Source organism: Chlorocebus sabaeus, chromosome 14 (genome assembly GCF_047675955.1).
Source record: "Chlorocebus sabaeus isolate Y175 chromosome 14, mChlSab1.0.hap1, whole genome shotgun sequence".
Classification (NCBI taxonomy): Eukaryota; Metazoa; Chordata; class Mammalia; order Primates; family Cercopithecidae; genus Chlorocebus; species Chlorocebus sabaeus.
In genome coordinates this window covers 7,227,876-7,299,964 of record NC_132917.1, presented here as the reverse complement: position 1 = coordinate 7,299,964, position 72,089 = coordinate 7,227,876, and the positions used below count along the sequence as shown (strand labels likewise).

At 39.8% G+C, this 72,089-nt stretch overlaps 1 pseudogene; it reads left to right on the top strand.

Annotated features, from left to right (window-relative positions):
* Window positions 1–44,613: 44,613 nt before the first annotated feature.
* Window positions 44,614–48,800, top strand: LOC140713267 (uncharacterized; annotated as a pseudogene).
* The last annotated feature ends 23,289 nt before the right edge of the window (window positions 48,801–72,089 follow it).

Genomic DNA, 72,089 nt, shown 5'->3' with positions numbered 1-72,089 from the left:
TAGAAGAAGGCGTAGTGGGGGAAACAGTGTTGCAGACAGAGGCAACACAGGAGCAAAAGCCTGGGGTGATCAATCCCACCTGCACATTTGTAAGACCTCGGGTATGCTGTGAGGCCCGGGAGTAGACAAAGAAAGTCTGCATGAACCTCTGGGCCTCACCATCTGGTTCCAGGAGCTCTGAATTTCTGTAGAAAGGCGAACGAGAAGTGCTATTGGTTCTTTGCGGCTCAGAGGCACTACAAATTGTGACTGTCTTTGGCCTTGACCTATTCCTAGAGTCAGCATGTTCCTTAAGTTATTCCACGCATTTCCAGTCTCCATTTGACTTCCCAGAGTAGGAAATGGTTTGCCCCCATTGATGAGCTGGTCAGTAGCGGAGCTGAGACCAGGGTCTGGCTTCTTGTCCAGGGATAGTTCTTTTGTGATTCCGTCCATTAGATGGACTCTGCTGGCTCTGGGGCTTCGATCTTGGCATTAGAGCATTTCTGTGTGCTCTCTGGTAGCACTCATCGCAACGTGTGAATGCTGATAACTTCTCGTTGTGTTTTCCATGTTTTACTCATCCTTCGTATACTTTACTCAGTGTTGCATCAAGCCCAGAGGAGGTGTTTTAAACTGTTTGATACACAAATGAATAAATGCAGCATCAAAATAGTGCTATTGCAAAACTGAGAATAAAGCAGATTTTTTTAAAAAAACTGTCAGGAAGATGACAGTCTCATTATAACCTGCATTATTTTAACTGGAAAGAACGACCGAGGTGTCAAAGTACTGCACGACTGTTGCTGACACATTGATTTGACTTACATTCTGACCCTCAGAGCCCTCACCGATTTTGTATCAGTCCTCTTACTGTTTGTGCACTGCACATTCCACTTCCTCCTGCTTCCATCAATTAACATGTCTGGGTTTGGCCACAAGCTACTCTCCTGAGGAACACTGTGGAATGCATTCATCACTCCCTGCCTCTAGCTTGTGCTCCTTATCTATCTGAAACCGTGTTGATCTATTTCTCCTTGGAACCCCAAAACACGCGTTGTTTTCACCCATCATTGTCTGTTCTGCTTCACTTACACACGTCGTCCATTAATCGACTAGGCTGTTTACTTCGTCATAATAAACGGAGCCTGTGGTAGCCTATTGTCGCTATTGGGAGTCCATAGCAAGACTTAGAAGTTTGTAGAGGTTAGTGACTCTCAAACAATGAGTCTTCAGATTATAATGCCCTCAAGGCGGGGGCTTGCAGGGAGGCTCCTTGTATTCCTGGGCCTTTTTGTTCTTGATCATTTTGTTATTAAGAAAACTAAGATCTGGATATTGAGTTTATGAATGGTTCAAGCTCAAGGTCATTGATTAGGGTTTTTCATATGCAAACTTTACCAGGATGTCCTATGGGTCTCCCTCATTGCCAAAGATCTGATTCCTTAGATAATGGAAGCAGAGGGACAGGGAGAAAAGGACTGTTTCTCTTGGATTTCAGGAATGACTTCATGGTAAAGCTTATGCATTATTTCAATGTAAAATCCTTGGAAGGCACCAGGTTCCTACCCTAGTGGTGAGAATGATAGCACCAGGTAATCACTACTCTCCAGGAGATTTGCCTCAGGGACAGTAGGGCAGAGAGAAGGAGGCCCAATCAGTCTGAGGGATCCAGGAAACGATGTTCTGGCACTTGTGCTGATCCCTAAAGGGGAAATGAGCTTTGACAGGAAGGTACTAAGGTCAGGGTGACAACAAGCACCCATAATTTTCCAAGCATGGGCGAGGATGGCATATGCTTGGAAAATCAAGGAGTTCTGATTTTCTGGTAACAAAGGACATAGGGTCAGAGGGGATGTCATGAGCCATACAGATGAGAAAGTCCACATCCCACACTTTGAGCCCGGATTTTATTCTGAAGGCTAAGGGTGGTCCTGAAAGCATTAAAATGTGTGTATGTGTGTCTTACAGGGGTGGGAAATAATGCATTCTGATATCTGAGCCAAAAAGTGCAATCAGGCACCTGTGGGAAGTAGATTGGAAGGCTTTCAGATGGTGGCAGAGGCCAGTTGGGTGGGGGTCCTGAGAATAAGGACTCCTCCAGCCATCTCGCAATCTATGGGACCCTTCTTCCCAGCAGAGCTTACAAACCAAGGAACCCCTGCTGACTGCCCCTAGTCCTGCCAGCGGAGCAGACCCCAGGGGAAGCTGTCTGAGGCCCGAACTCCCTCTCATCAATTGCCTGGGAGGCTCATCCAGGCACTCCAGAAGGCAACTTCTTCCTGATCCAGCTCCTTCCTGCAAAATGCATTCAAAATCCCCTGCAACTGGACTAGATACATTCATTGATGTAGACCCAAAGTTCTCATGTTCCTGGCCCCCAACTCATTGTCCTGCTCTCTCCTTCAGCTCTTTAACCTCCAGGCTCACCTCCTGATTCCTCAGAACAGAGTCCAGAGGCTCTGTCTCTCAGTTCCTTTATTCCACTCAGATACACTGTGATCTTGTAAACTTGTGAATGTCTTCCCAGTTTCTTTGCAGTAGATTCAAAGATGAGCTGGGAGGAATGAGGGGATATCCCATTACCTTCCTTCATTCCTCTCCCCTCACTCCGGTCCTTTCCTTGTTTTAATTATAAAGTGATATAGATAGATAGATAGATAGATAGATAGATAGATAGATAGATAGAGATGTGTATATAGGTAGGTGATGGATAGATAGGAAAATACAATGAAATGGGGTCTCATGCATGTACTCTCCAGACGGGAATGAGAATGATGTCAAAACATTTGAAGCAACCTGTGCCCTTCTTGACTTAGTTCCCTTTTTTGCAGTGTGGAGTTGGCCACTCTCCTCAACTGTGATTTTACCATCACTTCCTATTTAAAATAAGAATGACTTATTTCATAAAAGTGTGACTCTCTAAACAACATATTACCTTCTGAAACTTATATAACTGGAATTATGTAGTATTTGTTCTTCACCATGTTTTTGGTTTTTTTTTCTTCACTCCACATTTCTCTCCATGTTGATGTTACACACCTATAATTCATTGATATTTCCTGCTTTACATGGTGATTGCAGCCACGGTTTATTTTTTTCTTTGCTAAACATTGTCTGTGTTCCTTCAATGGACATTTGGGTGGTCTCCAGTCTCCTGCAGGGACCAGTTCTGCTGTGGACATTCCTGAACCTGTCTCCATTCCTGCACAGGCTGTGTTGCACCATGACCTCAACAGTAGTGAGTGATCTGTGTACCAAACATACAGATATGAAAGGATTTTTTATTACTTTCACATATAAACCTTAAGCTATATTAGGTGTATTTGTGTGTAGAGTCTGAAATAGAAATCGACTTTTATGTTTCCATACAATTATACATCTTTTCTGGCTTCATTTATTGAAATTTTTTGACCATTGATCTGTTTCTGGGTTCTTATTTTCTGTTCCACTCACCTATTTCTATCCTTCTGTACAAATGTTGTCTTTAAAATGCTATATTTTTATGCATTAGAATGAGCTCTCAGTGAATTTAACTCTTTTTCAATATTTTTAATACCTTAATAATTTTTTTCATGAATAAGATGCATTTATCTAGTATCAGATTTATTTTTAGGTACTTTACTTTCCATCTTTTGGGTGGTTTATTTCTGCAGTAGAAAAGTACAGTTGACCCTTACATAATGATTTCAAAGTCATCAGTCTTGCTATGCTCTTATAATAATGCTAATGATTTCTATATGAAGATATGGAAATGTGTGTTTTCTTTATAGAAAATCACAGCATCAGCAAATAATGACAATTATTTTTGACTTCCCAGTCTATCAATAATTTTTCTTGTCTTATTTCTTGGGCTGAAATATTTAGTACAATGTTGCATAGCAGTGTCCTGGTGAGCATCCTTGTCTTTTACTGAGTTTGGAGGAAATTATTTAACTTTTCTCTACTCAATGAAATAGTCTAATATATTAAGGAAGTTTTCTTCTTTTTCCATTTTACTAATCGTTTTTATCATAAGTGGATGGGAAGGCAAATGTTAAGAAAATTCTCTATGTATATTAAGATCATTTTTCTTCCTAAATGTGCTAATATTGTAAGTTGTGTTAATGGATTTTTAAATGTTAAACTAAACCATGAATTTCTGGAATAAACCAAAATGATTCATTTTATATTATCTTTTCTATACATTATTAGATTTGGTTTGTTAATATTTTCTATATTTTTCCCACATATATTTAAAAATTAAATTTACTTGTAATATTTTTTCTTATACTAACTTGCCTAGTTTTGATATCAAAGTTGTACTACCTTTACAAAATTAATTGGAAAATATTCCCTCCTCCTTTACTGTCTGGGAAAGTTCACCTACAATTAGAATTATTTGTTCCTAGGTTGTTAGAGATTGCTTATCCAACTGTCTAGGCTTGTTATTTCCCTCCTGAAAATATTTTGAGCTACTAATTCATTTTCCTCGATGCTTAAAACTTACTAGAGGTTTATCCATTTTTATTAGGAAATTACATTGTAGCATTATTAATGTGATAATTATATCTTGTTTTGCATTCATTTCTGGCCTTTTCTGTCTTTTCTTCTATTTTTTATATTTTTAAAATAATTCATTCTGTATACATTTGATGCTTAACTTATTAATTTTTGAACTTTTTTCAAAAATATAATCATTTAAGTTTATTAACTCTTCTTAAAAATATTACAATGAATCCTCTAAGTTTGATATGTTTGATTTTTGTCATTGTGCAGTTTTTATTTTTATTAAAATTTATGATTTCTTTCTTAACGTAAGGGTTGGTATAATACTGGATAACTTGACTGTGTTCCCTCCCAAAACCTGATAATCATCATGGGCAATTGAGAGGCAACTGAGATTATAAAAATTCTTCAAATCCTTTTTCTTTAAGGTATATAAACAATAACACAGGGCTTAATGACATTTGAATGCCTCACTACTGTACATATTTTATATCCTAAATAAACAAACAAAAAAAGATATATGTAGGACAAAAGAAATGTCTGTTAATATAAAATATAAAATCTTCAAAGATATAAAATCTTCAATGTGAAAATTACTTGTGCTTTGTTTATAGTTCTTTAAAGGACTTTTGCTCACATTCTACCTTTAAGAACTTTCATTAATTCTAGGTTAAGGCATGACACATAGCTACTTAATGATAAAGCAAAGACTAGGATTCAGATATTTTCACTTCAATTCCTACTCTTTTGCAAAGGTTGATTTTCTCCTTATTCTCTACCAATTGCTATATTAGGACAGTAACCACTAATAATGATATCCTCCTCATATTAATAAATTATTAACTTTTATCAGATAAGAGGCCAAGATGGATTTGTGCTACTCATTATGTTCTATACAATAACTGATATTTTAGTTTGCTTTTGCAATCGTATCTTGCCACGGTAACTAGTAACTGTAGACAACCCAAATCCACGACTTTCATCTCACTGTCCTTGAGGCTGATTCCCATGGACACACATTTCTAGCCCCATAGTATTTCTCATGCCACAGTACATTTGCCATATGAATCTCTTCCTTTGAAATTATGTCTTTTTCCTCCAGTTTAAAATCACATTACCACATTTATTATGTCAATATTTAAATTCACTTGTACTGTTCAATGCCACCAACCATATTAAAATGACAGATGAAAGAGGGGTTGCCAAATCAGCCTGATGTGTAATATCAGTATAGAAAACTAAAAAATATTTGTAGAATAGGATTTCATGCCCTGCGTCACTTCTCTTTCATTAATCATGCCCTGTGGGGCCATGTTGCCACACCTTCTAGGAATGTGCCAATAGTCTTAAACCCCTATGTCTTGGAAGAAGACCTTCTTCTAGAATTTAAGTACTCACAGGCATCAATCTCATATTTTTGGTTATTTTTATTTTTTCACTTTTTATTTATTTATTTTTAGACACAGGGTCTAACTCTGTCAATCAGGCTAGAATGCAGTGTTACCACCATAGTTCACCGCAGCCTCAAACTCTTGGGCTTAAGTGGTCCTCCCATCTCAGCCTCCTGAGTAGCTGGGACTATAGGCACATGTTGCCATGCCTGGCTTGGGTATTTTCAGATTTTTTTTGAAACTTTTTAATTTCACTTCTCTCACCTTTTTTATTATTATTATTTTTTTTTTTTTTTTTTTTTGACGAAGTCTCTCTCTGTCGCCCAGGCTGGAGTGCCATGGCACAATCTCGGCTCACTGCACAATCTCAGCTCACTGCAACCTCCACCTCCCGGGTTCAAGCAATTCTCCTGCCTCAGCCTCCTCAGTAGCTGGGATCACAGGCATGTGCCACCATGCCTGACTAATTTTTAGTAGAGATGGGGTTTCACCATGTTGGTCAGTCTGGTCTCAAACTCCTGACCTCGTGATCTGCCTGCCCCTGCCTCCCAAAATGCTGGGATTACAGGTGTGAGCCACAGCACTCGGCCTCACTTCTCTCATCTTAAATGTCAGGAGTGCAAAATCAGATAAACCTTTTTTGACTTTCTGCCTGTAGTATTTTTTAAAATCTATTTTCCATTTATAATCTTCACATATTGATGACAGCTTGCATAAAATTGCTACCATCCATTGTTTGAAATAATATTAGGTTGGTGCAAAAGAGACTTTTTAATGGCAAAAGCCACAATCACTTTTGCACTAACCTATAGTTGAAGATAGCTTTTCCATGCAGAAATGTGGACTGTTTTATTGTGTGATTCTTTAATCTTACTAGAAGGAAACATTACCATCATAAAGCCCTCATTAGTTGCAAAATATCTGAATAAGAACACTGTTTGCATTTAAGATACCCTGACTTTGGATTTATAAAAATTCAGAGGTTATGTTTACTCAAATTCACCTTTATGCTACTAATAATGTATGCAATAAACCTTAATGAAAGGTTAGGGAGAATTAAATACACAGTTGACCAGAAAGGGGAAAAGATCAAAGCCTGTTTCTAAACCTCTCATTGTTAAGAACTCCTCTATCTGTATTCAAGCTTTCTGAGATCCATATGGAGTATCTAGATAGAAATAATTTATTTCCACATTTCTGCTTTCTATCTTAATTTGCTTGATCATAACACCCACATTTACCAACAGCCATTTATTATCACAAAGTTATAACCATCCGGAGACTCTCCCAAACACAGAGGCCAAATCCTTGAAGGACAAATCCTCTCCTGAGATGACCAGGCCCTCCATTTTCTGTTTCAGTGAGCCTGACGTGCACGTCACTCACAGGAGATAATCTCAGGCTTGCTATTTGAAGGCTGCATGACTTTAGCCAAGTTTCTCAAATTATGTATGTCAGTTTCCTCAAGTCTGAAATGGGCATGATGCTGGTATCACTCCCCGACAGCTATTGTAAAGATTAAATAACAAAATTCATTGAAAGTGTGAAATAGAGTGTATTAGTCTGTTTTCACACTGCTATGAAGATACTACCCAAGACTGGAAAATTTATAAACAAATGAGATTTAATTGACTCACAGTTCTGCATGGCTGGGGTGCAGCTCAGGAAATTCACAATCATGGTAGAAGCGGAAGCAGGCATCTTCTTCACAAGGTGGCAGTAGAGATAGCATGTGAAGGAGGAACTGTTGAACACTTAGAAAGCCATCAGATCTCCTAAGAATTCACTCACTATCACGAGAACAACAGGGGGGGAACTGTCCCTATGCTCCAATCACCTCCCTTCTTCAACATGTGGGGATTACAGGTCCCTCCCTGGACACTTGGGGATTACAGTTCGAGATGAGATTTGGGTGGTGGCAAAGAGCCAAACCATATCATAGAGAGTGCATGGTAAATAACAATGTTTAACAAACGTCCATTGACTAAATGAAGTATGAATAAAAGAATAACATACTTTTATACATAACCTTTTTCTTTTCTGACAATGTTCTGATGCTCCTAGGAGGCTGTATAGTCCTACTCCATGGCATATTAGGCTACTGATGTGCAAAGCAATAGCAGCAAGAATTTACAGACTGCCTCATTGGTTAGAAATTCTGGTTTAATCTTCATTCTTCATAATCGGGTAGAGGTTAAGAGGAATTTCATTTCATCCTTTATGAACTTGTCACGATACTTTATTGAGAAGTCTGTGAATGGAAAATGGAAACTCAGGTGTTCCCAACATACGTGTATGTGCATTTCTAAATTACATGTAAGGCCGAGAGAACATTTTTAAATAATTATTTTCATAACTAAACTTCTTGTACTATAGATTCTATTCTTTATATTTGGGTAATTTAAAATCCAATTATCATTCGTATGCATCAAAATAACACATTTGATATTTATATTTATCACAGATCTGCCATTTAACACCTCCATGTTATGCTTGCGTCTTCCCATGTTCACATTCCAAAATACAGTTGACAGCCCTGGGTTTTTTTTTTTTTCTGTTTTGTTGTGGGTATGGTACTCACATTGGGAAATAAGTGTGTTCAATAGAGTGTCAGTTTTCTGTACCATGTAGCTTCATCTACATGGCCGAGAATACAAAAGATCCTTTATAATATCTTCACTGCTGTTATTAGTCTCCTACCAGTCATTTACAATATTCGCTACCAAAGGATGGAACAGTTAGTATGATAAATTGACTGATGGTGTTTAACTGTTCTTTGTTCACTAATACCAAAGAAAATTTAAAAAGTATAAAACAGGGAGGGGCGGGGGGGGAAGGATGAGATCCTTCTCCAGAACTATCGCCACAAGCCAAAGAGGTATTTTCCACAAAACCAGAAGACTTCATGCAATGAGATCCTCCTACTGAAGCCCAGTGAGCTGAGTAAGCAGTGGAGAGGCAACAGTCTCTGCCTTCAAAGAGCTTACAAACATGTTGACTCACTTTTGCCATTTGAATGTGTTGTTTTTATAACATCGATTTCTACCAGAAATAGAGTAGACTCTTATAACAGAAGATAATAACTCTGATACATTTTTTTTCTGTGTGGTTTGGACCATTCCATCATTTGGAGTTAGTGAATTTCAGATCAAATCTAGGTCCTTAGGAAGGCTGAGACTGAGTATTCAAGCTCAGACACGTTCTTATGTCATTTGAGGATTCAGGAAACCATAGGACATAACCAGAGAGGCAGGCTTGGTTTGGATCCATTACTGGCATTGCTTTGCAAAAATTAGTACTTTACTCATAATTGTAAAAATAATCTTCTCTTGTTTAGCTCTTAAATCCCCAATATACTTTCACAGCTAGTTTCCTCTTTGTTTTTTTCTAAAGATGAAGGCTTGCTGTGTGATCAGATTCCAAGTAAGATATATGACTCTGATAATTCAGTGATGTTCACCTTTAAAATATGAATGGCCTCGTGGCCAAAACAGCTAACTGATGGTAAGGATGAGACTTGTAAAAAGACCTAAATCAAAATTACTGTAAATAAATACATCTCATACTCCCAAAGAGCTGTCATGTCTAAATGGAGAAAGAAATATATAGTAAAAAGAGAGGACTGTTCTAAAGAAAGATGAGCTCTAAGGTATGCTGTTAATTTTCTCTCCCAAAGGGCCGCTACCTCTGCATGCATCCTTAAAGAAAATGATTGCCTAGACCCAGTCCTAAGACAATCTTTTGAATAACTCTGCTTCTCACCCTTTTGTCTTTACTCCTGTGGATTTTAAAAGAATGAGGTTGCCAGAAGCCTGACATATATAAGCAGGAGGTAAGTATATGTGTGAGATGCAATGTTTATTTATGCACTCTATATACATATGTATATACAGACATAAACATATTCTTCAACATTAACTTTTCAAAATATTCTCTAAAATTCCTCCCCTTTCTGCTGTTTCATCTTTTAGTTCTGTCAGGAGCTTGGTCCCTTTACAATTTATAAATCATCCACATTAATCTGTCTTCCACCTCCTTTCCTCAGTTCGTTCCCTCAGCCACAATAAGCTCTGAATGTATGCCTATACACATGGCATCCCGAATTATAACCTCCCAAGTCTCCGGATTGTTTTCAAAGGGCTAAAAATTGCCATACTCATAAAAACAAAACAAAACAAAAATGGCAACCTTGTTTGCCTTGCCAGTCTGTCAGAGCTTGAAAAACAAACTTCATCCCAGAAAGACAAACACACACACAGCAAACAAGAAGAAGGAGCTGTCGACAGAGCCGAGAAAAATCTCCAGGCCAGGGAACAATAGTAGAGAACACAGCCAGACGGCAAAGGAAAGACAATGTGGTACAAACACAGCAGAAAAGAAGAAAAAGAGCCTAACCCCAGCAGTGGAAATGAAAGGAGTTGGAAGGAGAACTTTCCCTTTGCACCAACTTTCCTTCAAATGCCCAGACATCCCCAGGCCAACAAAGCTCACATATTTGAAGCTATGTCTGACTTCAGTCCACTCATTCCTTCATCATGCATCATGCCAGTGGAAAGGCATTGGTGACCCAGGGTTACATGGAAGCCTATTTACCTAGCCTAACTCCCTCTGGTATATGATGTCAGGTATATAAATGTACATATCCAAGAAGATTGAAGTCCCAGTTTTGCAAATCATTGTTGGAATGAATCAAAGCCAATCAACTGCATATTTCCTGGAAGGTTTTATTTTACAACCTCTGATGAGATACAAAATAAAAAGGCGACTTTGGCGGGTATCTATAATAACAGTTTATATTAATATTCAACAGAAACCCTTTCTTCCAAGGAATCTAAAGTACTTGTGATCAGATTGGATTCTTCTCCAGCTCTAGCTGCAGCAGGAATAAATGGCAGTGCTTGGCAGCCATAGCACAAACCTCAGCTATGTCTCCGGAGGATGTGAACACTAAATTGCACAAATTACAAATTAGTCTTTGTTCACATACACTCTGGTGTAAGTTTAGTAGCTGCTGGCCCCAGAACCATCAGGGTAGGTCTCACTAGTTGACGGGTTAACAGTCAGTCATCATTCAAATAAGTTCTCATGGGGCCACTGAACTTAGCAGCGCTATAAGACACCCCTTATTGAAGATTTTCTCCATAACATGTGGTGTACTTGCCTCTTACCCTATGGTCATGCAGTTCTCCATGCAGTTATCTGAAATTAATAGGATTGCGTCCATTGTTTACATGGAGAAATAAAGACTCAAGGAGGTCAGACCCCTTGTCCTGTGACATAGCCCGTAGGCGGTAGAGTCAGTATTTGTGCCCAGTTCTTTCTAGGGCCAAGTCCATGCTTCATTTCTCCACTGCTCTGAAGCGCGATTTGCTTTAAAGTACACTCCCCTTTTAACTTCACTGTGCCAAGGGAATGGGACCCAGAATTGTTAAAGCTCCTAGCTTCCTAAAGGTGTATACTTCAGAGCATTCTAGTCCCCAAACTGCTCCCAACTCCCACATCTGTACTCCATGAATGCTGTGGATCCCACGAGTGCTACTATGCCTTCCTGGGTAGAGCCTATTGCATGACCTGCATCTTTGGATCCTGTGCACTGACTTTGAAGACTACCTGGAGAATGTCTACAGAGATTGTCCAGATGCAAAACAAACACAAACAAACGAAAACCACAATCATGAGTCTCTTCTTAATTCCCAGATTCAGCAAATATTTACTGAGAGCTGATTACATGCTAGGCCAGGGAGGATACCAAGTTAACCAAGTCCCTCACTTTTCTCAGGTATATAACAAAGGGATGCCAGAAATCAATCATCATGAATAATATCTGAATGCAATACAACTAATCCAAATTAATGCGAAAATCAACATGAAGAAGCATCACAATCTCAGGCTCTAATCTGGCTCCGCACAGCTCTGTGCCAGCAATAGGAATGCGGAGTCCAACCTGGCCGTAAAGTAAAGGGTTTTTAGTCATCTGATAGTGGAATAAGACACAATTATCATCACATTCCTCTCTTTTAAAGTGGGAAATACAGTCTCTACTTCAAAAGAAAAGTACTAGAAAGTTTTTGGACGAGATTGAGTTTAATAGATGAACTAAATTTAATTTTCCTGCTGTTGAGCTAGAAGGAAGCTTGGAATGAGTGCAGTTTTAAAAAATATAGAGGGAGTCTCATGTTTTCACAAAAGCCGGTGGTGACTATTAATCATAGCAGCTACACACAGCATGGTAGATTAGAGCCACTATAAACTTACTGCCTCTTTTCTCAACTGAGCCCTTACTGTGGCTGAAGTATCCTACTGCACATCCAAAGTCAGCTGACTCCTATAGCCTGGGTGACAGGGGTCACTGGTTCACTCAAATAAAAAGCACGTATCATCACTTACTTAGACCCAGGTTCTCTCCTAGTCACAGCAACACAACCAGCACAGAAAACAAGGGCAGGGCTGTGGTCACCAGTGGGGGCAGCACCAGAGGAAGAAGAGCCACAAGGGCGGATGCAGAAATAAGAACAAAGACCAGAACCTCTTTCCGTATTGCTCACGCCAGCCTTGATGAGAAGGTAAGTAAACCTGCTCAAGCCTATTCTGGAAGGACAGGGATTTTCACTCAGCAAAGACCAGACATGTCCAAATGAATCCATGGCATCCACAAATGTCATTACTTCCCCACAAAAAAAAAAAAAAACCATGTGAAAGATGGATGTCGTCCCTACTCTTATAGGTGAGAAAAACACTATCTGAGGCTAATCCAAATACCCCAGCCTTTGTGAGCAAACTCTAATTGTTGCCTCTGCCCTGCCTCTAAGCCCAAGGCTCTCAGTCCACACGCAGATTGGAGGTAGAAAAGAGGCACATCTCTCTCAACCACCTGCCCATTGTTGCAGATTCAGAAACAGCAAAGTTTTTCACATGTCCCAGGAAGTGCCAATTTGTGATTGGTTCCATACAGAAAAAGGAAGATTACCTTTTTTTCTGAAAATACGTTTTTATTTTGTTTAACTTATATATTAATAACTATAATTCTCAAAATGTTAAATGCAGAGATACTACATGACAGCAAATCAACATCTAGGTATATGTCCAGAAATCATAAAAGCATATGTTCATGAAAACTTTTATGTGAGTGTTCATCAATGAATGACTGAATAAAATGTAGCATATTCATACAATAGAACACTAGTAATAAAAAATGAAGTATTTGTACATGATACAGTATGGATGAAACTTGACAACATTTTGTTAAGTGAAAGAAGCCAGACATAAAATTCTGCTTATTATATGAGTATATTTAGATAACACGTCCAGAATAAGCCCTTAGTGGTTGGGGGTGATGGCAAGTGACTGCGGATGGGCACCGGATTTATTTTGGTTGATGAAAATGTTCTGGAATTATATTGTGGTGATGATTGTACAAATTTAGGAATAAATCATGAAATAGAACTGTAGACTTTAAATGAGTGAATTGTATGGTATGCCAGTGATATCTCAGTAGAGACAGTAAAAGCAAACGAACAAACAAAACCTGCAAAATTGGACTAGGCCAAATCTGGCCATCAAACTCTAGAAATCTGACCAAAAGTAGAGGCAGCTTCCAGGGGAGCAGAGGGGAAACCTTGAGGCAAAAGAGGGGAGAGTAGAGGTTCAAGCCCTGAAAGATTTGATACAAATGACTTCCTATCCTATTCAAGGAGAGGAAAAGGCAAATAATGCCCTCAAGATAGGATGGAATGGCTGAGGCCTAAGGCTGTGTGAAGGCCCTAGAATGTCCCCTGCTTCTCCACTGAGCAGAGAGGCCGGGCCCAGGGCCGTGAGAACAGAGACCAGTGTGCACCCTGGGATGCTTTCAGATGCTCAAGGCCACATGGAGGAAGTGGCCCTTGAGCCTGGTGGTCTCAGTTACCTGAAGCACCAGGAAGGCGATGACTCCAGTAGGTGCAGGGGGAGCCCTAGTTTTGGGCATCTGCAGCTGAGAGTATGCAAAGTGGCCCCAGGCTGTGTTTTTGAGCCATTCTGCTCCACGGTTTACTGGAGAACAGGAGTGTGAGAATCTAGGAAGGTGCTGGACCCCAGCCTGGACCCATCATTATGGTCTGTGACTGTGTCTGTGGCCCTGTTATGTTCCTTGTTGGTGTCACCGTGGGGAGCACCTGCTTCCCATGGGCTCCAGCCAGCCTGCCCTGAGTACAAGTCACAAGGTCAGGTACTCGGTTAATCATCGGCTAACCTGGAAGCTTGGAGCAGGAAAACAAAGTCCCTAAACAAAGTTAGCCCTGTCAGCTTGGCCTCTTCGAGAGTCACAAACAAAACTCCTTTCTTCCCTGCTCCCAGGGCCACCTGCTGTACACACACAGGGAGGTCACCTGGCAGGGAGTTCTGTCCACCTGGTGATGGACAAGGTCAGTGAGGGAAAGTCAGCACAGCCTGCCCGGAACCTGAGCCTGCTGCCCGCGCTCCAGCCACCCTGAGCCGAAGACTGAGACGTGAGCGTGTTGCCCACATTTGTCAGACTGCACAGAGGACACATTGTCCCTCAGCAGAGGGAGTCCCCTCCCATTCTACAGAAGGCCTCCTGCGGTCCGCAGACCCTGGCAGGTGGAGCTAGGGCCAGCAGACCCGAGGCAGTAAATCCACACCCCCCACCCCCCTCTCCCCAGCCACCTCCATGCACACAGCCGGATGCACAGCTTTAAAGAGGCCACCTAGGGCAGGCACACTTGAGTCAAGAAGTTAAGGGGTATTGCGATCTCTTCCATTTCCATTTCACTCAGCACTTGAAGTTTTCTAAGGTGTTTTCCTCCTGTGTTCTTGACCTGCCTCCATCACTATTAGGTAAGCCCTGTGTTCAGGCCATCTGGAACCTTCCTGCTCTCCTTGGCCCCTGCCTCTGTGCATGGGGCTTCCTGCATGAGCACAGGAGCCCATGGACCTTCTTGCCACGTGTGGACCCTAGCCATTGTTAGGAGCTGCATTCAACTCCTGGAGTCCCAATGAGGATACATGTAGAAAAATTAGAGCCAATCTGATAAAAGCAATAGAAATGATTAATTAGTGTTTCATGTGGAGGGTGCAGTAGAGAAGGGTTTCCTACAAATTGAATCAGCTTCATCTGTAATATTAAAATATCATGGGGTGTCTGAATCTCTTTCCACAGACCCAGCATGGGTGAAGTACCTGTTTAACTCTTCCAGAACTCAGTATTTTAATTCCTAGAACTGAGGGAAGGGCAGACAGAAACACACCTGATTTAATTCAAGATGTAGAGCTCTCGGCATTGCTCACAGGCTGTGTCTAAGTTCTCATGATTTCTGCAGCATCCAGGGGTCAGGAGCAGCAGGCAGGTCCCAAAGGCTGCCGCATGCTCCCCCAGCAATCTGCGACGCAGATTCCTGAGAATCGGTCCATTTCAGGTCGGACCGCTGAAATGACATTTGCAACCCCATCTGCAGAACCTGCTCAAAGCCAGCTTTGCTCTGTTGATTCAGAGCCACACTGCAGGCCTGGGCTCCATTCCACAGTACATGTGCAGGGATCCCTGCGGGGCCCACCTGCCCCACACAGAACCCGCCCTCTCTGGGCCTCCCTACGTCGTCAGGCTCAGGCCAGGAAGCACAGGGCGCCCCTGCCCCTCAGACCATAGGAGTCTAGGGTTTGCTGCTTCGGTCTCCGACCAGAAAACAGAAAAAACAGAGGTTTTGTTTTCTTTTTCAGTATGGAAAAGAAAGCCTGTTGGAAAGCCACTCTATTGTCTTTTTACTTTCCTGTAATCCTCCCTCCTGACCCCACTTTTAGGTGTCACCCATGAAGGAGAGTGGGATGGGGGAGCCCTCACACTTGGCACATTCTTGCCTAAAGTTTTCTATTGTGGGTCATTTCCATTTTACTAAAGGCCTTACGCTTGACACAGAAAAACTAGGATAAAATGCTTCCCCTCCACTTTCCTTTACTGTAAGTTCCATCCTTGAAACAACCAACAGAGATGAGACTCTGCGGCCTAAATGTTGCCTGCAGAGAAAAGTGGGAAATATGTAACGGAAGAAAAATAAACAAGGAAAAACATCAATAAATATTTCAAAATCATATCCTGGTTAGTATTTTATAATATAGAGCTATTCACAAAACACTGATATGTTTATTCTCATTTAATTTTTCAATGACTCTTGTGGAGCGAATGCTGTAATCTGGTTTACAAATGAGGATACAGAGTGCTTAACAATTATTCATCCCCTCCACTGGTAGTGGATGCCAGATACACCTCAAAAGGATCTGTGATTTGTGAATTTGTAGCTAAACTGGAATGTAAGAAGCTTGAGGACAGGGGTGTGCTGTGACTCGTATTTTTATTTTTCACATTATCTAGATGTTACGGGCTGAATCATGCACCCTGACATCTTGAGCATGGTGGTCTCAGTGACCTGAAGCACCAGGGAGGAGGCGTCTCCAGAAGTTGCAGCAGGAGCTTCCGGTTCCCAATGTACTAGGAGTTAGAACTTCAAAACAGTACGTTGAAGTTCTAACTCCTGGTACCTTAGAAATGTGATTGTATTTGAGAAAGTATCTTTAAAGAGGTAATTGAGGTAAAAATGAGGTCATATGGGTGGGACCCTATTGTTCTTTTTTTTTTTTTCTTGAGACGGAGTTCTGAGTTTCACTCTTTTGTCATCCAGGCTGGAGAGTAATGGCGTGATCTCGGCTCACTGCAACCTCTGCCTCGCAGGTTCAAGCAATTCTCCTGCCTCAGCCTCCCAAGTAGCTGGAATTGCGGGCATGTGCCACCATGCCCGGATAATTTTGTATTTCTTTTTTTTTAGTAGAAATGAGGTTTCTCCATGTCGGTCAGACTGGTCTTGAACTCCCGGCATCAGGTGATCCACCCTCCTTAGCCTCCCAAAGTACTGGGATTACAGGCATGAGCCACCGTGCCCAGCCTGGTGTTCTTATCAAAAGAAGCCTGGTGTTCTTATCACATCTTCTTGGTGTGTCCTCACATGGTCATCCCTTCATGTGTGTCTGTGCCCTAATATCTTGGCATTATACAAGCCAAGGAGTGAGGCTTCAGGAGAAGCCAAACCGGCCAATGCCCTAATATTGGACTTCCAGCCCCCAAAATTGTGAGAAAATAAATTTCTGTTGTTTAATGCCCCCAGTCTGTGGTATTTTGTTATGGTAGCCTACCAAGTATACTGACTCAGTGTCATGGTTAATAGATCTCTTTTATATTAAATTATGGAATTTTAGAGAAGTAAGCAGTGCTTTAATTCCTTTGTAATGTGCTGTTCAAATTTCTTCATTCTATAAGTATATAACACTTCTGAGTCTTCTGCCAGGCTCTGTGATGACAGAGATGGAATTAGTCCTTTTCTGCCCTTAAGGAGGACAGCAGTCTAGAACAGAAGCTGTGACTAGGTCCTTACACACTAGTGTGGCTAGGGTGAGGGTTAGGGTTAAGGCAGAGCAATGAGGCTATTATGTAGTCAGGCGAAGGAAGAATGGCCAGTTGGTCTGGACCTGGTGAAAAGATTCGCAGAACATGACTGTGTTTTGCTTTCTAAAAAATGAGGAGGCACTGTCGGTGACAGAAGATGTTAAAGGAATTTCATGTGGAAACCCCGAAAAGAGTTCTACTGGCTACCACAAATAAATAAATAAATAAATTCCTTAGCAAGCTCAAAAGACCCTCAATAGTTGAGCCTCTGCCTTCTAAGCCACCCATTTCTTGCTGCTGATCTTCACACTTGGTATCCCACCACATAGCCCCCTTGGACTACTTGTAATTTATCAGACACCCTAAGATTTCCCATGCTTTGGCCTTTTCTTGGGATACTTCTTCTACAGATAAAGTCATCCCTCTAATGAGTAGCTCCTCATTTCTCTGAGTCCTCACTTAAGATTACCTCTTCTATGGCATCTTCCCAGACATCCCCAAATGGAATGAACCACTCCCTCGTTGGCCCACATTCTAGTTTGTGCAGACAATTATTGTTAGCCCATATGACACATTGTTTTCTCTGAATTATTTGCGTATCTGACTCACTTTATTAGATTATAAGTATTTTAATAATAGCAACCATGACTTACTTAGGTTGGTATCACCAGTATGTTTAGTAGATGCTCAACACGTGTGTTGGCTAAATGGATATGCAGACACTAGAGTTGCAAAGAACACTGTGCATAAAAAGGCAGGCACTTGTTCCATGGTAGGCATGTAGAGTGTTCACAGTCAAGGCTTGAAAAACAGGTTAGCCTTTTATGTAAAGTTGCTAAACTTAGCAACTAAAAATAAAGATGCCGAGGCAGGTAGATCACCTGAGGCCAGGAGTTTGAGACCAGACTGGCCAACATGGTGAAACCCCATCTCCAACAAAAATACAAAAGTTAGCCGGGCGTGGTGGTGGCAGTCACCTGCAATCCCAGCTACTCAGGAGGCTGAGGTAGGAGAATCGCTGGAACCCGGGAGGCGGAAGTTGCAGACTGTACCATTGCACTCCAGACTGGGTGACAGAGCGAGACTCCATCTCAAAAAAAAAAAAAAAAAAAAAAAAAAAAAAAAAAAAAAAAAAACAGTTAAATTTGAGTTTCAGATAAGCTGCAATATTACATATATATGTATATATGATGCCCCTATGCAATATTTGGGGCATATTTATAGTCTTAAATGTTCATTTTTTTGGTATGAAATTGACATTTAACTGAGAAGCTGAGGTGGGTGGCTAAGTGTGTGTAACAGAGATGAGCACCTTATCATTTGGTTCCAGTAGATCTGTAGTTTGGGTCATTCCTTTCTCTTTCCCCAGTGGTAGGTTAGGAAAGACACGGCCGCCTCCCCTCTCTATGTTCTTAACTCGGTGGTCCACACGAGAGTCAAGTGAAGTAGAATTCACCTCGGAGACTAAGTAAGATTTTGCACAATGGAATCATAAATGCTGTACATGGAGAAAAGAGAGAAAAGGGTGGAGAAGATTTAAATTAAAAAAAAAGAAAAAGAAAAAAAAACCCAGCCAATATGGTCTTGGCCTTCATGAGAGATTCACACAGCTTTTGGGATATATTTCCAAAGCTGAAACTTGAAGGGAAATCACATGGATATTATGCCACCCTTCCCAGAATTTTAAGCAGAGGCCAAATGAATGTTTCCCCAGAATCCCCGATCAATTGCAACTACTGACATTCACGTCGGTCTCGTGGCACCTGCTTCCACCAAATGCTAGTGTTTAACATTTCTCACAGTGTTTCTAAACTCGAATTTGCTCACTGCTACCAGCTAGGAACAGATGCACCAGAGAGAACCTATTTGAAAGTGGGTGGCTTATTATGAACAACTTAGGGTCTATAAAAAAATCTCAACAAGAGCTGGAAGAAAAAAAAATAAAAACTGCCAGAAGCTCTAAAAAATCTCTTCATAAGAAAACAGAATAGTTATCTGGAAATTCTGCAAATATGTAAAGGAACCTTGTTTTAGCAATGTTTTGCACTTTGATATAAATTCCTAAAAGTTACCTCTAACTTGAACACAGAATTGAGTTACTGCCCTGCCAAAAGGATTTCTTCTTCAGGCCAGAGAAGTGACCTTGTCCAAAACCTGTGAACAGAGTTGCCATATCGGGTGAAAATAGACACCCTTTGCTTGCTTCCCATTTTCTAATGGCATGGCAGTAGTACAGCCACCGCTACTGATTTTGTAAAGTTCTTTCCCACAGTGATTCCATATGACGAAGCTTCCAGTCTGTGTTGTCCAGTGGGGCAGGCCCTAGACACATGGGACTACTGAACACTGCAATGTGGCTAACTTGAATTGAGAAGTGCTGTCCATGTAAAATCCAAACCAGATTCTGAAGATGTAATTTGAAAGAAACATATAACACATCACTAATAATTTTTATATTGGCAACATGTTTAAATTTCAGATAAGTATGTTTTAAAAAGTACACAATTACAGTTAATTTTACATTTTTTAAGTGACTACAAGAAAACTTAAAATCATACTTTTGGCTCACCCTGTGTGGTTCCCATTAAACTCCACAGTGTATTTTAATCAAAGACCAGTAATCATTTAACTCATGAAAAAAAATGCTGTAACATTCTAAATCTTCCACCTTTGATATAACTCCAGGTGTCGAAATACCTCAATGTCACAGTGATGGGAGCAGATGTGGGAAGGATTTTGTGAGACTCTAATCAGCAAATTTATCAGTCAACAAGTAAAGAAGGAATTGAGCAGACTGTTTAAATCATGCAATCATACACTGGGCCTGGCCTCGTACTTTGATTTGTTTTATCCCAGCACGCACTCCTTAAACATTCTCATAAACTTTATTGAACAACTGGTGTTTTTTAATACTGTGATTTTCATGACAGTGAGACCAGAAGACAAAGTTTTAACCTGTAACATAACAAATTATTAACAGTCTCTGGTCAATTTTCTGAGCATTCTCAGAGTTCCAGGAACATGGGGCCGGGCTGGTGACTGACGAGGGCTTGTTGAGGAAACTGGCAGGTGTAATACAACATGGTAGGTGCCAGAGGAGCAGAGAAGGAGGAGCTCCTAGCCTAGCTTGAGTGATGGTAGAGAGGACACCCCAGGACTTGAGGATTGATGTCACCTACAAGAATCTTACAGTCTCCATTGATAAATAATTGGTAGATATTGTGTTCTATGGGTATGTGTTCTATGGGTATGTCATCAGTAGCAAGCTAGATGGTATCTGGAAGCCAAGGACATGGTGCCTCACTGGGTCTATAGCAACAAAGCAGCTCGGGGTATGGAGCACTGGAGAGGAAAGGACTCTTAATAATCATATCATGCAATACGAAAAGGCCAGTCATTTTCCAGGCTATGCTGAAGGTGATCCTTGCCTATCTCATTATCCATCTCATCATCCACATCATTATCCTCAAACTTCAATAAAAAATATGCCTTGGGCGGAGACATTTTGATAGCATTCTGTAGGGATTAAAAAACAAAAGTCAAGAGGACATTATGGTTCATCTTTGCCACATTTAGGAAGACAGCAGAGCCCAACTGAAAACCGAGACACAAGGTTGTCAATAATTAGGTGAAAGTAGCAAATCAGAAATAGAAGTACTAGGAGAAACATAAATTTTATGAGACTACAGGATGACATGGAGCTGGAGATTTGAGATAAGCTTCCTACCGTTTATGAGCATAATGCCAATTTCACATGAAGCTTTCAAACAAAACTTGAGACAAAATAGAAATGTTGGGTGCAATGGAATCGCCACTTCAAACTATGCCAGGGCTGCCCCTGGATGAGCTCTGCCTGTAGATACTGATGTGCTCTGTGAATAAAAGCTGGGAAACACTGGATGGTGGTCTTCAGGTCTCTCTTTGTGCTGCAGTTCTCTTAGTGTTTCCAGGCAGGGTCTCTCCCCTTCTTGGCAAAAGGGACAAATGCCCTTGTCCCTCATCTCCCTCAGAGATCCAAACAAAATCAGGACAAGGGTTTAGGCCAAGAGAAGCAGCACGTGGTGACTGAGGCAGAGGGATGATGGATACCTGAACCTTGCAGGGTAACCAGGAAATACCCAGAGAGATGAGGAGAATCAGGGCACCAGACGGCTCAGGATGAAGTTCTGCATCAGAAGATATGCCTCAAGCTGTGCTGCTGGGTGGGTCGCTCCTATGAGCTTCCCCCAGAGGTATTCCAGAGCACAGAGACAGGAGCTGTGCTCCCTGAGGACTGGAGGGTGACCCAGGCATGCATTCACCATCCTGGAAAATTGATGGAAAAGAAAGGAAGTAGCAGATTGTGGCTCAGTCGGAAATGAGGTGCAAAGAAGAGGCACCCCGGCATTTGTCCCCTTTAGAACCCCAGGGACCCCACATCCACTAAACCATGCAGAACTGCGTGTATCTAAGAGAAGAGATGAGAAGAGTCCCATTCAGTAGCCAATTCACATCTGTGCCACCAAATTAACAAAACGTTCTCACTTACTGTACAAACTGCCCCCTCCAAGCTTATCTAACAAGTCTGGATTCATGAGGTAGAACCAGCAGACCCCATATTGTATTTATCCAGATATAACACAAAGGTGCATGATTCAAAGAGGCTTTGCTCTGAATATTTGCAGTGCTTGCAGTGCTCAGCTGACTGCAATTTACTCTATAGACTATGGGGGATTTGGAGAAGTCCTAGTGACCATGAGTGGCTCCCTTGAGGCTGAAGCATCAGACGAGGTCAAGGAAGTGGCCAGAGGAGAGGCCAGTGTGGGAAGGTCAGCAGAGGCAACGATCAGTGGAATTTATGGCCATGCCAGGGAGTTTGTACTGAGTCCTAAGGGCAGTGGGAAGCTCCCCAGTGCTCTAATGGGAGAGGCGTGGGGTGGCCTCTGAAAAGGAGAGCGTGGCTGCATTTCACGGAACTCCTACTACATTCCAGGTAATTATTTCATGAAGAACACAGTGATGAGTAAATCTCAGAATCTGTCCTCTTTTGAGAGGAAAGGCTAGCACAGAATAAAAGATAAAATAAGTGCAAAATAGTATTTATTAAATGCACAGGCAAAACATGTTCTGGGGATTCAATAGAGAGGAAATGATTTTTAAAAATGGGTAAAGAGACTAAGAAAATGAAACAGAGAAATCTGAGACACGTGTGCCTCATCTGAAAGGTGGATGGGCATAAAAACAGAACTGGGAAGAGGCTATCCCCAGTTCCAGGCGGGGGTAGTCACCACCCTAAAGGAAAGCTTCAGAAATGAGTATGGTGCTGCTAATATGCTTTGAACCACAGCCTTTGAAAGTAGAATCTTTCCTTTAAAAAATTTTAATATAGTCCTCAGTTTGACCATCTTTTATACACAAGTGTCTAAGAAGACAAAACGTATTTGATTGAAAGTTCTGTGCTTGGTACACACATCACACACAGCCACGGGCAACTGTGGGGACACAGACCAAAGCCCCCTGCTCTGGCTCCCCAGCTTCAGCATCAGCAGGAACAGCAAACCTCGCCCACAATCTGCAACCAATGCTGCCTCATCACCACAGAAACCTGCATGACATCAGAAGTCATAAAGCCAAACACAACCGTGGAGAAGTCAAACTACATCAGGAAGCAGCCTGAGTTAACCATGGAAAAGGACACTGAGGTTACCCAAGTGCTACTGAGATTGCAATTGAACCCCAGGCTGGAGGATGCTGGGTCCCAGATAGAAGAGAAAGGTTAATGGATCCAAGTACAAATGTTATCCTTCCTCTTAACCAGCTGCCTAATTCTGCAAGTCCTGATAGGCACTGGGATGAAAATGTGGGCCCCTGGGACACATCCTAGACGTGAGGTCAGAAGACCTGGATGTGCACCCACTCTGCTACCTCCCAGGGCCACAGGCCTCCACAGGGGGTTCATCTCTAGAAACCTCATTTTCATCTGGTAAGTGGAAGGAAGAGACCAGAGGTCACTAAATATAGTTCAAGTCCAAAAGTTGCCACATTTCCTCATTTTTCTCTCACATGTCCCGAGAGGCAGGTGCTACTCTCCCCATTTTACAGAGGATGAAACTAAAGCTCAGAGAGCTTAAGCAACTTACCCAAATCACCTAGGTGGTTAATTGATATTGTAGGGTGTTATCCAGGTCAGGCTGACCCCAAAGTCCTCACTCAGAAGACAATGATTTCCTTGGTGGCAAATGGGCTTAGCCATCCCTCTTGCCTCCTGCACAGATGTGTGTGGAGCAGAAAGAAATGAATGGATGGGATGAAGGTCTGTGAAGCACACCACGCTCTGTCCACTTCCTGAAAGAAAAGCTGTGGGAGCGTGGGGACAGGCCTGGGGTAAATAGCCTTGGGAAGTCACGGTCCATGCCACCCTGGCTCTGCCTTGCATAGGGGTAAGGAGGAGATGAGAGTGAAAGGAGGTCTCGCTGAGTCTCAGCCAGATAGACTCTAGATCCTCAACCGCTCCCAGACGGAGAGCTGTCTCTCTCACTGTAGTCAGCGTGGCTTCCATCACGCCTTTCCAAGGGCAGAGAGGACAGTTGCCAGGCCTGGGGGAGCTTCACCTCTGAAGTCTACCCTGAGGGTCTGCTGCTGAGAGTGACTGCAGGTAGTAGTTAGGACACTGAGTCAGCAGATGCCCTAAGGACAGTAGGTCACCTAGAATAGGATGATCTCCCCTGCCAGGCTGCCCAGTTCCCACAGACTGGCTGAAATCTGAGCAAGCAAGGTCCAGTGGAGGCCAAATGGGAAGGGCCTCCACAGGTGGTGTTTGCTTCTGCAGAGAGTAATCTGGGGAGAAGGAACCAGTGTGCTTCAATAGAAATGCACAGGGTTAGAAAGACAGGACTTGGACCAGAACCTTCATTTAAACCATTTAACTTAGGGACTTGAGGCAAGTTATGATTTCCTGAGCTCACCTCCTACATCTGTGAAATGGAGATAACCCCTAGCCTGAACGACTGTTCTAAGAATGGGATAAAATAGTGTGTAAAGTCCCCATCACATAAAATTTAGGAAATCATAGCTGCTGTAACCAGGAGGCTAAAGACAATGATGACCACAATGATGACGACAGCCTCCTTCCATTATCAGAACCACAGGGTGCCCATGTATCCCCAGCGGACTCTGCAATTTACAGGGCTCTGCCACTGCCTTCATTTCCCTCCTTTAATCTGAGCTTCATGACAAGCCCACTAGGCAGGCAATGCAAGGAGTCTCCCTCTCAACAGATGAGCAAACTGTGGCTCAACAGGCTAAATGACCTTCCTAAGTGACAGAGCTGGCAGGTGTAGAAGCAAGGACTGTCACCTGGGTTGGCTGATCCTGGCCCCTCTTTCTCTAGAACCTGCAGCTGATGCCATGGCTCCAAGGCTGGGCCTCTGCAAGGAAGCAAACCCACCCTGCTTTTAGGGTTGCATTTAGGTGGGGTGAATACGGGAGCCTTTTTTGTGCTTTTCACTCAACAAGTATCAGGTTGAGTGCTTCCCCTTGAATAAATAGGAACATAAATTCCATTGCACACATTTTCTCCAAAAATTAAAAAATAAAAAAACAAAACATGCTTAGGTTTCATTAGTTTTTAGTTCCTTCTTTGGAACGCTAGCTGTGATCAACTTGAGAAACTGCAGTTGCCCAACTGAGGCTATCTAGGAAAATCTTCAAATTCTCTCTCACGCTTTTTCCAACGTGCTGTACAGAAATGTCCTCAGGTGCATCTGAGAGAATGTGGGAGCAAGTCCAGGAGAACCAGGAGCTTATCTGGCCCTGCCCTTTACAGGGTGGCTTGGGGCAAGTCTCTGAAATGCTTGGGGCCTCAGTGTCTTCACATTTAAAGGGGAAGAATGGAAAATACCCCCTGCACTGACTGGGCACACGTCACTGTCAGTGTCCCTGGAGCTACATGAGGGCATAGAAACAACGTAATGCCAGGGTTTCCTCTCATCCAGAATGCTCAGGGTTTCTCCACTGAAGTCCCCATAACTCCCATCTGGGCAACCTACATAAAGTTTCCACTTACATAGACTATCTCACAGGCTACTTGTATTGAATTGGCCGTGAAGTCTAGGGGTGAAGAGTCCAGACTTGGAGTCAGACTGACCTGTATATATCCTAGCTCTAGCACTTACTCACCATGAACTCTGGCAATTGTTTCATCGGGAATATACAGGTGACGATAGCATACCAGTTCATAGGATGGCGGTAAAAATTAAACAAATGTATCTATGTGAAGCATTTAGAAGAGTCTGTGCAAATAATATCGTTTCAATATTCCCTATGCTCCCTCAGAGTGTTCTATCACAGTAAATTCCTCCACCATTCATCCATCCGTGTGTCCTTCCTTCTATCCATCCAACTGCATAAGAAAAAGATGGGGAAGTAATCTCAGCATCTGACCCTCACCCCTGCCACATTGGGTCCTCCCAATTCTAATTCTTTATGTATCACCACTTCCGGTACTTTATCCAAAACACCATTCTATCCCAGCAGACCCAGCAGAATTCCTGTCTCCAATCTCATTAGTATAGTCAGAATAATTTTTTAAGGTAAAAATTAGATTGTGTCATCCCCTGCCTCCCAATGCATTTAAAATTAAACCCAAACTTTGTATAATGGCCCTGCATAATCAAACCCCTTCCTATTTCTCCAGCCTCACTTCGTATCACTCCTTCCTACACTCTCAGCTTGGGACACACTCGCCTCTTTCAATTTCCTGAATGCACATGGCTCTTTCCAATATTAGAATCTTCACAGATAACATCTGCTCTGCCTGTTATGTTCTTCCCCTTCTCCTTGCAGGCCGACTCCTCACTCTTCAGATGATAGTCTTCATATTACATCTTAAAAATGGTCTTCTCTGAAAAAAAATGTGATTGTCCTTTGTAGTATATATCGCAATATAAGAGTAAATATTTATATTTTTGTGTACATACACAGTATCTAGAACTGTGTCCAATATGGTAGCCACTAGGCACATTTGGGTATTTGGTGCTTGCAATGTGGCTAGTCTGAATTGACATGTGGTGGAAGTACAAGTACACACTGAAATGTGAGGACTTCTGATGGAGAGAAAACAATCGCGTTAACAATTTTTGTACTGGTTATATATTGACATATTTCAGATACACTTAGTTAAAATAGATTAGTAAAGTTAGTTTCATCCTATGTTTTAACTGTGGTTACCAGAAAACTTACAAAACTTAAAATTGCGTATTTGGGGAGCTATTGGAGATCATTGATCCAAAACATAGAGGTTTCCAGTAAGTACTTCATGGGATGAATAAAAGAATCTTCCTGGAGTATCACTAGTCCTAGAAGATAAGGAAAAATCCCTAACTAAGTAATGAGTAACAAATTTAAAACATGTTTTTATATTAAAAATAAAAACATGAGCATGTTATGAAAATAATGTCAATTTCACATGAAGCTGTAAAACAAAACTTGAGACAAAATAGGAATGTTGGGTACAATGAAATCATCATTTCAAGCTATGCCCGAGCTGCCCCTGGGTGAGCTCTGTCTGTAGATACTGATGTGCTCTGTGAATAAAAGCCAGGAAACACTGGATGGTGGTCTTCAGGTCTCTCTTTGTGCTGCAGTTCTGTTAGTGTTTCCAGGCAGGACCTCTCACCTTCTTGGGGCAAAAGGGACAAATGCCCGGGTCCCTCTTCTTTGCACCTCATTTCTGACTGAGCCACAATCTGCTACTTCTTTTCTTTTCCATCAATTTTCCAGGACAGTGAATGCATGCCTGGGTCACCCTCATGTCCTCACAGAGCACATCTCCTGTCTCTGTGCTTTGGAATAACTCCGGGACGCTCATAGGAGCGGTCCACCCAGCAGCACAGCTTGAGGCATATCTTCTGATGCAGAATTCATCCTGAGCCGTCTGGTGCCCTGATTCTCCTCATCTCTCTGGGTATTTCCTGGTTACCCTGCAAGGTTCAGGTCTCCATCACTCCTCTGTCTCATGTCACCAAGTGCTGCTTCTCTTGGCCTAAGCCCTTGTCCTCATTTTGTTTGGATCTCTGTTCCAGCAGTTCCCTCAGAGACCATCTTGGGGCCTCATCCCAGAGACTATGATAGCGCATGTATTTGATGCCTCTATGGCCACACTTCTGCCACCACTTAATGAACAGAACAGGAGACACCCGTCCCCTCCAAAAGATCTGCCTTTAGAAAGCAGCAACTCACAAGCCCAAGCAAATGTTTCCTCAAAGGAGTAAGTGTCACTGGGCGCTTGATCACTGAAAGCTAACAAGTCCCAGTGATGAAGCGTCCCTTACTAAGAATAAGGTTCAAATATTTGTATTTGTGGCCAGGTGTGGTGGCTCACACCTGTAATCCCAGCACTTTGGGAGGCTGAGGTGAGTGGATCACCTGAGGTCAGGAGTTGGAGACCAGCCTGGGCCACATGGTGAAATCCCCATCTCTACTAAAAATACAAAAATTAGCTGGGTGTGGTGGTGCACACCTGTAATTCCAGCTACTCAGGAAGCTGAGGTGGGAGAGTAACTTGAACCCAGGAGGCAGAGGTTGCAGTGAGCTGAGATCATGCCACTGCACTCCAGCCTGGGCAACAGAGTGAGACTGTCTCAAAAAAATTGTATTTTCATAGCACTTAAAAACAAATGCCACGTTTCCTGCAAGTTTTTTTATTTGGTACTGGAATCAGTTCTAGGAAGAAGGTATTTCTATTTCCATTTTACAGTTTTGCAAACTAAGACAGGATGCATGACCTCCTTTGGGACTCTTCACATACTCAGTTCATCTCTGTTTACTGCACGGATGAAGGAGGCAAGGAGCTGATGGATAAGTAGGGACAGATCTGCCCCGTGACAGGGCCAGGGGACATCACCCTCATGCTCTTTCAGAATAGCACAGCACTCTCTGTTGGAATAGGCCTTTGACCCCTTTTGTAGGGGTGCCTGGAGGAAGGTCTTGCAGTGATGTCTTTAAGAATGAGTGATTGATAGCCTAGTGGCTTTTTGTGGGTGTTATTTTCTCTTTCTTTCTTTTCTCCTTCCTTCCTCCCTTCCTCCCTCCCTTCCCTCCCTCCCTCCCTCCTTCCCTCCTTCCCTCCTTCCCTCCCTTCTTTCCTTCCTTCCTTCCTTTCTTTCTTTCTTTCTTTCTTTCTTTCTTTCTTTCTTTCTTTCTTTCTTTTCTTTCTTTCTTTCTTTCTTTCTCTCTTTCTCTCTTTCTCTCTTTCTCTCTTTCTCTCGCTCTGCTGCACAGGCTGAAGTTCAGTGGCGTGATCTCAACTCACTGCAACCTCTGCCTCCCAGGTTCAAGTGATTCTCCTGCCTCAGCCTCCTGAGTAGCTGGGATTACAGGTGCCCACCACCGTACCCAGCTAATATTTGTGTGTGTGTGTGTGTGTGTGTGTGTGTGTGTGTTTAGTAGAGACAGGGTTTCACCACCTTTGCCAAGCTGGTCTCGAACTCCTGACCTTGTGATCCACTGGTCTCATCCTCCCAGAGTGCTGGGATTACCAGCGTGAGTCACCGTGCCCGGCCTGTGTGTTATTTTTAATGTCTGTCCAGCCACTGCCATTCCTGGGGGTTCAATATTTAAACCTGCTCTAAGTCCGCACAGAGGGTTTCTAAATCTGGCATCTTGGTGCAAAGGGAATCTGTAAGGACTGAAAAGAGACCATTGTTTAAAGCAATGCTGGAATATCTTGTCCTATAAAATCAGACAAAATATTTGTTAGCACTAAGTTTGTTACTTTGGGGAAATAAGAAAATGAGAGAAAAACCATCTTTGTCAAGGCAGTTTTGGTTCTTGAGTATTGTAAAAAAGTACAGAAGGACCTAAGATCCAGACAAAGTATGTGGAGGGAAAGGGAAGAAAAGAAAAATCAACTAGCATTAAGAAACCTTCTTAGACAGTGTTGTCCTTGTGTGTATGTGGTGGTAATGGTGGTGGTGGTGATGGCAGTAGGAGATGAAGGATGATTTTTGTCCTAAGAAAAAACATTTGTTAACTTCATATCCTATGTCCAGTGGTGAGCAATTCCTAGGAAAGGTCCTTTGGGCCTACTTTAATGAATCATAGTGAATGGTTGGCAATTAGTGGATCAATATTTGCATCATACTAGCAGCCTCTCAAGTATTTGAGAGCAGTCTGTTCTACATGCTACACGGAAGAGTTCCTTGGCTGATGTTATTAACTTTCACAGCAAATTGTCTTTTGTTTTTAATGCAAAGGTAAGCTTAGCTCAGCCTTGTTAAAATTAAATTTAATTAAGTAATAATAGTGCTCACTGTGCCTCAGGCACTAAGGAGGATACAGAGATTAATATTCTGTCTTTGCCCCTTAAGGTGAAACATTCTTTAGAGAAATTCTATGTATTGAAATGTCATCAATAGGAAAGTTTAAAACTGAAGGATGATTATTTTATACTATGAAAGGATTTGTATGCGTGTGTGTTGTAATTCACAGGAGTACTCACTGTAACGTTATTTCAAATGATGAAACACTATTGATTACATCTTTCATAGAGACAATTTACAGTGATGTTTTCAAGAATCCAACCACTATATCACTTCCATATTTAATGCCTGTGCATTAAGAAATTTAACTATATATTCAAAAATGAAGACTCGTTTTTGTTTGGAAATAGAAAAATTGAAAATGAACACCAAATACTAGACAAAATTAGGACATTGGCAATTGTTAGAAAAGGTTATCTAATTAATTTTCGTTGATTGGATTATCAAAATCATCAGGAAAGTCTATGTTAAAAAATACAAAAGCAAAATTGTTAGGAAATTATCATTTCTCTTAACTAGAATTCACTTGTATAACTTTGGTACAATGTGTAAATAATTAAGATACACTTCCACCAATTAAGAATAGAATGTACATTTTCATATTATATATAATCTACATATACATTTACACATATGTAAATAGGGTCCAAAAATCCATCTAGCAGTGCGTATGGATCAATTCCTATATATATAACATACAATATCATCATGAGTGCTGCCAAAAGCAATTGAAAGTCGTGATTCTTATGTTTGTGGACCTTATGGTTAATGTGGGGAGAAGAAATGCATCACGGAGGTAGGAATGAGCTTGTCAAGCAGCAGAGCTGGGTGAACCAAGCCTCCTGAGAGTCCTGGCTGCTGAGGATGAGGGATCACCAGGAAACAACACTTCTGCTTTGTATCTCACTAGACCCCAGGCCCCTCAGCTCACAAACCCAGGCATTACTTGTTTGTCCATTTGATGTTTTTTTAATTAATCAATTAATTTATTTTTTCTTTTCAATCCTCCAGCTTCTAGGTTTCCCATTTTTAAGACCATGCCACATATGAGTCTTAAGTTCTGGTCTCAGAAACCACTTCAAGTTGGCCTTCAGCAGCCCTAGTGTATTAGTTCATTCTCACACTGCTATAAGGACATACCCAAGACTGGGTAATTTATGAAGAAAAGAGGTTTAATTGACTCACAGTTCTGCAGGGCTGGGGAGGCCTCAGGAAACTTACAATCATGGCAGAAGGAGAAGCAAACACGTCTTTCTTCCCAAGATGGCAGGAGATAGAAGAATGAGAATGAAGGAGGGGAAAAGACCCTTATAAAACCACCAGATTGGCCAAGTGCAGTGGCTCACACCTATTATCCCAGACTTTAGGAGGCCGAGGTGGGCAAATCATCTAAGGTCAGGAGTTCGAGACTAGCCTGGGCAACATGGTGAAACCCTGTCTCTACTAAAAATACAAAAATTAGTCAGGCGTGGTGGTGGGTGCCTATAATCCCAGCTACTTGGGAGGCTGAGGCAGGAGAATCAGTTGATCCCAGGAGGTGGAGGCTGCAGTGAGCCGAGATAGTGCCACTGTAGTTTAGCCTGGGTGACAGGGCAAGACTCTGTCTCAAAATATATATATATATATATATATATATATATATATATATATATATATATATATATATAAAATCAGATCTCATGAGAACTCACTATCAGGAGAACAGCATTGAGTTAACTACCCCCATGATTCGGTTACCTCCCACTAGGTCCCTCTTACGATATGTGGGGATTATGGGAACTACAATTCAAGACGAGACTTGGATGAGGCACAGTAAAACCATATCACCTGGCAACTCTACTTCCCTGGCCACTCACTCACTCAGAGTCTACCATACCCAGCCTTCTCTCTTACCTCAAGCTCCTCTCTCCCACCAGCGCCTCCTCCCCAGCCCACCCCAGTGAGCCAGTCTCCTGCTCAAAATCCTACACATTTCTAATTTTTGTAAGTTGCAGTATAAACCTATCAGGATCCTGTTACGTTCCTCTACTTTTGCTAGAAGGGTTGTTTCTCCTCCCCAAAGCTGAGGCCTATGCCAAGGGATTTGAATTTATTTCTGCCTGCCTAATGTGATGTTTATACTGTTTTTTTTTTCTTTTCTTTTATATTAAAACTTACCTTCTCAATTGGATTCTTACTACTGGCTTTTATGCATATTTAAATCTCCTCCTTTCAATCCTTCACCTTCTTCCAGCTTCCTTCCTTTCAGAGATAAACTTCTCATGACCTTTTTCCTACACGCTCTGTTTGATCATCTTCTTGTCACTTTTAAACCCACGTCACTGGGCTTTTGGTGCCATCTTATTTTATTTCTCAAAATTATTTGGCTGTCTTGACCCAAAGCTCTGCTGTAAGCTGAACTGTGCCCACCTAAACAGTACCTTAACCTCTGGTGCCTGCAAATGTGACCTTATTTGGGAATAGGGACTTTGTAGATGTTATCCAGTTGAGACGGAGGTCAATGGATGGTACTAATCCATATGACTGGTGTCTTGATAAGAAGAGAACAGGGAGGGAAGCTCGTGCGGTGACAGAGGCAGAGACTGGAGTGATGTGTTCAAAAGCCAAGGAACACCAAGCACTGACAGCAACACTGGAAACTAAGAGCATAGCATGGGACAGATTCTTCCCTAGAGCCCAGAGAAAGAGCATGGCCCTAGTGACACCTTGATTTTGGGTTTCTGTCTTCCAGAATCCTGAGAGAATAAAGTTCCCTTGTTTAAAGCCACTGAGCTCATGGTATTTTTTTAGAGCAGCTCTAGGAAATTAAAACAATGAGTAAGAGAGAAAGTTTTCTAGTATTGGGCCATGACTACTTTAGTTCATTCATTAGCATAGCCTCCTGTTGCCTAACACAATGTCTCATTTCTCAAACACCTTCAGGGAATTCGACTAATCTGGTAAAACTATTGCAATTAGCCTTTTACAGAGGTGCCTGTCTCATACTTTCATTTTAAAGAAACCTTCGAACCTTTGATCCAAAACAATCATCATCTATGGCAATTTCAAGCCCTCAGAACACTAGAATAAGTGTGGAATGAGGACTTCCAATCTATGTCTTTCATGCCTGGGGGGACCAGATGTCCTGCAGGCTCACACAAGCCTGTCAGCTTAGGGCTGATCAGAGGCCCAGTGGGTTGCTCCCTCTTTTCACTCTACCAACTGAGCTTATTTGGATAATAAATCATGATGTTGCCCTATCCAATGTCGCTCATTGAGCGACTACCTGTTCTTTTTGTAGCCCTCATCTTATAGGAAAAAAAATGCATTTTAATTGAAACAATTGAACTCATGGAAATAGAAAGTAGAAGGATGGTTGCCAGAGGCTAGGAAGGATTTTGGTTGGGGAGAAGAGGTGAGGATGGTTAATGAATAAGGACTACTATTTAATAGCACGACAGGGTGACTATAGTCAATGCTAATTTTATTGTACATTTAAAAATAACTAAAAGAGTATAATTGGGTTGTTTGTAACACAAAGAATAAATGCTTGAGGAATACCCCATTCTCCGTGATGTGATTATTACATATTGCATGCCTGCATCAAAACTTCTCATACACCCCATAAATATACACACCTGCTATTTACCCACAAAAATTAAAAAGAAAAAAAAACAGAAAAACGTATGTTAACAGTGACCATAAAGGGTCTACGTGGTTAGCCTTCTCTTCAGTTACTTCATAAAGACACCGATAGACCCTCAGAGTTCACACAGGTCTTCCTTGTGTAAAGACATATTTTTTAAAACAAATTTATAAATTGAGAAAATAATGTTTAAAAATGATGATAATAATCAATAACAGAGAAGAATTTTCATAGCTAGTCATCAGGGTAATATATTTTATCCTCTACAAAATGTTCATATTTTTTAAAATTTAACAATCCACATGAAAACATTTTCCAAGTTACTGAATATCTTTTTAGACTCACCATTTTTATGGGCTTCTGTTATTCCATCATGTGTAACACTGCTTCTTGAATGATGTGTCCACATGGCTGGTGAGGCCATTTCCTTCCATTCAATCCCATTCCACTCAATCTCATTCAAGCCCCACCTAGTGCTTCCTGCCCCTGGAGACTGATCTGCACAGTTCTTCACGGGGCAACTGCTACCTTCCCACTGCCAAATGTAATGGAGGATTTCCACTGGCTTTCTTTTGGATGGTCAGACATTACTTGGTTCTTCATAATGAACCACTGAGTTCTATAAGCACTAACTCTTCAGGATCTCCTTTTTTTTCCTTGATTGTTCCTTACTTTCCCTGGGCCTCTCTTCACAATCCCATATTTCAAAATTATGCAACTATCTGCTCTCCATCTCCTTTGAAAAATTTCACAGCCACTACAAACTTAATTTGTCCAGAAATGAACTCAAAATCTTACTCTCAAAGGGAAGGTGAAAAGAAGTGTGTTCATTTTTCAAACTTCTCATAGCAGGAAGTCAATAGATGTAGAAAATAATGAAGCATGCAATTAAAAATAAACATTAATAACTTCATATTCCTAATGGTCCACATATTTTTTCTAAACATTGGAGAGTTCTTATAGAAACATAGCTCTTTTAAAGAAATGTTTATTTCAAATGTTTACATTGCATTTTTCTTTAATTCTTTTGTCATTTGTTAGTTTCAGGTAATTTTTAAAAATATGATTGATTTAAAAAGTTATGTCTAATATGCTTATGTCCTCTTTCTGTAGATAAATACATACATACGTAGATAGCTATATATATATGACATTTATACCTTATCTATATCTGTTAAACTTGTATATACATATGTTTGTGTTCAGAATGAAATATATATTTTACTCAGAGAAAGCGAGAGTGCTTTTTAAATTTTTTTTGAACCTTTAATCTTCACGTACTTGTTTTATTTTAGTTCTTTATGTTGAATAATAACATGCTTTTTTTAATTAAAAAAATTTCTACTGGAAAAACCAGCCTATTCCCCTGATGTTTTCTATCTCAGTAGACATGACCACCACCCCAGCCACCTAGGCTAGGAAATTAACATTTCCCTGTCACCCCCTTCACTCATATTCCTCATTCCCTATGATCACTTGCCAGGTCCTCCCAAGTTTGCCTCTGAAATCCTTCTCAAACGACTCTTCACCTCCCTATTCCCATGACCCCTCTCCTCCTTCAGACTCTTCCATCTTTCCCTTAAGCCTCTGCAGGAGCCTTGTCTCTCCTGGGTTGGCTTCCTTAGATGCTTGCTTCTTCCAGAAGGATCCAGGAACTTCCCATCCAGCCATGCTACTCTCTAGCTGAAAACTCTTAGATGGCTTTCCATCATCTGGAAGACAAAGCATAAGTTCTGTTTCTTGACTCAAACACATACCCACAATCTTCATGGCTGCTCCCTCTTCTCATATTTGTCTCTCATCATGTCCAGAACTGCCTACCATCCCTACCACCACCACCTGCCTGTTTGCTTTTTTGTTTTTTTTATCCTGTCCCAAAATCTGCCTTTGCTCACACTGTTTTCTCTCTACCTAGGTTGTTGTTTCCCCCAATTTCTTTCTTTTTTCATCTTGCTAAATCCTGCAATGTTTTTTAAACTTAGGCATGGAAGATTGCCTCAAATATTGAATGTCCAGGATTTTCAAGACCCTCTTTTATATGCTCTTGCCATACGTTCCTGGACAGTAAGGAGAATTTGTAATTTATGTTTACATCCTCGAGTCTCAGCAGAGAGGAGATGCCCAGCTAGCTCTGCTTTTGGAATGGATTCTCAATGGGCCAAGTAAGGCACCTTAGAAGCAAGGGTTTAATGGAAGGAACTAAGTTTCTACCCTCCTATACTCCTTGGTTTCTTAAAACAATTCTATGTCTTTAAATGTTCCTAAACATAGCTGCTTGGTTTCTTTAATTGAATTAATTTTGAAATCTGTCTTGCCCAAGAAAAGTAGAATTCAAGTCCATGGCACAAAGCAATCTTATAGTTCACCAACAGGTTGAAAAATCACATAGGTTAGTCAGTCATAGAAAGTCTATTTGTTCTAAAAGATTCAAGGAAAAAAAGTCGAAAACATGTATTTTAAAACTACATATTCTGCTTTTTTCTACTTAACAGTCATGTAACATAATATTTACATGAATTTTCTGAGTTTTCCTTTCTTCCTTTTTTCTTTCCTTCCTCTCTGCCTTCCTCCCTCCCTTCCTTCCTTCCTTCCTCCTTCTCTTTCCTTTCTTCCTTCCTTTCTTCCTCCCTTCCTCCTTTTCTTTCCTTTCTTCTTTCCTTCCTTCCTTCCTTCCTCCCTTCCTGCCTCCCTCCCTCCCTTTCTTCCTTCCTTTCCTCATCTTCATTTCTCTCATAAAATGAAACAGTATCTCCTACAAAGCTTTGATAATTCACAGAATAGAAACTGTAGAACACCATGTGGGAAGCAGGAGGCACTCAACTAACACTCATTCGATGTTGTTCCTGGGACCTGCAGCTGCCATCACTCCTGATAGAATCATGAGTGGCTCTACCTCAGCATTGCAAACTTTTGATTAACACATACTTGAGTCTACCTTTTAAACAACTCTCTTCTTGAACAGAAGGAAGAAGTGTATTTGAATTATTGTTAATTTTCTGTTACCTGACCCGTGATAGTTACTTAATAAATGTTTGTTGAAAGGAAAGGTAGGTGATAATACAGGGTTTACTAAGTGCCAGAGGATGTTCCAAAGGCATTACATTTTAACTCCTTTAATCCTTTCAACAACCCTATGAGGTAGGCACTATTCCCCTCATCATCTTATGGTTAAGAAAACTGAGGCAAAGAAAGTTTAGGTAACATCCCCAGAGCCACTCAACAAAGTGGCTATTAGGGGACTGACTGTAGAATCCAGGCTCTCAATGAAATTAAATAGTCTCTTAGTTAAATTATTTTATTTTTAACAAAGCAGTTTAAAAATTTAACATAGAACTAAGGTTCTTACTTATAGCATTTTAATTTCTTCATTAAACCCTAGAAAATGAATTAGACTTGAACATCATGCCATATTATTATATAGATTAGCTTCACTGCTTAATTGAATAAAAACAATTCCAATCAAAGCATCTCACGTTCGTCTTTTCAGCTCCTGCCTGTTGGCGTGTTGGTGCATGTTAGACTGCCGTTCAACAAAAGGCGAGACTCTGCCTCCACTCTGGGTATTCTGGAAAATATAAGTAATTGGATCAGACTTTCATATGGCTGCCTCCTAGATGATTAGAATCTCAGTTTTCTGCAGAGTATATCAGACGTTAGACTCCTCATATCTCTCGTCAGTACTCACTGAGTCGCGAGGGTTTGGAGATGATTTATTACATGAGACACAAGCTTCTGTTTATGCACTCAGAAAGGCCACGTCTGCAAGATCCATAGAGCCAGCTTGCACCAGTACACTGAGCTGAGATGAATAAATGGATAATTGTTTTGATAATATTAACCAAGCATGTGTGATGTCTCTTTGCGACATCTGTTATTAACAACATAAACAAAAGGAGTCTTCACTGGTTATATGTTGCTTTCAGGAACAATGTAATGTGCCCAATTTGGTAAGCCTTTGTGGGTATTAATTAGAATAAGTCTTTTTCAGAATATCTCAGGATCAAGTGGAACACCAGTGCGTTCAAAATACGCCTGGATAAAAATAAGTTGGTGATTTTATTTAAAATATCAACCATCTTTCTTACCCCTTTAGATTTTAATTTAGGGCATCTCAGAACAGGGTAAGAAAAATCAGTGAATGTTTTAACTAACACCAGAGGTTATTATCATTGTCTTGGTTTGATCCCACTTTCTACTGAGCCAGCCTTTGATGTATTGCTTAAAATTTTCAACAGCCTACCAAACAAGTGACTGATGAGAGTTTGATTGATCATGTCTAGTGATGAGTGACTCACTACCTTGCAAGGCAACTTTGCAGTTCTGGCAATAGGGTAGTCCTTCTGGAAGCAGGATATTCTGAAATATTAAACGGCTTCATCTATGCAGAAAACTGCCCTATTCAGAAAGCTGCCAGGGCTTTCCAGGCTTATTCTAAATGAAAAGTTTGACTCAGCAGAATTTGGGTAAGGGGGAATAACACTCAACATTATCTTTCCAAAAAATAGGGAATGAGGTGAGAAAGAAAATACTGGGAGAATGCTTGCTGAGGAGAACATCATTTTGTTTATATTCCTACTCCATTCTAATTCCAGGCTGAGGGTAAAGGTAAAAGGAAACCAAGATGAGCCTGAGTTTCATATTTTCCAGGACTGGCAATCAGTCTGCTCTAGGCACACAGAGCTATCCTGGAAAGCCCTCCATTGGAACGAGAGTGGACACAGAGCAAGTGGTATCCCCTGAGGACTGGTGACCACATAGTCAATGGAATTGGGATGTTACAACTGGTCAGTGTGGTTAGGTAACAGCAGTGAAGGCCAGATAACCCCATCCACACATGCTCAGCACCTTGGAAACAGAAAAACTCTGCACCAAATGTGGGCACACCTCCTAAAAGGTGAAGATACTGAGTAGCCTGAGAATGCATTTCCACCACTGAGGGTGGGGAGGGAATGCTGAAATAAAATTAAATTCTGTTATCAGAACAAAGGAAGATGGTGTCTTTGCATGTCTGAGAATATAGACTACCATTTATTCCAACTACTTGTTCAGAAAGTAAAATCTATTTCTCTATAGCTTTTGCCCTTTTCTGTTAGGACCAAAGTAAATTTTTATTTTACATGCTTATATTTTTATTTTCAAAGTACATTTTTTTGGTATGTTTCCTCTTGGCTAACTAAAGATAGAGATTGCTAGGGACTAAATGTTTACACATTCCTCCCCCGATTCATATATTGAAATCCTAAACCTCAAGGTGATGGATTAGGAGGTGGAGCCATTGGGAGGTGATTAGGTCATAAGGGCAGAATTCCCGAAAGTGGGATTAGTGCCCCCATGAAAGGACATACGATAACTTGCTTTTTCTCTATGTGTTCTCCTCCATGTGTGGACATAGCAAGATGACCATCTGTAATTCAGGTAGCAACCCACTACCAGACATTGGATCTGCCAGTGGTTTGATCCTGGACTCCCAGCCTCCAGAGATGTGGGAAATAAATGTTTGTGGTTTAAGGCACCAGTCTATGGTAATTTGTTATAGCAGACCAAACTAACTAGTATGGTTTGGCTTTGTGTCCCCACCTTAATCTCATCTTGAGTTGTAATTCCATAATCCCCACATATTATGGCAAGGGACCTGGTGGGAGACAATTGAATAATGGTGGTGGTTCCCCCCATGCTGTTCTCATATTAGTGAGTTCTCGTAAGATCCAATGGTGTTATAAGAGGCTTCCCCCTTTACTCAGCACTTACTTCTCCTGCCACCATGTGAAGAAGGGTTTGTTTGCTTCCCCTTTCGCTGTGATTGTAAGTTTCCTAAGGCCTCTCCAGCCATGTGGAATTGTGAGTCAATTAAACCTCTTTTCTTCATAACTTACCCAGTCTTGGTTATTTCTTCGTAGCAGCATGAAAATGAACTAATACACTAACTAAAACAGAGGTAGCATATTTTAATTTTTTAGAGTACAATCTCAATTCTATCATAATGCCTCTGGCATATTTGTAATCTACTGTTCTAGGTACACTGTAATTTGTACACATTTTCCATAAGATGTATAACCGAATTATTATTATCTCCTATCCAAAACATGGTCCAAGCTATTATTTTTCTTCCAAAAATAATATGTATGAATGTAGCTTGGAGCACAAGCTGTTCTAATATTAATAATAATTTTGAGCCAGGTGTGGTGGTTCATGCCTGTAATCCCAACACTTTGGGAGGCCAAGGCAGGTGGATCACGAGGTCAGGAACTCAAGACCAGCCTGGCTAAGATAGTGAAACCCCATCTCTACTAAAAATACAAAAATTAGCCAGGTGTGGTGGTGGGGACCTGTAATCCCAGCTACTTGGAAGGCTGAAGCAGAGAATTGCTTGAATCTCGGGAGGTGGAGGTTGCAGTGAGCCGAGATCACGCCACTGCACTCCAGCCTGGGCAACAGAGTGAGACTCTACCTTAGAAAAAAAAAATAAATAAATAATAGTTTTGAAGATAATATAAAGTAATAAAGTAGGCATAAAACATTATTTAAACACTATGTAAACAGCTCATTCTAGATATCATTGATGTCTTACTCTATTTTGTGTTTCTCTAATAATACCACAGACTGAATCATTTACAATTAACAGAAATCTATTTCATTAATGATTCTGGAGGCTGGGAAGTTCAAAAGCATGACACCAGTATGTGATGAGGGCCTTTGTGTTGCATAATCTCATGGCAAAAAGAGGAAAGGCGAGAGAGAGAGACAGAGGGAGTGTGTTTCTGTGTATGAGAGAGAGAGAGAGAGAGAGACAGAGAGAGAGAAAGGTTGGACACATCCTTTTATCAGGAATCTATTCCCTCAATAACTAACCCACTCTCATAATAATGGCATTAACCCACTCATGAGGGCAGAGCCCTCATGACATAATCATCTCTTAAAGGATCCTCCTGTCAATACTGTTGCATTGGAGATTAAGTTTCCAACGCATGAACTTTGGAAGAGACATTCAAACCATAGCAATAGGGGGTGCAAACAGGTCTAGATAAGATTCTGTCTTAGAGATTTTATTGCATGAATTTTATTAATTGATCTGGTTAATCATGAAGCTTTTCTAAAAGGTGATTTTTTATTTTACTTTTTGGTTTTCCACATATTTGAGAAGAATAGGTTTCTGTAGCAAAGACTTCCATAAACCTATAGCTTAAATAATAGAAAAAGTTACTTGTCTTATACATAGCAGTCCTGCCATTAACAGAACCAGGTGTTAAGGCAGTTTTGTTTCCTATGGTACTTCATGGAACTACTAGATTCTTTTCAAAGCGTTGCTCATTCATCTTCTTCCCTACCACCAACACACACAGGGGTCAGCACACTAGTCCTCTCACCTGGTTTCTGTAAATAAAGTTTTATTGGAACACAACTATTCATTATATAATATCTATGACTGCTTTTTTATACTAATGGCAGAATTGAGTACTAACACAGAAACCACATTGCCCACAAAGTCTAAAACATTTATTTTCTTTTGTATTTTATTTATTTTTTTATTTTATTTTTTTGAGACAGGTTGTCACTCTGTCATACAGTGGTGTGATCACAACTCACTGTAGCCTCCAATTCCCAGACTCTGGAGATCCTCCCACCTCAGACTCCTGAGTAGCTAGGACTGTAGATACACACCATTGTGCCTGTCTATTTTTTTTTTAATTTTTTGTAGAGACCAGTGTATTAGTCTGTTTTCAGGCTGCTGATTAAAACATACCCAAGACTGGAAAGAAAACGAAGTTTAATTGGACTTACAGTTCCACATGGGTGGGGAGGCCTCAGAATCAGGGCAGGAGGCAAAAGGCACCTCTTACATGGTGGTGGTAAGAGAAAAATGAGGAAGAAGCAAAAGCAGAAATCCCTAATAAACCCATCAGATCTCATGAGACCTATTCACTGTCACGAGAACAGCATGGGAAAGACTGGCCTCCATGATTCAATTACCTCCTGCTGGGTCCCTCCCACAACAGGTGGGAATTCTGGGAGATAAAATCCAAGTTGAGATTTGGGTTGGGACACAGTCAAACCATATCAGCTGGGTTTCTCCATGTTGCCCAGACTGCTTGAACTCCTGGGCTCAAGTGATCTGCCCACTTCAGCCTTGCAAAGGGCTAGGATTACAAACGTGAACCACCCCACCCAGCCTAAAACATGTATTATCTCTGACTTCTTACAGAAAAGATTTGCTGACTTCTGCCCTAGGATACTGTCATGGTCTGCTTGGTTGAAACTGGGTCACCACTACATCTGGGCTCACCACTACATCTGGAAAAAGGAACATGGAAAAGGCACTCTCATCAGTGCCAGACCAAGAAACAACACGTCACTTCTACTTCTTTTAACCAGGAGGAAACTTTAGTCATTGGCAATGCAACGCCAAGGGAACCTGTGAAATTCAATTAAGCTAAAACTTACACTTAGGCTATAAGCCTGTATTATGAAAGAAGAGGAAGGAGCTTCACTGGATGGTCAGCAGTCTTTCCCACATTCAGTAGAAAAGAAGCAAGTGTGTTTCTACTTTAGTGCACAAACACTTTGACCTTTTGGACAGGCTAAATTATATCAGTCCAATTGTCCCTTTGGATTTAATGTCTGTATTTATTTTAAAGAAAAGTGTATCCATATATTTCTGCATCATTTATACCTCCCATCAAAATGTGGTTTTTCAACAGCTATTGGGTATTGAAAATTTCTAGTAGAAAATAAATAGAAAATTTGGTTTTGTAATATGAAACTGGAAAGTACATGTGGCATCTTAGCTCAGCAGGTCAGCATGTATCTGGCTATTCCCCCAAAGAAAGAGTTCATGCAAATACTGAATAGAGCAATTGAAAAGGAGACCTTCTTCTGCCCTCATCTGAGAAATCAGATTAGATAAGTCCACTATCAGGTAATAACAATAGAAAAAGAGACACAGTGGATATGCAATGTCCCTAACATTGTATAAAAGATCCCAGTTTATAGAATGCTTCCAAATTCACGGTCTCATTTGGATAGCGCTAGACTCTGTAAGGGAACTCACTCTGTTGTTCAGGGCAATGTCCCCTATCCTATTGGTATTTCCTGTTCCATTGACAAACTCTGTCCTATTAGTATTTCCTGTTTTGCTGTTTATTTCCTGTTCTCTTGGCATCTCCTGTCCTGTTAGCATTTCCTGTTCTGTAACAGTAGCATCTCCTGTCCTGTTAGTATTGTCAGTCCTGTTAGCCTTCCCTGTTCTTTTAGTATTTTCTGTTCTGTTAACGTCCCCAGTCCTATTAGTATTTCCTGTCCTATTAGTATTTTCTGTCCAGTTGACATCACCTCTCCTGTTAGTATTATCAGTCCTATTAGCATCCCCTGTTCTCTTAGTATTTTCTGTTCTCTTAACATCCACTGTCCTCTTAGTATTTTCTGTCCTATTGGCATCACCTGTCCTATTAGTATTAGAATATCCTGTTGACATTCTCTGTCCTGTTAGTATTTCCTCTTCTATTGGCATCCTCTGTGTATTTTTCTGTTGTTGCATTGCTATAAAGAAATACCCAAGACTGGGTAATTTTTAAAGAAAAGAGGTTTAATTTGCTCACGATGTGCAGGTTGTACAGGAAGTATAGCAGCATTTGCTTCCAAGGAGGCTTCAGGAAACTTACAATCGTGGTAGAAGGTGAACAGGAAACAGGCACATCACATAGCGAAAGCAGGAGCAAGAGAGTTGGGGGAGGTGCTACACACTTTTAAATGACCAGGTCTCAGGAGAACTCACTCAGTACCATAAGGACAGTACCAAGGGGGATAGTGTAAACCACTCATGAGAAATCTGCCCCCAGGATCCAATCACCTCCCACCACGCCCACCTCCAACATTGGGGATTATATTTCAATGTGAGATCCGCTCCTATTGATATCTTCTGTTCTGTGGGTATCCTCTGTCCTATTAGCATTTTCTGTTCCACTGGCATCCCCTGTTCTATTAGTATTTCCTGTTTTCTGTTAGCATCCCCCAGCAACTTATTTCCTACTACAGAAGTTCAGGAATCCACAGCTCAGCCAGTCACTAGCTCCTATTAATTTCAGTAGTGAGAAGGGGACAAACAGAAAGCAATCTTTGAACGTCAAGCCTCTTGATTCAGCAGTGCAGAGGTCAGCATATCTTTGTCCACTTTCTGTTTCTAGTCTTTGAAAACTCCATGGATGCTTGTCTTTCTTCCAAGCCTGGTCCTCCAGCCACACATTGAAACTGTGATCCCACTAATATATTTCCAATGCATTCTCTTTTCATCGAGCCACTATAATACATTAGTGTTGTTTGTAACTAAGAAACTGAATTGAAACTAGCTGATTTTATCATCCCCCTTATAGATAAAGAAACCGAGATTCAGAAATATTCCTGATTGCTGACACACTAGTACTAGTAAGCTAGTCTTCTAGTAAGCTATAGAAATGACCAGAATCTGTGGTTTTCCTGCTTATGTCTTCTAGTAGGCTCTAAAACTGACTAGAATCTTTGATTTTCATTCTGTATCCAGTGATGTTTTACTCTTTAATGAATAATTATGTAAACTCTCCTGTATCTTGCAGTTCTAAAGGAAAATTTCAAGCATGGCATGAGGCCCACTTTATTTGAGAAGGCCCAGTTTCAGTGCCTTCTCTTTTCTGAGGCCTCCGCCAAAATAGGCCACAGCTAGTGGCTCCCTGATGTATGTTTCCATAACAATTCTCCCATATATATATATATACACACACACATATATATAATCTAATATATAACATTTTATATATATAAAAAACATACTTTGCCCTATATGTTTATCATAAGAATCACATACATCATAATGGGATATACACTTTTTAATATAGTTCATTGAAATATAAACTTATCTGGAGGAGAAACACTCATTTCTTACTATCCTGTCTTCTATATCATGGGCACTCAATTGTTTGTTGGGTAAGTAAGTGAGTAAATGAGCAAAAGTATGTGGAAAAATAAGCTGTCAGAAATCTCCAGGAGATTTTCTGAAGCATTAGGGTTTTAGAAAAACAGAATCAAGCATAACCTTATTCACAACCTAGCATCAGCCTCTCGTCAAGAGCCAGAAATTCTGCTGCAGCATCCATAACTGGAAGAAGCTAATGTCATGGCCACGGGAGCCTAAGGCTTTGTCAGCGCTGTTCTGCTCAGAGGTTATAGAAGAAGAAATGGGAAGCCTGTGAAGGAGTTGCCTCAGCCCTGTCTTACAGCTAAAGATGCTGTGAGGCCTAACTACCCAGAAATTTTTCTTCTGTGAGTCTCCTAGGGAGTTCTGATATGTGGGACACTTTCTGAGACTGAACTCATCTCCATAAGGCATTATTAATATGAAAATCTCTTCCTTGGCAGGATCATCAATGCATCCACGCAGTGATGGCAGCCTTGGGTCATCAAATAGAGGCTGAGGAGCTGCAGGAGAGAGCAAGATGCACTGCTATGTGCATGAGGCTGATCCACAAAGGCAACAACAGGGCTCGAGAGCAATGGGCAGTAGGGATTGGGATGCAGACAAGCATAAGGAAGAGCAGAGCTGTGAGGGAGGGGCACAGACAGGGTGGGGCACATAGAAAACAGCACAAGAGATGCTGCAGATGATGACATGCTGGAGAGTTTTGCCTAGGAGAGGTATGATAGGCTTCCCTGGCTTTTCTAAAATAGTCCACAGAGGTCTGTGTCTAGAAATTAATTCAAAAATGAACTCTTCTCAGGTGCCAAGCTGGATCCATGGGGAGAGAATTTATTTTTCAGGGTAGTCAATTCAGAGTCCACATGGGAGACAAAAAACTTTATAAGCTTGTGTGAGATAATAAAACACATAGAATATTAATTTACTTCTACAGCACAGCTGTTCAGGAAAGGCTATAAGCATCATCAGCTAGTCATGAAGTAATGATTGTCCATTCTTACCCCCTTACTGGCAGATACTCTGCCAGTGTATATGCACAAAGTGTATATGCACAAAGCTGTGCTATTATAAACAGCAATGCTGTAGGTGACACTCCCATGATCATACTTTAGAGGAGACCTAGTTACATTTTGTAAGACTCTGTCTTGCCTATAGGGCTCATTCTAAAGACCCTTTGGCTGTCTTGAATGATATAACAGCCATGTTTTAGAATCTTATATGGAAAAGAATTGTGAAAATTTTCTAGGAACTTTGGCCAGCCTCTAGATAACAGAAGTGGCCTCTGACCAACATCCAGCAAAAACAAAAACAAGACTGAAGCTCTGTACCCTACAAGGAAATAGGCTATAAACAACCATGTGAACCATGAAGACCCTTCCTCAGCTGAGCCTCCAGATGAGAACTCAGCTCTGGCTGACTCCTTTATTGCAGTCTTACAAGACTCAAAGCAGAGGACACAGTTAAGCCATGTATTATTTTGAACCACTCCCTTTGTGATCATTTGTTATTTAGCATCAGAAAACCAATACAATGTGAAACTGGAAGACTGTCTGATATAAAATATTTGCATGACTGTGTCTCAGATTCCTACTGAAAAAAAAAATAGGAAAGGCAGTACAGTGGAATCCAGATGAAAGAGTATTTCTACACTTGGGGAAAGACAGACAGGGATTGAAATTAAGATGTCAGCTCTCACTAGCTGTATGATCTTGTGCAAGTCACTTAATCTCTCCGCACTTCACATTCCACTCCTGCAACATTAAAATGATGTGTTCTACTGACCCATTTAATTGATGTGAACAAATATACAAGTAGGGGAAGAAAATTTAGTAGTACTGATTGTTAGATTCAAGGAATGATTTATTACAAAATAGAAATATCAAATATTTACGGAACACTTACTATGGGCCAGTGTACTAAATAACTTATCTCTATATACTCAGTCTTTATCATAACTCTAAGCAGTAAATACTATTAACACATGTTACATATGGAGAAACGAAAGCACAGATAAATTAAATGACATATTCAACCCCATAGCTGGAATTTGAACTGGGGCAATCTCCATCAGGGGTTAGCACACAGAATGACCAGAGATGATACTGGAGGCAGAAATTGTCAGACCTTGGCAAGCTGCGCAGGCCACTCATAGAAGCTTAGACTTCTTCCAACCTGGAAGCAGGAAAAATAAGGATTCCACAGCAACCTGACTGTCAATGAAGCTGTATGTGTAAGCATAGACGAGGCTTTATTAAAACCATTGTTATACATGGTCGTTTGGCTAGCAGGAGATTGCACTCACACTCTGGATTAGTCAGACTTTCAGGAGATGATCTAAGAATCTATCAGTCATGAAATCACCCTGTGTAGAAACAGTTTTCACATCCAAAGCAGCTTACAGCTGAGTTTTGAACATTTGAACATTTTGAGAAGTGTGTCTCTTCTTATGTGTGTGTTTATGATTACCTGAGTTCCTTTCATCAAACTTTTTGTTTGTTTGTTTGTTTGCTGTTTTTTGAGATGGGGTCTCGCTCTGTCACCCAGGCTGGAGTGCAGTGGCGTGATCTCAGCTCACTGCAACCTCCACCTCCCAGGTTCAGGCCATTCTCCTGCCTCAGCCTCCTGAGTAGCTGCGACTACAGCACCCCCCCCCCCCGCCCCCCAACCACACCCGGCTGATTTTTTTTTGTATTTTTAGTAGAGATGGTGTTTCACCATGTTAGCCAGGATGGTTTCCATCTCCTGACCTTGTGATTCGCCCACCTTGGCCTCCCAAAGTGCTGGGATTACAGGCGTGAGCCACTGTGCCCGGCTGCATCAAACTTTTATCTGTGAAACCAGCAAGACCATCAGGTTGGAGCCCATGTAGTAACCAGGTCACTGAAGCTAAAAGAGGCTCATATAATTGCTGTGCTTGTGTTTCATGAAAGCAGAGGAAGAAAACAGTCCCTCACTCCTCGTTAGGGCCCTCTGTGCTGGGGACAGCTGGAGGCATGATTGATCACCAAGTTTTCAACACAGCAGGAGATACGTGGAAGAACTATGAGATATCTGGGAATCTCTAAAGACCAGAAGCATCTATTTGGCTATTCATAACCCTTTGCAGATACAAAATGTGTGTCACTTGCCCCACTAAAAAAGAATAAACCATGAGGATTTTAGGACTTTTCAGGGTGAGCTAGAGACGTTAGGGCTTCAAAGGCCAGGAAGTGCATTCAGATCTTCACACTCTCTAGGGTAGAATCAATTGTGTGGATTGTTACTGAGATTGCCAGGCAGCGCTAAGCACAGCATTGCAGGTGAGCCTGATAAATCCTGTTAAGTTCTCAATGCAGCTACTGCCCACCTGTTCTGTGGGTGATTTTTCATGGGCCGGAGATATATATCAGGATGGAAGGTGTTCAGTTTGGGCCAGCTGTGTCCATAACCAGACAGACAGCACTGCAATGAATGCTCCCAGAAGGAAACCAAAGAAGTTACTGTGATGGAGGACAGAGAACACAAAGCACTGTGCAGAAAATATAGGAACAGGGAAGCTTAACCCAAGGGCCCTAACTTAGTAATTGGTGGGTTTTGCCAAGGAAATGCTCTGTGATTCTTCTGGTGACTGTATCTACCACTGACGTACATGGTCCCTCAAGGAAGTGGATAAGGTGGCCTGTAATCCCAGCACTTTGGGAGGCTGAGGCGGGCGGATCAGGAGGTCAAGAGATCGAGACCATCCTGCAAAACCAACATGGTGAAACTCCGTCTCTACTAAAAATACAAAAATTAGCCGGGTGTAGTGGCGCATGCTCTAGTCCCAGCTACTCAGGAGGTTGAGGCAGGAGAATTGCTTGAACCTGGGAGGCGGAGGTTGCAGTGAGCCTAGATCGCGCCACTGCACTCCAGCCTGGGCGACAGAGCGAGACTTCGTCTCAAGAAAACAAACAAACAAACAAACAAACGAAAGGAGGTGCATAAGGTTCGCGCACAACGCTGCTGGGAGTGTCCACTGGCCTTCACGGTATCACCGGCTGCTCAGTGACTACGGGCCACCGTCCCTAGGCTACACTCAGGGAGCTGGGAAAAGCCAGGTACCCCAAAGCAAATACGCGGAGCTGCTGGCCATCATCGAAGAGCTGGGGAAGGAGATCAGACCCACTTAGGCGGGGAGCGAGAGCGCCGTGGAGACGCTGGAGCGCGATGTGATGCACGCTGGAGGACTGGTTCGGGAGTGCTTAGCAGAAACGGGCCGGAATGCCAGATCCTAGCTGCCTTGTTGGTTTTGAAGGATTTCCACCTTTTTACAAGATGAGAAGTAACAGTTCAGCTCCCCTGTTCAGATGAAACCCTTGTTTTCAAAATAGTTACAGTTTAGTTTTTCCTCCCGTGGTTCACGTGGCTCTGAACCTACAGTCTCAAAGATTGAGAAAAGATTTTGCAGTTAATTAGGATTTGCATTTCAAGTAGTTAGGAACTGCTCAGGTTTTTTGTTTGTTTGTTTGCTGTTTTTAAGCATTGATTTAAGAGATGCACCTAAAGTTATCTTATAGCAAACTGTAGTTTGCCTCCAAGACATCATTGTCTCTTTAATCTTCTCTTTTGAATACATTTGTTACCCACGGTGTTCTTTTTCCCTTTTCATAAGCTAATACCATTCTAGGGATTTTGTTTTTAACGCATATTGACAGCATGCTTTACTCAGTAGCCGGTTCCCATTTCCCATTTGCCATTCACAGTGTAGATTCTGCTTAATGTAACTTCTTTTTTGCTTACCTAATTGCATGACTATTCGTGCTTCAAAGTCAATTTTTAAAAATGCACAACTTATAAATATAGAAGAAACAGCAACCCACCAAACTTAACAAGGACCCCCGAACATGTTCATGCTAAGACTGTAAGTAGATCTCAGCTCCGCATTTAAGTCAGAAAAAACATCTGGAAGAAAATGACTAAAACTGTTTGCATCTTTGTATTTATTTATTACTTGATGTAATAAAGCTTCTTTTCATTTAAAAAAAAAAAAAAGGAAGTGCATGAGGTGTGTCTTGCTTTTGTGGCTCTGAGAGGGGATCTTAAGGAAACTTACTGTTCCCTATTTCTCTTTGTTTCTCCAGATTCTTGCAGGGGAGTAGAAAAACTATGACCCATGGCCAGTGTTTGTATGGACTATGAGCTAAGGGTTCTTACATTTTTAAATAGTTGAAAAAAAAATCAAAAGACTGATATTTATTACGTATGACATTATATAAAATTCAAACTTCAGTGTCCTTAAGTAAAGTTTTATTGTTCAGTTTGGCACGATTGACACTTTGAGTTGCATGATTCTTTCCTGTGGGGAGGGAAGGTTCTGTGCATTGATGTTTAGCCGCATCCTTGGCCTCTACCCAGTAGGGGCCAGCAGGACCCTTTCTCCATCCTCACAATCAAAGCCCTCTGCATATCTTACCAAAAGTGCCCGGGAGGGCAAAATCACTCGCTAGTGAGAACCGCCTTTTTGTTAAAACACAACCATGTTTGTTCATTTCACTGTTGTCTATCTGCTTTTCTGCAAAAGCAGCAGAGTTTACAAGTTGTAACAGAGACTGTCTGCCTCTTCAAACCTAAAATATTTACTCTCTGCCTCTTTACAGATGACGTTTCCCGAATCCTGGTCTAGCACATAGAAGGAACTCAGTGTTTGAACAAGGAAGAAGGGAGGGGAGGTAGAGAATCATAGAGTGGGTTGCTCTCTGGGGAAAAAATGAGTTGCTGTTGTTTTTCAGACACAAAGACCAAAGCACAGATGTCAGGTGGCAGGCCAGACTTTTCCTGAGAACACATGAGCACAAGTTTCTTTCTAAAGCTCTAAAGTGACACGTCTGAGTCCCTAAGATCAGCCTCTTCTACTTAAACTCCAGAAAGCTACCATTCATCATAGAAATTATGTCAACTAAAAACAATAAAATGGGAGAACACATAAGTACTGACTCTTGTAAGCAACTCCAGATCTTTTTGAAAAAATTAGCAACATGTTGGTTCATCAAATCCCAAGTTAACAGATTCAAAACGTTGTGAAATTCATGAAAGAGAAGGGCGTTGATATTCATTGGCCATTCAGCGTGTGCCAGGCATTCAGGGAGAATCCATACGTATATGAAACCAGAGAGCTCACTGAGAATGGGATCACTTCCTCATTTTTGACACAAAGAAATGTGCATCATAAACATGAAGGAACTGTCCAAGGTCTTATGGAGGCAGGAACAGAGCTGAGGACTCTGATTTAGATCCAGCCAAGATCTTTACTTCTGTGCTGCCATGCTGCATCTGCCGAATTATACACTGTAAAACTGGATTAGCCACATCCGCAAAGGTGGGAAATCTGCTCTGGGGTGAGTTGATATATCTAGAAATTCTGAGCATAAAGGGAATAGAGTCAGAGTCAGGCTCATTAAGTCCTTTTGCCACAGTGCAAAGCTCCTGCAGAGCAGCCAGGGCCCAGTTCCCCCAGGTTCCCAGGAGTATGAACTGACGCCTCCCAGGGTTACCTGACCTGCCTAAGATTTCAGTAAAGTGTTGGCGTTTCCATACAGCATGCTGAGCTGCTCTAGAAAGGCACTCTCAGACAATCCGAGGGAGGAAATGGACTGAAACGTCATGTCTGTAGAAGCAGCAGTATAAAGAGAGATTTATCACTTGTTCTGATAAATTGACAGTGAAATTAAAAAGCTTAATTATTTCAGCATGAATTTTGAGAGGCTTCTTTTCCCACTGAACATATGAAAAAGTTTCAAAGCATTCTGCAGCAATAAAACATCTGTGACCCAATTTACATAAAACAGAATAAAACTTGAGAGTTGTTCTGGTAGCAAAGAGCACGAAGGCAATGTGAACCCTTGTTTCATCTTCCATCAATAAACAGACCCTTGTGCATACAGTAGTCAGTGAAAAATGTCCTTATAAATCTCGAGGATGTGGGGAGATGGGGAGGGAGTTTCTGTCGGACCCAAAACACCACTGAGAAGAATGGTTAAAGGTGTGTGGCAGATCAAAGGCCAATGGAGAGTTCACTAATGGAAAGATAATGACCTCCAAGATGCTGGTGGGAAGATAAAACAGAATGAATAAATTTTAAGGACAAAAACACACTTGAAAAAAATATGGCACAAATGCATTCTCTGAATGTGTTGAATTATAATAATTCCAAGAAGTTTCTTTCATTCCATTTTGTGTGTGGCTAATGGAGAAAGGTGAGAAGCAGAGTCTAAAGCATTTTGCGTTTTTTTGTTTTTTTTTTTTTAAAAAAGGTCTTGGCTATGTCTGGAGCTTTAATCACAATGGATTGGGCAGTGCTTTAAAAAAAAAAAGTATCTTTTGAAGAAAGCTGAGATCCGATCCGATATACTCAATTCATATTCACGATTCTTGAGTGATTTAAAGTAGATTATTTTAAACTGATATAAAACTTGACAAAAATCTGTTCTAAAGGATGTATAGAATATTGACATATGGTAATTTACTAATTAGAGAAAAAATAGGCAACACTTACTTCTGTAAGATGTGAAACTTAAATTATGTAAAGAATTAACTAGATTAAATCAAGGGTGAAAATTCTTGGACTTTGTGTCTTTCTCACTCTTTCAATTTGAAAGTCCTACTCTCTGAGAGATATTTTTGGCTAATCCATGGTCTCAGTAAACAGAAGATGAGTTTAAAAACATAATTGGTTATAGATACATTTTAAATTAGCATTTTTTTACCTCAAAAATTAACTCGCTATACACTAAAGCAGTGGTTCTCAAAGAGGGGCAGCATTTCTTGGCTGGAAGAATTGTGAGAAATAAGGTCTTAGGGACTTTTCAAAATACAGCACAACTGGCCACCACTCACCCCTAAGCCAGGAAAAAGATTCAAATATACATCTCCACAGTGACATTAAATGCCAGCAACCCACGTCCAATTCTTATTACAAACCAGGGCCTTGATGACTCATTGTTATTGGTGAGAATAAGTCATTTCCTCAAACAGGTTGGGAACATGACTGTTAGCTCAATCGACACTATCCATGTCAAGGACTGGATCCCACTATCAGCTCAAGTGAATGGTAAAAGACAGAGCTTCACATTTGGCTGGAATTTGCCCCAGAGGTGTCACAAGAATGATCTTAAACCAACTGCCATTTAAAACCTTCACAAAGCTGGGCAGGAAGAAGTGATATTAATGGGAGGGCTTGAAGAATAAGTAGTCAGTCTTATTTTGCCTCTGGAGAAAGCTTGCCAGCATAGAGATCTAGGTAGTTGACGTGGTGAGCGGAATGGAAGTGTTCTGGAATACGGTGCAGAGTAGTGAACGCTGGGCAAACAGGTGGTGCACACCAGCTGACGGTCTCAGGGGAACTCTCCAGCCAGGGGTTGCCTTGTGAAAATGAAAATCCAGTGTTGCCAGGGTCTCACTTCGCAAAGATGACTGACAACCTGGATTTTTGTGTGAACTCACCTATTTTTTATATGATTGCAACTAATTTTTTTTAAAACCAGACGCGGTGGGAACCAATACCATAGAGTAAGCAAGCCTTATATGTGTGTCAAAGGCAGCCTGTAAATTGCCAGTTTGTCATCTCTGCCCCAAGCACTCCGAAGTCTGTCACAGTTTAAAGCCAGACATGCAGAGTCACTTGCCCGAGTGACATCACATTTGCCTCCACATCAACGTCCCAGAGGTTGCTTTTTCTGATTCACTGTTTTTGCTTTTTTTTTTTTGATACAATGAATAATTGAAGGATATGATTAAAAGTTACCCTGTGAAACTCATCTTAGCATTTATTGTGAGGGTATTATGCATGCTGCCTCTTATGTGATACAATCAGCTCTCAACGGAAAAATGTCTTCTTCAGCTTAATTATCAGATGTAACTGTGCTTTTAAGGGGAAGATACTTTGTTTTTATGTTTTACTGGTTCTGTGACTTATACAGACACTACCTGTATCTTGTCATTGAATGCTGGAAAACAAAGCTGAATTTGTGTGTTTACACTTCGGAATTGTTTCTGTTGTTACTCACCCTTCTTTCAATATACCTCACATGCTAACTCCTTTTTATTTGGTTTATCTTCTTATGCTTACTAGATTCTTGATGAGATAAGTTACTTCCACTTGAGAACAGAGCATAAAAGGAATATGTGAGAGGTATTTAAAAAATAATTTCAACTATTTGTAGCTCACCTCCTTCTAAAGTATACGTTGTTTGTTATGTTATGCAGGACCAAGAGTAGAGGAGTTATTATGTGTCCTGGTTCTAAACGGAGGACCTGTGATTGAATAAACTCAGAGGACTTGTGATTGGATAGACTCAAGCTAAAAATCGAGGGAGAGAGAGGTAGAAGGGATGATGTGGGGGAACCAGAGCACTGAGAAAGAGAAAGAAACACCCCCTACACACACACACACACACACAGATTCTAATAGGAATTCAATATCAAGATGATTCTATAAATCAAAATTCTGAAATCCACGTGTAAAACTAACACTGAGAAAAACACCCCCAAATTCAATATTTAATGTGAATTTACTTCAGATGAACTAAAATTAAGGAAGAAACTAGAATATAAATGGCATGATTGTGTTTACAATGTTTATGAGCTAAGGTAAAGAATAATATTTATAAAAATAAGAAAATATATTAATAAAGAAGACAAGACATTAAAATTGAATTATTTAAAACATAGGAAAAGTCCTCAATAAACAGAATAAACTTTAGATTGGACACATTCTTGAAGATATGATATGTAAATCTGAAGGCTGAGGAATTGATCCAACATGAAACATGACAAATACAAAGACAGAAAAATATGAACTTCATTTAAGACAGAAGACATATTTAGGATATTTGTACAGGAAACAGTTCAGGAGCAACTCGCAAAAAATAATTTTAGAGATAAGTTAGAATATTTCATGAATGCTCCAATTAAAGACATAACTAGTGCCTAGCAGGATAAATATAAATAAATACATATCTGGACATACTATATTAAAATTCTATAAAATTAAGAATAAAGACACAATCTTAAAAGTGTCAGAGAGAAAAAACACACTTCTTCAAAGAAAAGGAAAAGAAAATTGTGCTGATACCAGACTTCTTGACAAGATCAATACATTCTAGAATATAATAATATAATATATTTTGATGGCTGAGTTTACTACATAATGAAAGCAAACCTGGAATTCTATATTCAGATAAATCATCATTCAAAGATACGTGAAAAGAGAACCTTTCTCAGAGGTACAAAATTTGCTCCCCAATACTGATCCTCTCTGAAAGAAGCATTCAAGTACATACCAAAGCAAAAAAACAAAACAAAACAAAACAAAACAAAATAAGAGGGGGGGGAAAATATGACCCTTAAAATGAACACAGAAACTGGTAAATATGGTGACAAATTTGGTTATATACTGATTGTAATTAATAGTAGGTTATAAAAAGATCAAATAAAATCTTTAACAATTAAGAGAAATGACAATGTTGAAGATGAAGATAATTGGTGACTATCAGTAGAAGTCGTTATATGATTGGCATGAGGATATAAATAAGTAAATTGATCATGTTAGAAAAAAGCATAATTGGTATTTAATTAAATGTTCAGGTATAATTACTGCAATAATAGAAATATTATATAAAGCTTCTAAGAAGTGGGGATGAGGTATGCATGAAGGGATTTTATATATGTATATATAATATATATTAACATATATATACAATATGTATTCATCCAAAGGAGTACAGAAAGAATATAAAGAAAAAACAGTAAAAATTGCATGCACACTAAAGAATTACAAAAGAATATGTTGGAAGTAAATCTAGCTATACCAATTAGAGAACTTTTTAAATGTAGAGCTCACCAGAGATGGGTAAAATAAAACATATGGAAAGATTGAAAATAAATAATAAAAATGTTTCTCCAGAAAACCAATAAGCAAAAAAAAAAAAAAAAAAAATTGTGGAAGTGATTATACTGATATTGAAGAAAATAGAATTTGAGGCAGAAAGTATTGATAGACATTAGGAAAGACACAATTAGATCATAAAAGAGTAATGAATACAACTTTTAAAATCATGAACTTCGATAACATAACAACATAATGTTATAAAGAATAAAAAAGAATTTATATTTTGCAGTCTGACCAAAGTGAATGTGATTATTCACATGATTTGCTTTTCTGAGGTAAATATTGGCGGTCTCCAAAAATTAGAGGAAGGTGAGTACTGCAAGCTTCCTTCGTGGCAAACTTTCCACTAGGTGGGACACTGCAATGAAAAATAGTCTCAACCAAATTCTTCCAGCTGTTTCATCATTATTAATAAGAAGGTACCAGCTGAGGGAGGTGGCTTATGCCTGTAATCCCAGCACTTTGGGAGGCCAAGGCAGGTGGACCACCTGAGGTCAAGAGTTCGAGATCAGCCTGGCCAACATGGTAAAACCCCATCTCTACTAGAAATACAAAAATTAGTAGGGTGTAGTGGCAAATGCCTGTAATCCCAGCTACTCGGGAGGCTGAGGCAGGAGAATCACTTGAACCCAGGAGGCAGAGGTTGCAGTGAGCTGAGATCGTGCCATTGCACTACTCCAGCCTGGGCGACAAAAGTGAAATTCTGTTTAAAAAAAAAAAAAAAAAAAAAAAAAAGCCAGATGTGGTGGCTCACACCTGTAATCCCAGCACTTCGGGAAGCCGAGGCAGGTAGATCATCTGAGGTCAGGAGTTCAAGGCCAGTCTGACCAACATGGTGAAAAACAAAAAATTAGCCAGACACGGTGATGGGCACCTGTAATTTCGGCTACTCAGGGGGCTGAGGCATGAGAATCACTTGAACCCAGGAGGCAGATGTTGTGGTGAGCCGAGACCACGCCATTGCACTCCAGCCTGGGCAACAAGAGCAAAACTCCATCTCAAAAAAAAAAAAAAAAAAAAAGTACCAAATCATAAAATATGCCCTGTAAACTTTCTGTTCTTTAAATGCACTGACAGCATCTTGCAGAGGAAGTTTACAGGAAATGGAAGCCACATACTTAATGGCAGAATTCAGTCAACCTATTGGAGCCAGGTGATCAAACTCATCTATCAGTGGGAAGATGCAGGGACACTCCGATAACGTATAATTCTTAAGAACGTGGATTACAGGTCTTGCTAGATTCATATACCAAAAGAGTACCCTCATGCAAGGGTGGAAGGACCTGTATAACTCCAGGCCAACCTACACACCTTGAACCCAATTCAATCCACTTAGAGTAACCACTTTGATGTTGGCTTTTTTTTTTTTTTTTTAAAGGACATAATTTATTTTTTAGAGCAGTTTTACCTAGGTTCATGGAAAAAGTTAGCATTAAATGCCGAGTTCCCACATACTCCCTGCTCCCACTCCTCCATACACATACAAGCTCCCCAACTATTGATAACTCTCACCACGGCGGTATATTTGTTACAATCAATGAACCTGCCTTGACATATCATTATCACCCAAAATCCATAGCTATGCACTCTCTGGGCTCTGACAAATGTATAATGACACGTCTCCACCATTGTAGTATCCTACAGAAGAGTGTCATTGCTCCACAATCCTTCTGTGTCCTGCCTTTTCATCCCTCCCTCTCCTGTAACCCCTGACAACTACTAATGTTTTCATTGTCTTCCTAGTCCTTTCTTTTCCAAACTCTCAGGTAGTTGGAAAAGATAGTAGGTGTCATTTTCAGACTCACTTCTTTCACTTACCATATGGATTTAAGGTTCCACCAGGTCTTTCTATGGCTTAATAGCCCATGTCATTTAAGTGCCAAATACTATTTCATTTTCTGGGTATACCATAATTTATTTATAAATTCTCCTACTGAAGGACATCTTGGTTGCTTTCAAGTTTTAGCATTTATGAATAGAGCTGATATAAATATCCACATGCAGGTTTGTAAGAGGAACTAAGCTTTTACATCAATAGAGTAAATTCAAAGGAGTAAAATTGGCTGATTATATAGTAAGAATATGTTTAGTTTTATAAGAAACTGCCAAACTGCCTTTTAAAGTGGCCGTACCATTTTTGCATTCTCATGATGCTGACTTTTGATTAGAATAGTTCAAATACAAAGTAAATATCCTTGGGTTATGTAATCACAATTAAGATATTTTTATATAAACAAACTACTAATACGTGGATTAAAACATAACTGTAAATACATATTTATATGTCATATACATTTTTTATGCTGCAATACTCTAAAGAAAATTATATGACCAAATCTTAAGGATAAATGGGAAAAATATAAATCATAGAAAAATGTTTTAATAATCTTTTCTCAGATGTGTCAGCTTGATAGCTCGAGCTGGGAAAATAAATAGCAAGAATGAAAGCATTTGAACAGTATAATTAATAAATATGATCTAGCATATGCATATAAGTGGATGTGCATACCGCCAACTACAGAATATGTATTTTACTCAAGCCTATATAAAATATTTGTAAGTGCACATGTTAGGATGAAAATCTCAATATAGTTTAGAAATATATATATAATAAAAGCCCTCTGACCACATGCTTTTACATTAGAAGAATATATATATACCCATATAAATATAATATGTGCTTTTGTGAGTAACCTTTTCTTTACTGATGCAAAGAGATATTTGAGAAGAAATTACCCCACACCCAGCTTTATGATATAGTTAAATGACCTTGACAAGTTTTTTGGACCTATATCTAAACAAATTTACAGGCAAGACCCAATATTCTAAGAAGAGCATCAAATAAATTTGGGAAGTTCTATTACACTGATGATATTTTTGAACCAATGAACTAAGCATCTGTATTTCTGTTCTACCTCCAGATTCCTTGGCATGTGAGATAATAAATTGTCCCATACATTTTGTTATAATATTGTCCCATACATTTTTATTAAAGTGTTTTTACTTGCAGCAAAATCAACCTCACTTATGCAGCTATTATCTGCTATCTTTCTTTTTCTTCCTTTCCTAGTCAATATTGAATCTAACACTGGGTTTCACCGACACATGGGACTAGTAGAAGAGATTGCACCCAAACAAAAATTCACTCCTAGAGAAAAACATAATCTAAGCAACTCCTTTTCGAAACACAGAAAACTAAAATTATGCAAAGAATTTATGTGTTTGATTCAGACAGAAAATTACCAACTCTTTTCAATTTACAATCATTTATATTTCAAAATATGTAAGACATTTATGTACCTTCATTTTTTAAAGTAATCCTCTGTGGCAATGACCCTGAAGAAAATCCTTTGTTTTTATATATTCAAAAATGTGTCTCATTTTCAAACAATGTGATACATGCTTGTATTTGGATTGTCTAATTGAATTTCTACAGCAACCCCATATAGTTGGAAATATCCCCATTTTAATGACGAGGAACTGAAGTTGAAATAAGTTAATTAAGAGAACTTGACAAAGCATTATATGAGAACTTGCCAAAATAGTAATAACAACCGTGGCATCAGCAGCAGCAACAACAACAATATCTTCAACTTGCACTTCTTGGTTTCTGGATATGGAAACAAAAGACATCCTTAAGCACCATTAATCTCTTCTCAGTAAAATAAGCAGAGATCATGGCTGTGGTTATGCTGTAACCTGAAAAATAACATTAGTTCAAATATTGCATCTTGGTCTAACAAAAAATTGACTGAAAAATTGTTTACTTTGAGTGTCATGTTGAAGCCAGTGTCAGACAGTCAAATCCACTTTATTTCACTTGAGATTGTTTGTCTCTTTTACTTATATTTGACTTTTCTCTTTAAAAAAACTATTGGAGAGTCACAAATATCTTTTCCCAAAAAGTAAAGTATTACATATTGCACTCAGAACAGAACAGATGGATTCTTTTCTAAAGAAAAAGAAGACCATGACACCAATGTGGATGACAAGAGAATGTCATACCACTACTGGGAGGTTGTTCTTGACAACAAATTAAACAACAACACGATATCACAGCACACATATTAGAATGGCTAAAATCCAGAACGCTGACAACACTACATGCTGGCAAGGATGTGGAGCAACAGGAACTCTCATTCATTGCCGGTGGGAACACAAGATGGTAAAGCCTCTTTGGAAGACATTTTCACAGTTTCTCATAAAAACTAAACGTACTCATACCATACGATCCAGCAATCGGGCTCTTTGGTATTTACTCAGAAGAGCTGAATACTTACTTATATCCACACAAAAACCTGCACACAGAAGTTTATAGCACTTTTATTCACAATTGCCAAAATTTGAAAGAAACTAAGATTTCTTTCAGTAGGTGAATGGATAAACTCTGGTATAACCAGACAACGAAATATTATTTAGTGCTAAAAGTAAATGAGCTAGAAGTCACGAAAAGACAGGAAGGGAACTTAAATATGTATTACTAAGTTAAAGAAGCCAATCCGAAAAGAGCATATAGTATGATTCCAACTATCCCACATCCTGGAAAAGGCTATGGAGACAGTGAAAGACCAGTGATTGCAGATACTGTATGGCAGGTGAGAGTAGAGGGATGAATAGGTGAATAACCAGAGCACAGGGAATTTTTAAGGCAATTAAACCATTTTGTATGATACTGTAATGATAACAGGTATCATTTATGCATTTGTGAAAACCCACAGAATGTACCTCACCAGAAGCCCCCATGTAAACTACGGACTTTGGGTGATAATGATGTGTCAATGTAGGTTCATCAATTACAAAAAGTGTACTGCTATGGCATGGGATATTGACAATAGGGGAGGTTGTGTGTGTCTGTGAGGACAGGGGTTATATCTTTAAAAACCAAAGTTTAGTCATTAAAAGAAAAAAGTAAACATCAGATGAGCAGGACAGACCAGACATCCAAGACCCAACCCACATGTTAAGAAGAAACAGAATCATGCAGTTAATATCCACTGGGCCTCCAATTTGTACCTATGCAAGATATTTGCATATTCTCTTATCCACATTTTGATAAAGCTATTTTTTGCAAAATCATCTTTATATGCAGCTATGTTACCTTATATTCTTTTTACCTTTATTTTAAAGGTTTATTTTAATGAGTTGTGCCCATTTGAAGTCACTGATTTTTTTGCCCTTTCTGATTCATTATTTGCTTCAACAACCTTGCTTAACACCCCAAAACTGTGATTTTAAAACTTTTCTTTATTTTAATTAGTCTTTATCATTTCTGTGTGCTCCTAGTTCAAGTTTCATGAATTAGTCCTGTTAGAAAACTCATTGATTGCCACTATGCTTTGAAGAGCTTTGGAAAGTTGAGGGTAATTTGCATTACTAATAGCCTACTATTAGCCTATATTTGAACTGAACTAAAACTCCAGTTGGTTTGTGAACAGCCTTTTACTCTGCTTTAGGCAGGGCCAATCTGACCATTTTGAGCTCAGCCTCCTGTCTGCCAATATACAGCCTTTCACATATCAATGACAACATAGATAAATGAACAACTTCTCAATTTCTGCTGATTGAACAGCGCATCATGGCCACAAATCCAGCAACTGCAGCACTATGCATTGTGTTTGAGTTTGCCATCCTTTATTTACAGACAAATCAGTTTGGGAACATTATTCTTTTCTGGAAATGTGGTGGAGAAAGAGAAACACAATGCAGATATATTTATATACACAATGGATGCTTTGGGATTAGAATGAGAATCTCGAATAGCATAGTGGAGATACAATATATCAAGAGTAATTTCAGTTTATTCCAAGCCTTAGGGATTTATTTTTGTAAGTTATAAGAACTGCAAAGATATCACTGTGGGCCACTCAAGGCTTGGCAATTTACACTTGGGATACTTGCAAATATACTTTTATATCTGGTCAAATAAGTTTTTAAAAAAAATATGTTGGCTAAGAAAGATTAATGAGACATAGACACATCTGATGGCTATAGCAAATCTGGCAGCCATGATAAAAATTTTGCAGAATGGAAACCACAAAGGAGAGGGCTGGTGTCATAGACAAAGAATGGATTTAGTAAACTTTGCTGGTGGCGTAACATGAAAGTAGAAACACAGAGGTGGTTACTCTGAGATCACGTGTCTAGGCTTATGTCCAGAAAAGAAAATGCACAATGAAAGACAGAGCCTCTTAATGAGAGGCTCTAAGCCCATAAGATCACAGAGGCAGATGGATTTGGCTTGGGCATTTCTTGGGAAGAAGTGCCCTATCTTATCAAAGGGTCTGATGCTGGGCCTTTTCCTAAATATAGCTGATGTCAACAGTCTCTATGTGTCTTACATGTCAGAATTCTGCATAGCTGCTAATTTATTCTCAGAGATCTGTTGATAGAAAGCAATGGACTCAGGGGAAACCAAAAAACTGAGCATTGGAAAGTTGAACTGATCGACACTGTCCAGATGCTGCCATGAAAACAGACCAGCCTTTCATGCAGTTATGTCCATAATCTTAAAACTCCTAATACTTGTCTGGCAATTAAGAGTTTCCAAAAAATGTTTCTTATTAATTAGGATATTGAATTTTCATTATGATACTACAAGGTAAGCAGGTTTAAACAGAGTTGATCTAGGAAAGAGTACTCATGGTTTCAAGATTAACTCCTGTGCCCATACCTCAGTCATCAGTGGGACTCTAGGCTGCTGGAGTGCTTGTTTTTGTTAGTAACCCTTGAGTCCTTCAAGTGACCTTTCACACGTGCCTAGCTGTTTCTGCTGTCACCTCTGCTCTGTTGTCAGGTCACTGCATTGCCTATGATTTATTCAGTTACTGCTATTTCCACATATATCCCTGTTTGGTTTTCTCTTTTCTTCTTTAGAATAATCCCATTTCATGACAACTGAGCTGTAACCATAGGAAAATTGGGTATTCCTAGGCAGTACAATGGTATAATCATAAAGATATCTTAGAATATGCACTGCTTTTGAGTTTTCCAAGCACTCTCCTACTCTACTTCATACTGCATTCTCACAGCACCTCAGATTGGTGGATATTATTCTCACCTTGTTGGTGACAATTGTGAGACACAGGGATTAATGTGCTCACAAGGGATATTTCATAGTAATAAGATGAGACAGATCTAAGACCAGTGTTAAGAAAGAACTATGTAAAATATCTGAAATCTACTGAGTCTTGTTAGTGTTTGACGTCTTCATATTAAATAAACAGCATCAAATGTATGTAGAATACTCTATCAATAACCAGTACCTCACACTGTGCATTGTGCAAGATGATGTTGGGTGGACTATACTTCCAGCCCCTAAGAAATCCTGCTGACAGTAGGAGAGGTAAAATACGTTCACAAATAAATGAAAATGCAATGCAGACAAGATAAACACTTTAACAAAGATGTAGATAGAGTGCTTTGAGGCTTCAGGGGAAAGGTAACTTTTGTTTTACTAGGAAGGATTTTTGACATTATGGAAGATTGGAAATGTGCACTCTTTTTAAAATATCTTATGTGCAGATAAGAGAGCTATAAATTTAGCATAACTTATACATGATGAAAAGACTGAGATTTGGAAAATTAGTGAATTTTGCACCATCCAAGGTAAATTGAGTCTGAGAAAAGCCATTTGCTTGATGAGAAACCTGGTGGCGCATCTTACAATAAAACACACTCTCTTCTCACAGTGAAATGCCATTACAATTCCTGTGAAATGGCATGTTCTCGAGAGGTAATTGCAAATTTCTTTCCCAAGCTGAAATTTAGGAATAACCAAGCAGGCCTTGAAATCAAAAGCACCAGTTGGCTCCATGTCCCTTAGCAAATTTTTTCCAGAAGTAAATAATTGTTACTGGCTGAAATGACATTCGGCTGAGGCAAAACAGGCCTTTGGAGACCCAGCGGGGTGCTAATGGTCAGATGGTGTGTCCTCGACTTGCTGGGGTGTAGAGCAGTGCATTGAATCTTGCCCATGCTATTTGAAACACTTAGCTTTTCAATAGGGAGTGCTCAGAAGGAGATGAAAATTGCACTGGCATCAGAATGAAAACAAAGAGGAAAAAATGGAAACAAAATTGGTGAGCATCACTCTCAGAAGCTGAGGCTTATTTCTTCGTCATTGTTAAATTTTCGGGAATTTATTTTTGAAAATTTCTATAGTGAAATGCCAAGCTCAGTTAAGAACAATGGTGTGTTTAGTGACTATTAGTCAACAGCAATGCTGATAATACATGTGTTTCAAAGGGAGAGGAATGTAAGAGAGGAGAGGGAAAAAAAGGAAAAAAGAAAAAGATTTTAAAAAAGCACCTACCCAAAGCACAATAATAGAACTAGTTCAAAAGTCACTCTCTTCATCAAAATTGGAGTCAGGAAAATGGTACTGAGTTATTATGGCACCCCCGCCCACTGATTCATGATGGATGCAGTACAATCTCTCTAGGTTTCTGAGCGGGAAATCCTCAACCTGGAAGCTTCCATAGAAATGATCACTTGCTCCCTGGAAATAAGGCAGGGAGATGAGGGAGGTGTCCCTGAACTAAAGTGATGCCCTGCTATTTTCATCGCTATTCCATGTGGTTCCATCATCCCAGTGTTGATGCCGATAGTCAATGAGTTGCCAAAAAAGATGTGCTGCTTCCCAGGGATGTGATTTCTTCCTTTTCCAAGTTTATTTTCAGTGGGAGCCCACAAAGGTAGAATCACTCCCCAGTGTAGTAGATAACACAATATAGAAAAATTTACATCTGTGCTGCCTTTCAGATACTGAACAACCTTAAGATGGCAAATGCCTGTTACAAGATGTCAGTCATTCTTGGGTTGAAAATCTTTGCAGGGAAGATACAGAGATTTAAGTACCGGTAACATGCCAGATGCAGAGCTAGGTTTTTTCACAGATGCCTATTGTTCAATATAATTTATCCTTGCAAAGACTCTGGAAGGTGAGGATTAGCCCATTTTGTAAATTAGGAAAAGGAGATTTAGAAGGAGTACAGATCCCCATTCATGGACACATAGTTAGTAAGTTGTGGGTCTCATATTTAATCCAGGTCCAGAGCATTTCTTCTGTATGGAAGTGCAGAGTGGTATGAGCTTGGCTGAATTTTCCATTGTGTTCTTGGTTGCCCGCTTTCCTAGCTGGTTCTCTGTCTAGACAGTCTGTTGATTTTTTTAGTGACACTGAATTCTTTTAATAAATTCCTTTTCTGTTGCAAGTATCTATTTTTGCTTCAGATACCTATTCAGCTTACCTGTCATTTGCACCCAAGAATTCTGACTGATGCGAAGTACAAGGGAGTCATACAGGAGGGGAGAATACCTCTGTCTGGAGGATGGTGGAGAGAGCCAGACAAGGTTCATGAAAGAGGGCTGGGTCTAAGATGATAGGAAAGTCAGAGTAAAGGGATAAGGGAGTGGCAATGGCAAGATTACAGGGCAGCCAAGTATGTGATGTGCTCTAAAACACAGACCCAGGTTCATAATCATTATGGTTAGCTCTATTAATTTCCTGTTGTCTTTTTACTTTTATTTCAGTGAGAATTCTGTCAAAATGGTGACAGTGCTTCCCCATTTCTCTATCTTAATTTCTATGGGGTTGAATTTGTCATAAGCAATCTTTTGTCTCTTATCTCAGCTCAGAAATGACTGAATAAAAGGTCATGTGTGCAGCTAAATAAACATAGTGACATTTTTCTGTGCACATATTTTGCTGATGTACCTACAGACCTTTAAAAAATAGAAACTTTTGAAGCAAAAATGCTTTTAAAATTCTGTCCAAACATGTTGGTGGGAATCTAGCCAAAAGCTAGTAGGATACTGAATAAAGAAATAGCTTTAAAAGAAAGAAAGGGAAAGAGAAGGAAAAGAGAGGACAGAAAACTAACCTGCTGCTTTTATTTAAAGATAGAAATAGATTAAAATGCATGTTTTATTTTTGTAAGGAAAAGAACTCTCATCCACAAAAAGATGTAAGATAGATAGATGATAGATAAATATATAAGATAGATAGGATAGATAGATTAGATAGATAGATATAGATAGATGATAGAGATGATAGATAGATAGATAGATAGATAGATAGATAGATAGATAGATAGATAGATAGAATAGATAGACAGAAGTGATCTATTAGGGGAATTGTCTCATGCAATTTTAGAGGCTGAGAAGTCTCATGATAAGCAGTCTGCAAGCAGGAGAACCAGGGAAACTGGCAGTGTAATTCTGTCCAAGGCCAAGGGCCTGAGAAATTGGAAGGCAACTGGTCTAATTCCAGGAGTCCAAAATTCTGATGCCTGAAGGTAAAAGAAGATAAATGTACCAATTCCAGAAGAGACAACAACAAATTCTCCCTTCTTCCTTCTTTGTATTCTATCTGGGCTTTCAACAGATTAGAGGATGCCCATTTACATTGGTGAAGGCTGACCTTCTTTACCCCGTCCACCAATTCCAATGTTAACCTTTGCCAGAAACATCCTCACACATATACCCAGAATAATGCTTTGCCAGCCATATGGGTAAGTAACCCTTATCCCCATCATATAGATTGACATCTAAAATTAAACATCACAGAGGGTTAAACATAAAACACATTCCTAGCCCTAAAGGTAAAGATACTGAATAGACTAAAAGACCTATATTCAACATTTAAGAAAAACATAATTCAAGGGATATCAAATAACCTTAAACAAGAGAACTAGAGAACATTTTATAGAAAATGTAACATTTACTTAAATATTATAGGATAACAAAGCATTAGATTCAAAAAGAATGAGACCCAGAAATAAATCCTCACATATATGGTCAAATGACTCTTGACAAGGGTGTGCCATGACCTTTACCTTTGGGGAAAGAACAGTCTTTTCAACAAATGATGTTGGCAAAACTGGATATCTACATGCAAACAAATGAAGTTGGACCCTTACCTTACATCATACGCAAAAATGAGCTCAAAATGGATCAAAGACTTAAACATAAGAATGAAAACTAGAAAAGTTTTAGAAGAGAATATAGAGAAAAGCTTCATGATACTGGATTTGGCGATGATTTATTGAATATAATGCCAAAAGCATAGGCAATAAAAGACAAAATAGATAAATACGACTTCACCTAAATTAACTTTTATGCATCAAGTTTCACTATCAACCAAGTGAAAAGGCAACCCAGTGAATGGGGGAAAGAATTTTGAAAATACTATATCTGTAAACAGAATTAAAATTCAAAATATACAAAGAACTCCTCAACAACAAAATCTGATTAAAAACAGGGCAAAGGGCAAATGTATTGAATAAACTTTTCTCCAAAAAAGATATACAAATTACCAATAAGCACATGAAAAGATGTTCAATATCACTAGGCATTAAAAAATGCAAATCAAAACCACAATAAGATATTATATTACTTTACATCCATTCGGTGAAGTAGCAAATATACAAAAACAAATCGAAGAGAAAGAAAATAATAAGTGTTAGCAAAAACATGGAGAAATTGGAACCTTTTTTCATTGTTGGTGAGAATCTAAAATGTAAAGCTACTTTGAAAAACATGTTGATGATTTCTCAAAAAGTTAAATATTGATTTACCATATGATCTACCAATTCTACTTCTGGTTATATAACCTAAAAAGCTTCGAAGCAGGGACTCTAACAGATATTTGTATATCAATGTTTATAGCAGAAATTTTTCTATTAATCAAAAGGTAAAAACAAACTAAAGGTCCATACACTGATACACAGACAAAATATATACAGACAATAGAATGTTATCCGTCCTTAAAAAGAAAGGACATTCTGGCACATGCGACAGCATGATCAATCTTGAAGACATTAGGCCCAGTGAAATAAGCAGACACAAAAGGACAAATAGTGAGTGATTCCATTCATATGGTGTACCTAGAGTTGTCCAAATCACTGAGAAAGAAACTAGAATCATGGCTGCCAGGAGCGGGGGGTAAGGGAGGATGGGAAGCCATTGTCTAATGGGTATAGAGTTTCACTTGGGGAAGACGGAATGTTCTGGAGATACACAGTGGTGATGCTTGCCCAACAATGTGAATATAATCAATGGCACTGAACTGTACACTCTAAAATGATCAAAATGAGAGAGAGAAGCAGAGAGACAAGGATTGATTGACTCCAAGTGGGAGGAACACCAAATGCTAAAAGTGGAAGATGCTTGAGAAACTAACTTGGAGCCACGTTGCAAAACGTTCCTGGGACCCAACAGTGAGAACTTTTTCCTATAGGGGTCTACCAGAAAACCATCTGAGATTATCAATCAGGGCAGTCTCTCCATCAGTTTTAGGCTTTGAGTAAATTACTTCAAATTAACTGAAAATGGATGAAAAGGCATCACATTAGAGCAAGAAGGCCAGTAATGAGGCACCTGCAGTAACAAAGCAAGGACTGAAGACTCGTACCAGGGCGCTGGCACCAGAGGTTGGGAGAGAAGGGACAGATGGAAGATGAGCCTTTAGGAGGTAGAATTGGCAGAGCTCAGACAACCCATGGTAGTATTTTGAGAATTTCCCAAAGACACTCCCAAGTTTAATCCTCTGATTGCCAGTTTCACACATGCCAGTTGACATGTGTGTCATTATCTTATCATGACTCTCCTGAGAGGGGAACAAAATGCAGGATCAATGTCATAAACACAGCCCTCTGTGCCACAGAGGTTAAGAAGGTGGAACAGATTTACAGCAATCTTGATAATCGCTGATGCCTAGCTTTCTTCTTGCTCATTACCTCTGGTAAGGACCCATGGGTTGGCCCAGAAAACATAAGTAGTATAACTAGGCCTCTGAGTACACCCCTCTGTGCTGCTTCTAGATAGCCAATGGCTCTGGCTTTGAAATTTTTGTTCACTTGGATTCAGCTTGGGCCAAAGACAATCTGCTTGCAGGCTTTGGGAAGACTCCCAAAACTCAGACCGCCTCTCAACTGCTACTCAACCTGTGTCTCTCCTTACAAGATTGGTCAAGTTTCCTGCTAGTCTGTACTTTTGGCAGAGATGATGTGAGGGTACATGAGATGTGGCTGTAAATCACTGAGGTTGTTCCTGGTTTGCAGTAAGGAACTACTCATTTTATTTCCTGTTCTAACTTCTAGCATGATATGACTTCTCTGGTCCTTTCCATGCCAGATTTTCAGGCCACAGTCTCACCTGGTCATCATCCTGATGCACTGCAGACCTCAACAAACTGGGCCCTCTGGCTCCTCACAGAGTGCTCCCTGCCAAGTTCCTGCTGCTGGTCAGAGAGGTTCTGCCAACCATAAAAAGGAACGATGGATCTGACTCTAGACTGCGTGGCTATCCATCTTTTCTCATAGCTTGCCCGTCCAAGATAGGATCTATCCCATTTTAACAGCTCAACAAATACTGATGTACCTATATTCAATTCAACATGCGTTTATGTAGGATCCACCCAGGGCCAGTCATTCTACTGGGCACTGAAGATACAACAATAAATGAAGCAGCTCTAAGTGTCCAGAAGTTTATTATCTAAATGAGGGAACATCAACAAATCAACCAATTTTAAAAATAAAAAATAACTGCTAAATAGAATACAAATTCCACTGCCGGGTCGGCCATAACGGTGAAAAATACATCGTTCTTATTGGTGAGGATGTGAAAAGAGTGGATCAAGGAGTTTTGGTTTTTGTTGTTTTTTTTTTTAAATTAATCAGACATACTGAGGCATAATTTGCAATCAATAAAACATATTTTAAGTATACAGTTAAGTAAGTTTTATGGGTACATACAACAATCATGATCAAGATAGACAATGCTTCTACCATGCCAACGATTTTCCTTGTACTCTTTCCATCAATTCTCACCCAGAACCCACCCCTCTCTCAACACACCACTGACATGTTTTCTAGCAATATAGATTGAATTAGTCTAGATGTCGTATCATTGGAATTATATGGTATGTACTTTTTCTTTAGTCTGGCTTCTTTTTTGCAGTATCATATTTCTGAGATTCACTCATGCTCATTTAATAGAGTTTCATTCCTTTTAATCACCGAATAATCCATTGTATTCATATATTGCATCTTGTTTATCAATAGACAAGTTGATAAACATCTGAGTTGTTTCCAATTATAGACTATAGTGAATAAAGCCGTTAGGAACATTTGTGTACATGTCTTTGTGTGAATATGCATTTTCATTTCTTGTGTGTAAATACCGAGGAATGAAATTGTTCCATCATGCGGTAAGTTTCTGATTAACTTTATCAGAAATTGCTGTTAGTTTCCAAAGTGATTGTAATAACTTTATATTCTCATCAATAGTGAATGACAGATCCATTGGTTCATCTAACACTTGGTACTATCAGTCTTATTGACATTTTAGCTTCATGTGACTACGCAGCTATATCTCATTGTGATTTTAATTTAAATTTCTTTAATGATTCATGATGTCTACCAGTTATTCATGTGTTTATTGATGATTCATACACCTTTTTAATGTATAAATTAGTGCCTGTTTAATTTTTTTAATTGGGTTGTTTGTCTCCTTGTTATTGACTTGCAAAGGTTTTTTACGCTACATATTCTGGATACAAGTCCTTTGTCAAATATGCATTGCTGATGTTTCCTGCCACTATATGGCTTGTCTTTTCATTTTCTTAAGGTGCCTTTTTAAAAGCAGAAATTTTACATTTTGATGAGATGTGCTTTATCATTTTTTCTTTAATAGTTATTGCTTATTGTGTCTTAGCTAACAAATTTTGCCAAACCCCAGTCACGGAAGTTTGCTTTTTGTATTTTCTAGAGAAGTATTACAGTTTTTACTTTTCCATTTAATCGACTGATTCATTTTGTTTGAATTTTCTATGTATACCATATGGTTAGAGGTGAGGATTATTTATTTTCATATGAATATCTCATTTTTTCAACTCCATTTATTGAAAAAATCTATCAATTATCCATTTAAATCTTTTTTCTCCTTTGTTGAAAATCAATTAGCCATATATAAATGGTTTTATTTATAGACTCTCCTTTTTTTTTCTACTAGTCTATGTATCTTTTTAACTTAAGATTGTCTTGTTTGTAGTAGCTTTATAGTAAGTGTTGAATTTAAATAAAGTCCTCCATTTTGTCCTATCTACACTGAAGTCTTTTGAATTCTCAATAAAATTCTACAATTCTTATCTATTTCCACAAGAGTCATTTGGGATTTTAATTTCATTTGCATTGAATCAATAAGTCGTTCAGTGAAAATTGATGTTTTAACAATATTGAATTTCCTAATCTATGAGTAAGTGTTTTAGTTTGCTGGGGCTTAATATTGACGGAGATTCCAAATATTAATGTGACATGTATGTTCCAGGTGCCATGTTAAGTGCTATATACATGTGTCTGTTGGTTTAAATATACACATCTGAACATAGACGCATTGTCCTGTATGTAACAACTTATATTTATTTATGTATAATATACAAATAAATTCTCTCTCCTTATACTTATTGTTTTCATTATATAGAGTCGTCATACATTTTCTCCACAATTCACCTGAACCACTGTCATACTAAACACTTGTTATTAGGCTCATCTGTAAATATGAAAGAAACAAATAGAAGTACATTCTGCTTATCTGTTCCTTCAGGTCACAGACGGTGAAACTGCTCATGAGAACAGTCTCTGACCTCGGACAGAATGAGGCTCCATAACAGGGCACTCAGAGTCCCCTCACAGTTGGTCTGATGATGGTACTCAATTAACTAAGTTGCAAAGAGCTGCACACAACAAATTTTAGAAGAGTGTGAACCAAATGGAGCATCTCTAACTTGCAGAGAGAGAAAACTACATGTGCGTTACACATCTTTGTATTGCAGTGTGTCTGTACTCATCCGATTATGCATTGCAGACAAGGTAAAAATGAATAGACTGAATACGAACTTCTTCTTGCCAAAGAAAAAGAACAGAGTCTGTGATACCACAAAACCTTGCAGTTCTGATACTCTTTGGCAAATTCAGATGGCATTGTGGAGTGGGCCTCAGATCTTGAACACTTTCTCTCTCCAGCAGCAATGAGGCTGGTGAATAGTTATGGCTGACTGTTTTCACATTCTTCAGTTTCCAAAATATACTTTGGGTGGAGCTAAAGGGTATGAGATTCTCCCTAAAATAAGAAATCACATATCCTAGAAAAGCAGCCAAACTTAATTATTTATTCCTTCATATAACACACAGCTGTTGAAGGTCTATCTATACCAGATACCTTGCTCTGCATTGGGAATAGCAAAATGGAACTTATTCCTGCCTTATTGTACCATATAATTGAGAAGGGAAAACACAATTAAGGAAGAAATGACAATAAAGTAGGAAATGAAGGAACAGGTGCTGTGGTCACACATATCTACTATACTTGGGGAACTCTCTAGAAAAAGCCAGAAAGACTTCTGTGGGAAGTGAATACAAAGGGGAATGCTGTGGACATGTTAACAGTCAAGGAAAATAATCACAGATTCAAGAACCAAATGCCATGACCTGGAGGTCAAGAGTCCGGATTTTGAAAGAATATGAATGGCCACAACTAGAATCTGGGGTTTGTGGGTGTAGGGAAGAGAGATAAAAAAATTGACAGAAGACAGTGACCTGAGTTTAGCTTTCATATGGAAAAAATATATATATCCAGTTTGAGAGCAGGTGAGACAAAATCATTAGAGGAGGCAATTGAAGATTTGAGTCACAAAGGACACTGGAGAAAGCATAGCATCTGAGAAGGTGGGGCACAGGCCACCCAGAGGCAGGCAGAGGCACCAGCTGCACACACGTCTGGGAATGCCTCTCCCAGTAAATTAGGGGAAATTGCAGTAAGATTTAGTTTCAAGAGCTTTATATTTGTAGAATTTGTGCAGAAAATTGGAAGTATTCACACTGGTTAACTTTGCTCAGTGACTGGTGAGGTTCTCTGGTGACTGATGGGATGGGGAGGAGAGGAGGAAGAAAAAGAGAAGGAGAATGTTTGAGGCAGCCCCACTGGACCATGGGCAGAGACTGGGCTGTTGACAAGTCAAAAGTTACTTGCACGTCTGATGGC